General features: G+C 42.1%; 3 protein-coding genes across 4 annotated transcripts; 2 read left to right on the forward strand and 1 right to left on the reverse strand.

Annotated features, from left to right (window-relative positions):
• Positions 1-4,051: 4,051 nt before the first annotated feature.
• LOC115144618 (proline-rich protein 36-like) lies at positions 4,052-7,750 on the reverse strand. 2 transcript variants are annotated; one of them, XM_065002567.1, is made up of 3 exons: positions 7,563-7,750; positions 7,146-7,235; positions 4,052-6,277 (listed from the first exon to the last, which is right to left on the reverse strand). In XM_065002567.1, exon 3 carries the CDS (start codon positions 6,086-6,088, stop codon positions 5,108-5,110), a length of 981 nt encoding a protein of 326 aa, XP_064858639.1. In that variant the 5' UTR covers positions 6,089-6,277; positions 7,146-7,235; positions 7,563-7,750; the 3' UTR covers positions 4,052-5,107. The 2 variants fall into 2 exon arrangements, with proteins under 2 accessions (XP_064858639.1, XP_064858638.1); XM_065002566.1 differs by lacking the exon at positions 7,146-7,235.
• A 5,967-nt stretch (positions 7,751-13,717) lies between these two features.
• Positions 13,718-38,221, forward strand: LOC115144379 (protein phosphatase 1 regulatory subunit 21). The gene is made up of 21 exons (XM_029685358.2): positions 13,718-14,019; positions 15,556-15,624; positions 15,801-15,947; positions 16,324-16,428; positions 19,636-19,800; positions 20,022-20,080; positions 21,485-21,579; positions 22,137-22,189; positions 23,848-23,997; positions 24,676-24,866; positions 25,188-25,324; positions 28,506-28,598; positions 28,856-28,983; positions 30,739-30,891; positions 31,157-31,249; positions 31,495-31,761; positions 32,960-32,995; positions 33,099-33,215; positions 34,555-34,653; positions 35,122-35,250; positions 36,065-38,221. The coding sequence occupies exons 1-21, from the start codon at positions 13,966-13,968 to the stop codon at positions 36,095-36,097; spliced, it is 2,373 nt and encodes a 790-aa protein (XP_029541218.1). The 5' UTR covers positions 13,718-13,965; the 3' UTR covers positions 36,098-38,221.
• A 2,128-nt stretch (positions 38,222-40,349) lies between these two features.
• Positions 40,350-60,621, forward strand: LOC115144380 (stonin-1). The gene is made up of 7 exons (XM_029685359.2): positions 40,350-40,547; positions 52,908-54,213; positions 54,370-54,567; positions 56,809-56,949; positions 57,152-57,671; positions 58,051-58,253; positions 58,560-60,621. Exons 2-7 carry the CDS (start codon positions 53,008-53,010, stop codon positions 58,623-58,625), a joined length of 2,334 nt encoding a protein of 777 aa, XP_029541219.1. The 5' UTR covers positions 40,350-40,547; positions 52,908-53,007; the 3' UTR covers positions 58,626-60,621.
• Positions 60,622-72,089: the final 11,468 nt, after the last annotated feature.

The following is a 72,089-nucleotide window of genomic DNA, read 5'->3' on the forward strand; positions in this document are numbered from 1 at the left end:
ATAACCCCATTTAGTAATCAATGCCTGTTATGTGAATACTCTTCATAGGGACTGTCTCTGTGACACAGGCGTGTGGTGGGCACAGAGCAGCCAATACAGAGCCATCGCTGGCTGCTCAATAGACCTCTGTTGCCACTGGATACTAGGTTGGTTACCAAGCCAACACATATGCCTCCCTCACCACACCAACATCTGAATGTAAAACACTCACACACATGCATGCACATACGCTGGCACGCACACACACACGCACACGCACACACACACACACACACACACACACACACACACACACACACACACACACACACACACACACACACACACACACACGCGCGCACACACGCACACACGCACACACACACAGTGTTCTATATTTTGATAGACATCACAAGTTTGTTGACACTAAAACAGTACAAAGTCAACCTGATGGGGGATAAAAGCAGTTACTCACTTACAGCTCTACAGGATACAGTATGGTGCTGTTTCCATGAGAGGGAGAGAGAGAAACTGGCACAACTGGTGAAATTAGACATTAAAGACAAGTTTAGGGATGGTCCATGAGCATTATCATGTTAATGCACATCACATACGCTCACATGTACGCACACGTCATATACATAATTATAGTGCATTTGCATGGGGGGCGGGGGTTAACGGACTTCAACTGAAACTGAAAGTGTATGTGTGAGTGTGGCTTTATGCGCTTGGAGTGAAGTGTCTGTTTTGTGTTTAGTGTGCATCAACAGGACAGGCCACATGACATGGTTGTCATGGTAGCAGCCTGGGGTTATGAGTCATGACTGTGTTGGTGGACAGGCAGGAAGAAGAACAAGGACAGTTATAACAAGATATTACGGTGTACTTGTTAACTTTCTTCTCTTAGTTTTACCGAATATTTGGAGATAGGAGGGTGGGGACAGGGTAGGCTACAAGGAGGTTCACTGTCAAATTAAGTTATGAAGATTTCAAGAAATATACCAAGGAATTGTGATATAGTGTGTCAAAAGAGGGTGTCAAAATTGAATGAGTTTAAAACAATATTGAGGTTGAGTTTCTGTTCTTCTTTTGTCAGCTGGGAAAATATAAGTACTTTAACTTTTTGCCACATCCTGCCATCATGAGCGCACACACACACACACACACACACACACACACACACGCACGCACGCACGCACACGCACGCACACACACACCAGCCCAGCTGGAGTGTACTGATACCCCTCCCCGCCCATGCACACCCTGCCTACAGCTTCCTGTGCACTATACTGTCACCATGGAAATGGTGGAAAACTGTCACATTGTCAGAGGGCATAATAGCATTTTCGTTTTTACTCACTGCTTCTATATGTCCCCCAATCCCTCTTTCAAGGCATCCTATAATTATATAAGTAAATAAGCTTTTTAAAAATATATATAATCTGCCTGATAATGGCAAAAGCAGTCAGGCAGACCTTCCAATGCCCCCCATTTTACGAGAGTGTAGTAACTGTAGTTTTCAGGATCAAGATCACAAGTCTAACAAAGTACCAGCTACCCACCTGTGCTAACCATCAAAACAGAAATCTATTTGAAAGGGCTTATTACGTTTGAATAGAAATCCTAAGTGGCCGTTTCATAGCCTGGGTTATGTAGCCTACATTTTCAGGACCCTGTCACTCCTGTGTCCATAAAATCACAGTGGTTGGAAAATGTATGATGATTTGAGGTCAGCTCCCTCACTGACTAGGAAGGAGGAAGTAAAGAATAGACTACTATGCTATTTCTGACCTAATTTCCACTCTCTGTATTATTGTGAGAAACCCAGAGAAAATATTGTGAGACAGCACCACCGTGTGGCTCGTTAAAGAAATGCAATCAAGCAGAATCACGTGACAGTTCTGTAGGAAGTATTGTGGCTTGTTAAAGAAATGCAATCAAGCAGAATCACGTGACAGTTCTGTAGGAAGTATTTACCATGATCCCTCTCCGCCCATTCTCTCTCTCTCTCTCTCTCTCTCTCACATCAAAGAACTGTTGTAAAATCAGCTGCTACAGGTGCTGATAGACGGACAGCTAACTAAACACACATGCTGATGCAATTATATCTCTCTCTCTCTCTCTCTCTCTCTCTCTCTCTCACACACACCAACGTCAACATAGAAGACAGCCAGAAAAGCACTCTTCATTACTTATGATCTAAGTGTGTGTGTGTGTGTGTGTGTGTGTGACTGTGCGCGTGCGCGTGCGTGCGTGTATGTGTGTGTGATGGATGCTCCATCAGAAATCCTACTAACGACACCTCCCTGTTGGTCAATTAGTCACGGAGGTCTGATATATGAACACACTGCCTGTGTCCTAAATGAAAGTATATCCCCTATGTGGTCTACTACTTTTGGCCAGAGCCATTAGGGCTGCCTGTGTGACCCTGAACAAGGGCTTGTCTGACTAGCCCAGGGCGCCGTTGGCACAGCCTTTATTGTTCATAACAGCCCTGTGTGTGTATGTACTAGGCGCATCCGTGCGTGTGCTCATGCGTGTGTGTGAGCGAGAGACAGAGAGGGTCTGTGTGTGCGTGTCTGCCGCAAGCAGTGGCCTCTCCTCTTCTCCCCGCTGACTGACTCAATTCAGTTCACTAGAAATCAGAGCAGCGGTTTAGGCTCCCCCCTATCCTACATGGCCCTAGCAACCACGCCACGCCAACAGTTACCAGGCAACCAGAGAGCTGGAGCCCTTGGCTTCACAGTAGTGTAGTGTGTGCATGTGTGTGTGAAAGAGAGAGAGAGAGAGTGAGAGAGAGAGTGTGAGAGAAAGAGCAGAATATGGTTTATGACAGCTTCATGCATTACAGCATTATCATCTCGGAATAGAAACTGGGCAATAGAGGATTATTTAAATCTATCAACAAATGAGATTTTAGAAAAAAAAAATAGAGATTATGGGACATAGCCTTGACGAAATTTGCCCAAAAGAGGAAGCATGGGACAACAGCCTTTCCACATTAAAATATAGCTGATTTAAAAAATGTGATTCATTTAAAAAAAAATCACAAAGACCATCCCTGACATGAAAAAACACAAAGACCATCCCTGACATGAAAAAACACAAAGACCATCCCTGACATGAAAAAACACAAAGACCATCCCTGACATGAAAAAACACAAAGACCATCCCTGACATGAAAAAACACAAAGACCATCCCTGACATGAAAAAACACAAAGACCATCCCTGACATAAAAAAAACACAAAGACCATCCCTGACATGAAAAAACACAAAGACCATCCCTGACATGAAAAAACACAAAGACCATCCCTGACATAAAAAAAACACAAAGACCATCCCTGACATAAAAAAAACACAAAGACCATCCCTGACATAAAAAAAACACAAAGACCATCCCTGACATAAAAAAAACACAAAGACCATCCCTGACATAAAAAAAACACAAAGACAATCCCTGACATAAAAAAAACACAAAGACCATCCCTGACATAAAAAAAACACAAAGACCATCCCTGACATGAAAAAACACAAAGACCATCCCTGACATGAAAAAACACAAAGACCATCCCTGACATGAAAAAACACAAAGACCATCCCTGACATGAAAAAACACAAAGACCATCCCTGACATAAAAAAAACACAAAGACCATCCCTGACATAAAAAAAAACACAGACAAGCATGCTTTTCTCATAGGTGTAGCTACTCTTCCAACCGTTAGAGGTCATCATTACCCAATTTCACCCCATTTATTTTGCTTTGATGTTGGAGGAGTCACTGTAGAGTATTTATAGTCACAGCGGCCTTTCACAGGTTTGCTGATGGTTCAGGATTTAGAGATTGCTATGAACTGGCTTTTTGTTCTAACTCACCTGTTTTGTATTCTAGGGACTCTATTGAGTAGACTAGACCCTAGTTTTATGGACACGCAATCGATTGTTTGTCCTGTACAGTGCTATATTTGTATTTATAACCCGGGTAGTTTGGCTCCTGGATGCTGATTGGCTGAAAGCTCTGGTATATCAGACCTGTAAGGGTTTTCTGGTGAAAGAGAGACGGACCAACATGCAGCGTGGTTGTTATTCATTGTACTTTAATAAAGAAACTGTACACAAATAAACCAACAAAACAACAAACGTGCGAAAACCTAAAACAGTCCTATCTGGTGCAAAACACAGAGACAGGAACAATCACCCACAAAACAGGCTACCTAAATATGGTTCCCAATCAGAGACAATGACTAACACCTGCCTCTGATTGAGAACCATATCAGGCCAAACATAGAAATAGACAAACCAGACACACAACATAGAATGCCCACCCAGCTCACGTCCTGACCAACACTAAAACAAGGAGAACACATACGAACGATGGTCAGAACGTGACAGAACCCCCCCAAGGTGCGGACTCCGAACGCACAACCTAAACCTATAGGGGAGGGTCTGGGTGGGCATCTGTCCGCGGTGGCGGCTCTGGCGCTGGACGTGGACCCCACTCCATAATTGTCTTAGTCCACCTCCTTAGCGTCCCTTGAGTGGCGACCCTCGCCGCTAACCTTGGCCTAGGAAACCTAACAACGGGCCCCACTGGACTGAGGGGCAGCTCCGGACTGAGGGGAAGCTCGGGACTGAGGGGAAGCTCAGGCAGGTAGATGGATCTAGCAGATCCTGGCTGGCTGGTGGTTCCGGCAGATCCTGGCTGACTGGCAGATCCTGGCTGACTGGCGGATCCTGGCTGACTGGCGGATCCTGGCGGATCTGGCAGATCCTGGCTGAATGGCGGATCCTGGCTGAATGGCGGATCCTGGCCGACTGGCAGTTCTGGCTGACTGGCGGATCCTGGCTGACTGGCGGATCCTGGCAGACTGGCGGATCCTGGCTGACTGGCGGATCCTGGCTGACTGGCGGATCTAACTGATCCTGGCTGACTGGCAGATTCTGGCTGACTGGCGGATCTAACTGATCTGGGCAGACTGGCGGCACTGGGCAGACTGGCGGCACTGACGGCGCTGGGCAGACTGGTGGTGCTGGGCAGACTGGCGGCGCTGGCGGCGCTGGGCAGACTGGCGGCACTGGCGGCACTGGGCAGACTGGTAGCTCAGACGGTGCTGGGCAGACGGGTAGCTCAGACGGGAAGCTCCGGCAACGCTGGAGAAGGCTCTGGCAGCGCTGGACTGAGGAGCACTGGCGCCTCTGGAATGAGGGTCTCTGGCGTCTCTGGCATGAGGGGCGGGAGCTCTGACAGCGCCGGACAGGCGGGAGACTCTGGCTGCGCTGGAGAGGAGGAAGGCTCCGGCAGCGCTGGACAGGCGGGACGCACTGTAGGCCTGATGCGTGGTGCTGGCATTGGTGGTACTGGGCCGAGGACACGCACAGGAAGCCTGGTGCGGGGAGCTGCCACCGGAGGGCTGGTGTGTGGAGGTGGCACTGGATGGACCGGACCGTGAAGGCGTACTGGAGATCTTGAGAGCAGGGCTGGCACTAACCGCCCTGGCTGGATCTTCACCCTAGCCCGGCAGATGTGGGAAGCTGGGATGTAGCGCACCGGGCTAAGCACGCGTACTGGGGACACCGTGCGAACCACCGCATAACACGGTGCCAGACCAGCACCACACTCGCCATGGTTAGCACTTCTAAGAGCACTGTAGTGCTGAGATGGCACAGGACGTGCAAGGCTAGCGAGATGCACAGGAGGCCTGGTGCATGAGGCTGGCACCATCTTCACCAGCCGACTAGCACGCACCTCAGGACGAGTATGGAGAGCTGACCCAGGTGTCATCAAATCCCCGACACGCTCCGTCGGGCGAATTCCGTGTCTCATGCACCAACACAGCAACTCCCTCATATATCTCTCCTCCAATTTCCCCATTAACTCCTTCACAGTCTCTGCTTCGCTCACCTCCAACACCAGCTCTGGTTCTGAGCTCCTCCTTGGCTCCTCACGATAAGCGGGGGGAGTTGGCTCAGGTCTGACTCCTGACTCTGCCACACTCCCCCTGTGCCTCCCCCCAAGAAATATTTGGGGCTGACTCTCAGGCTTCCGTCCACGCCGCCGTGCTTGCTTCGCCAACCTCATTCTCCTGTAACCTTCCGCGCACTGCTCCATCGAATCCCAGGCGGGCTCCGGCACTCTCCCTGGGTCGACCGCCCACCTGTCTTATTTCCTCCCAAGTAGTATAGTCCATATTCTTGCCGTCCAAACCGTCCTCCCATATCCATTCCTCTTTTCGCTGCTGTTGCCCGTTACCACGCCGCTTGGTCCTGTTGTGGTGGGTGATTCTGTAAGGGTTTTCTTCTGGTGAAAGAGAGACGGACCAAAATGCAGCGTGGTTGTTATTCATTGTACTTTAATAAAGAAACTGTACACGAATAAACCAACAAAACAACAAACGTGCGAAAACCTAAAACAGTCCTATCTGGTGCAAAACACAGAGACAGGAACAATCACCCACAAAACAGGCTACCTAAATATGGTTCCCAATCAGAGACAATGACTAACACCTGCCTCTGATTGAGAACCATATCAGGCCAAACATAGAAATAGACAAACCAGACACACAACATAGAATGCCCACCCAGCTCACGTCCTGACCAACACTAAAACAAGGAAAAAACATACGAACGATGGTCAGAACATGACAAGACCATATACCATAATTTAAGATTTTTTTTTTTACTGTTCTAATTTAATTGGTAATCAGCTTATAATAGCAATAAGGCACCTCAGGGGTTTGTGATATATGGCCAATATACCACACCCCCTCGTGTCTTATAGTTTAAGTATAGAAGGTTTGGTTGACAACTTCACGAAAATGGTCGTTATGATTCTGAATGGTCAGATAGCTAGCAACAATGAAAATAAGATGCCATGTTGGGAATCGTAGGTGGCTCGCTTCAGCTCGTTGCATCTTATTATTGAGCCCCACAGTGGACACGCCATAATACCCATAAAACCTAGCGGTCAAACACAGAAATAGTTCCAATCATTTTCCCACCATATAATTTGATCCATTTGGGATTTTAAAAACACTTTAAACAAGGGCTCTGTTTCGTGTAGGCTTACCCTGGCATGACGCTTACCTAACCATGTCACTTTTAGCAGAATATTCGCCTCTATTTTTTCCCCTGTTTTTTTCAAAGAAGCTATATAGCTAGCAACCTACCTAGATGATATAATGGGCAACATACTCGTACTTTTCCAGAGCCTCTTCTCCTTCAGCCAGTGGAGGTTTTATTTCATCGCTTTCTGCCAACTATATGAACAAGGTGAAATCTATTTCAATTCATGGTGTCCGAATGCACTGCTGTATTAAAGCAATTCAGAACTAACTTGTTGACATGTTCTGTTATAGATTCAAGGCAAATGAACTCATTGCAGAATGTATCCATAATCATGAATGAATAAGCATATTTATTTAACAAGAATACACCTAGTCACACATCAATCACATGAACTCCAACAATTACCTTGTTTTAAAGAAATCAAAACAGTAAACAATGCATACATATGCCTTTTATACATAACATATAAACATCCGAATAAGTAAACATAAAATTATTTATTCATCAATGCCACAAACCTGGAACATCGAAGAGCACCATATAAACTATTATTACTGTCCAAGAAGGCACAGATTCTTCTGCATTTCCATTTTAGGATTTAGACCAGCAACAAATAACAAAATGTAAAACAGCATATTGTAATTTCGGGGGTGAGTTACAAATACAAGGTCAACTCCAGCTGAATGAGAAACACTTAGACTCAAAACAAGGAAGCTATGCCTAAAACAAGGAAGCTATGCCTAAAACAAGGAAGCTACACCCATTTTGTTGAAAAAAAAAGGTAGCAAGAACAGTACACCACAATACTTTTAAACGTGTTATTGAGTCTAGATGATATGAAATCAGGAGAAGATCAAGTGAAGGAAGCAGCATAGGAAAAATGGGTGAAGTTAGGGTAGGTTTATGGAGATAAGAGGGATAGTTAGAAAGTGTCCGAAGTTGAGGGACCATGGAGCATAAAATGCATAGTGTGGAATAAGGGGTAGCTAGAGAGATGGTTGGCCATGGAATAAACATAAAATAGGGTGCTGGTGTGCTTCTGCACGCCTTTCAGGTCGTAGTCGCAAATATCTGGCCCATGTCTAGTTATACTCGGGGTCTCAGCGTGCGTCCCTTGACGTCATTCCAACTCAGTTGCAGCATTTAAATCGTGGTCATAGTATGTCTGGGAATCACCACATTAAAGACTATTTCCACAAATTGAGCCATAGACAATACAATTTAAGCATTGAGGACAGCATTTTGTTTACAACATGGTGGTTTACACTATATCTACTGCGGGTGAATGATGGAAGAATCTTACCCCAGCTGTAGGTCCATTTGAGTGTGTGTGGTCCCTTAGGCCTGCACATCAACCAGTACTGGGACCACTGGAGACTTGGGATGCTTGCTCTCAAAGTAGTTGGGGCGGCAGGGACTAGTAACCGGAAGGTTGCAAGTTCAAACCTCCGAGCTGACAAGGTACAAATCTGTCGTTCTGCCCCTGAACAGGCAGTTAACCCACTGTTCCTAGGCTGTCATTGAAAATAAGAATTTGTTCTTAACTGACTTGCCTAGTTAAATAAAAGTCAAATAAATAAAATAAAATAAAAAGTACTACTTTAATGTCTTCGGGTCTGCATCTATAAAGGTCAAGTACAAAATGAAGGAAGTGAACAATGTGGCTTAGATTGACTTCAAAGTTGACATAAATGATAAACTAAGCAATAAAATGCAACAAACTACTGCACATATGAAAGACTACCACACAGGCCAGTACAATGGACTACACATGGAGAGGAAGCTAAAAGGCACATACAGTACCAACAGTACTACTCACCTGACAGACAGGGCAGGTATGGACCAGTGCTGCCTTGGCTGGAGTCTTCTGGTTCACAGCTGCTCCCTCCATCTTAGCAGCCATGGCCACGGCATCAGTCAAATAAGTTCAACTTTAAATTGAGAGTGTTATAATGTGTTATACAGTACCAGTCAAAAGTTTGGACACAACTACTTATTCAAGTGTTTTTCTTTACATTGTAGAATAATAGTGAAGACATCAAAACTATGAAATAACTCATATGGAATCACATATTAACCAAAAAAAGTGTTAAATCAAATTAGATTTTAGATTCTTCAAAGTAGCCATCCTTTCCATTGATGACAGCTTTGCACTCTTGGCATTTTCTACAACCAGCTTCACTTGAAATACTTTTCCAACAGTCTTGAAGGACTTCCTACATATGATGAGCACTTGTTGGCGGCTTTTCTTTTACTCTCCGGTCCAACTCATCCCAAACCATCTCAATTGGGTTGAGGTTGGGTGATTGTGGAGGCTAGGTCATCTCCTTCTTGGTCAAATAGCCCTTACACAGCCTGGATATGTGATGGGTCATTGTCTTGTTGAAAAACAAATGATAGTCCCACTAAGCCCAAATCAGATGGGATGGCGTATCGCTGCAGAATACTGTGGTAGCCGTGCTGGTTAAGTGTGCCTTGAATTCTAAAGAAATCACAGACAGTGTCACCAGCAAAGCACCCCCACACCCTCACACATCCTTCTCCATGCTTCACGGTGGGAACCACACATGCGGAGATCATCCGTTCACCTACACTGCATCACAAAGATACATCGGTTGGAACCAAAAATCTCAAATTTGGACATTGCCTTGATTCGACAATCTCGTCCAGATCATCAAGGCGCTGGTGATTGATGTGAACCTTGAGACAGGCATTTATAGTTCTATATGATCGCCACATTAGCATATAATTAGCATTTGTTTTGTGTGGGTGGGGGGAAATCCCGGCAAATATGTTGATAAAAGTCACCTTGTCCGAGAGAGATTTACATGGTTATCAAAACGTCATGCCAGGGTGTTAAGGGATTTGTATTAATAATGACTCAATTATGTATACATTTCAATCAGAACTATGACTAAACAGAATACTATTATGTTACTGTATGAATTTTATTATAATCTTAGTACTGAATATAATGTGTGTAATTAGAATCAAGAATTAGAACAAAGACGGTCTGTTCCTTGGTAGAAACGAATGAAGTATCGTCAGACTGGCTAGAATGCTTATCTACACAGGGAGAGGAGAGACCTTGGGCTGGTAGTAAATTATCTAACGGGTGGTGGACGATGTGAGAAGGCTTGTGAACTATACTGCCATTGTATTGGAGTGTTTAGTTAATAACCTGTTGTAAATTGTACCATGATCAGTACTCTCGAGAATAAACGCTATTGATTGATTTTGAGACTGGCCTCTGTCCATTTTATGCAAATAAGGAATGGGCAGAGATAAATAAAGATATAGGAATCTAATTCCTTTAACACAGGGTAAGACTACATGAAACACAGCCCTTATTTGAAGTGTTTCTAAAATCCACAATGGATAAAATGAATGGTGAAAAACCGAACCATTTCCGTGTTTGACCAATAGGTTTTATGGGTATTATGATACTGTGGTAGTCTATTGATACTATGTCTTGTTTTGAGGTGTTATGACTGATGTCTATGCTAATATGGTTCAAATGTGCTCGCTAGCTAACCAACAACTATAATGATGTATTTGAGAGACAACAAGTGTTCATTGTGCAAATGTATTTATGTAAAAAATATATAGTTTACACATTTTTAACCATCTAAGCCAATCCCTTTTGCCCCATAGCTGCGCACAGCATCTGTTTTGTTGCTAAACACATCAACCAATAATCTATACAAAAAATGTGTTCTTCTTTATTTGACCTTGCAAAATGTTTTAAAACCCAAATTGTATTCAAATGTCACAGATATGAACAAATATGAATCATAGTTAATTTATAGACATTTGTCATATATCATGTAGATTAATAATACAGGGACGTCCCAAGGATCCCAGATTCCCCGTTCATATACAGTGCACCCGGAAAGTATTCAGACTCTTTCCACATTCTGTTACATTACATATTTATTCTAAAATTGATTCATTAAATAATGTTCCTCATAAATCTTTAAACAATACCCCATAATGACAAAGCAAAAACGTGTTCTTAGAAATGTTTGCAAATTAAACATTTACATAAGTATTCAGACTCTTTGCTATGAGACTCAAAATTGAGCTCAGGTGCATCCTGTTTCCATTGATCATCCTTGAGATGTTTCTACAACTGATTGGAGTTCAGCTGCGGCAAATTCATTTGATTGGACATGATTTAGAAAGACACACACCTGTCTATATAAAGGTCCCATTGTTGACCGTGCATGTCAGAGCAAAAACCAAGCCATGAGATCAAAGGAATTGTCCGTAGAGGTCCGAGACAGGATTGTGTCGAGGCACAGAACTGGGAAAGGGTAGCAAAACATTTCTGCAGCATTGAAGGTCCCCAAGAACACAGTGGCCCCTGTCATTCTTAAGTTTGGGACCAACAAGACTCTTCCCGCCAAGTCAAACTGGGGAGAAGGGCCTTGGTCAGGGAGGTGATCAAGAACCCGATGGTCACTCTGACATACAGTCAAATACATTTAAACTCAGTTTTTCACAATTCCTGACATTTAATCAGAGTAAAATGTCCCTGTCTTAGGTCAGTTAGGATCACCACTTTATTTTAAGAATGTGAAATGTCAGAATAATAGTCGAGAGAATGATTTATTTCAGCTTTTATTTCTTTCATCACATTCCCAGTGGGTCAGAAGTTTACATACACTCCATTAGTATTTGGTAGCATTGCCTTTAAATTGTTTAACATGGGTCAAACATTTTGGGTAGCCTTCCATAAGCTTGCCACAATAAGTTGGGTGAATTTTGGCGCATTCCTCCTGACAGAGCTGGTGTAACTGAGTCAGGTTTGTAGTGTTGGCTTTGGGGATGACCAGTGAAATATACCAGCTGTCCTTGTCACCAATGGTTGCAGGGAATCTGTAAAAAAAATATATATCCTCATTGTCTTTCCTGTCTTGTTGGAGCAGGCAAATACTGAACAGAAAATGACCATGGTGATGAATCAACTAGTTTAAGGCACCATTATCAAGTAGTTTGTGGTAGTCACTCAGCTTGTTGTCGGATTAATTAATGTGGTCTTCCAGCATGGCCACCAGGAGGCGTCGTACGTCAACTGCAAGTCCTCTATAGTTTCCATTTACCTTATCTTGGAACACTTTTCAGAAGGACCTAAAACTAGATAATTTTACTCTGATTGATGATTTTAAATCCCAGATTGGAGGGCTGCTGACCACAAATTGCACATGTATTTAAACTTGCTCTTTTAACCTGTTTTATGCACTTTGCGCCTTTTTAACTTGCATTCATTGTTATGTTTTATGGTTTGTTGTGTCTCATGCGTTTACTAAATGCAACATTTCTGTTGGATGTATTTTAAACATGTATTTCACTGGAGTAGTTTGTCATTAACATTACACTGGGCTGAACTACACTCCAATATATTTTGTAACAAGATACTTTTGAGTGCTGTAATTTGTATTTTCAAAATACTTTATGCAATTTTTTATATTTTGTATAGCAGTTCACAATTTTGTGTCCCCTTTCACCCTGCATTGGTATCAGAAGTCTGACGGCATGCTCAATGAACTACACTGAACAAAAATACAAACACAATATGTTATGTGTTGGTCCCATGTTCCATGAGGTGAAATAAAAGATCCCAGAAATGTTCCATATGTTCAAAAAGCTTATTTCCCTCAAATATTTTGCTCAAATTAGTTTACATCCCTGTTAGTGAGCATTTCTCCTTTGCCAAGATAATCAATCCACCAGACAGGTGTAACATATCAAGAAGCTGATTAAACAGCATGATCATTACACAGGTGCACCTTGTGCTGGGGACAATAAAAGGCCACTCTAAACCGTGCAGTTTTGTCACACAACACAATGCCGTAGATGTCTCAAGTTTTGAGGGAGCATGCTATTGGTATGCTGACTGCAGGAATGTCTACCAGAGCTGTTGCCAGAGAATTTAATGTTAATTTCTCTACCACAAACACGTCGACTTATTCACCTGAAGAATTGATTTCTGCATAGTGCACCTTTTAAGTATTTCATTAAATTCCTTTCAAAATACAATAATTTTGTTGTTTATTTTCATACATTGATCATTATGGTATTTTGTGTAATTGAATTTTGGAAGTTTTGCACATCCTTGACTACAGTATATTTATGCTGCTTTCTTGCAGCATAAATCACAGTGTGACCTCTGGTTAAATAAATGATAAAGGATTGTAGTCACATGTAGTTATAGTTTCCCTTTACATCATCTTGGAACACTTTGCAGAAAGACCTGGAACTAAACCAGCACATTTGACACTTTTTGACCACAGTAAAAGTCCAGCAACACTTCCCATGACCTATCTTTTTGTTCAAACTCACCTGATTTATTTTCTAGGGACTCCAGTGAGTAGACTAGACCCTGGTTTTATGGACACACAATCGATAGTTTTCCTGTGCAGTGCTATATGTGTATACTGTATACAGAAATGTGTTATTCTTTATTTGACATTGAAACATGTTTTCGTGGTTCAAATGTCACTTAAATAAGAACAAATATGAATCATTGTTAAGTTATACACAATTATTTTTCATATAATAAAAGATACCGTTTATTGATACTTTTCTACTATTACGTGAAGGACTTTTATTTGGAAAATTCACTGACCCGGAAGTGCTTTTTTATTTATTGTTGCTGGATCGTTAGCTTACTAGCTAGCTGAATAACATCCGGCTTTACCACTCAATCAGATTATAGAATAGCTATCCTCCCCTTCCTACATGGCATGAAACTGTTTATCAGTCACTTGCACCAACTGTCATTCAGATAAAGAAACGGCAAGCTAACTCGTCAGTGTACCTGCGCTACAGTAACTAGCCAGTTTATTTTCTCGCGTTAGCTAGCTATTCCATTACATATTGGTTATCCAGCTAACTAGCTTTATTTTTCCTAAAGCAATGGCTGCAGACCTGCAAGCGAAATACACCAAATTGGCCCTGGAGTATTCAAAGGTAAGGAGTTATTTGTTGCTCTATCGTTAGCCACAGTTCTTGGCTATTTAATCCGATTGCTGATTCATTCTAACTAACGTGCAAGGTACACTATCAAAAGTATGTGGACACCTGCTCGTCGAAAATCATATTCTAAAATCTTGGGCATTAATATGAAGTTTGGCCCCCCTTCGCTGCTATAACAGCCTCCACTCTTCTGGGAAGGCATTCTACTAGATATTCGAGTATTGCTGCGGGACTTGCTTCCATTCAGCCACGAGTATTAGTGAGGTCGGCACTGATGTTGGGCGATTAGGCCTGGTTTGCAGTCGGTGTATCAATTCATCCCAAAGGTGTTCGATGGGGTTGATGTCAGGGCTCTGTGCAGGCCAGTTAAGTTCTTCCACACTGATCTAAAAAAATATTTCTGTATGGACCTCGCTTTGTGTACAGGGGCATTGTCATGCTGAAACAAGAAAGGGCCTTCCCCAAACTGTTGCCGCAAAGTTGGAAGCACAGAATCATCTAGAATGTCATTCATTGTATGCTCTAGCATTAAGATTTCCCTTCACTGGAGCTAAGGGGCATAGCCTGAACCATTATTCCTCCTCCACCAACCTAAAAAATAAAAGGTGCTGTCCAAAGTATCTAGTTACTTAGCTCAATCTGTTTCCAATCAAGTTCCTTTTCAGGGTGTCACTACCCACTAGTGTGTCACCCTCCTGGGTGTATTGTCAAGTATAGAGAGAGCAGCCCATTAATAGGTTGATTTTTGTTTGTGATAATCGAAGGCAATATTTGGTGTCTTTACTGCACTGTTTACTATGAACGTGAACTGTGTACAGCAAGGGATGTAGCTAACTGCTGTCAATCAATCAAAACAATCTCATAGTGAACATTATTTTGGTTGGTTTCTTCATTCTATGATTTAGCCTAGGTCACTGCCTGATATGTCAGCTGACACTCACAATGTGTCTGTCTTTTATGACAAAGGGAGGAGGGTAGGCCAGAACAGAAGCCACCCTTCTCTAAACAATACAATGTTACATAGCCTGAGTAAAACACGGGCAGCCATGTTCTTCAAATCCCCTATCATACGTTAGGTAGAAAATGGATTGGTATCCATGTCAATAGTACCCATCCTAAAAACCCTTTTTAGGCATTATTAAAATAAATGTCAGTTAGACTGACTAGCTTTGGTTAATATAAGAACCATTCTCCTGACCAACACTGTCAGTTGACAGGCAGTGAATGGAATGCATGGTGTTTCCTGTCTGACTGTTGTAAAACCATAGCTCCCAGCTGGCCAATATCCTGTTATTTCTATTTTCCATTGAATATGGGGTGTAGTTTCCCAATAAGCAGCAACATTCACCCAACCTTCAGAAATGTTAGTGCAGTCATGCATTGCAGTGGAGTTATCCATATTTGATGATTTAACAATATGTCTCACATAAAATAAATCCATAAAATAGCCGAGGCAATACTGTAAATTTAGAGGTGGTGTGTCTGCAGTAGACCTACAGCTCAGTGTCTATACTCCCCATGTCTCCATAGCTCCGGGCACAGAACCAGGTCTTGAAGAAAGGCGTGGTAGATGAGCAGGCCAGCTCCACCTCTCTTAAGGTACAGAACCATTCAGAGACCTCTGGAATAGGGTTTCAAAATTCCAATTTCCAATCCTGGTTGGAGGAAATAATCAGGAAGGGAATCCTCCAACCAGGAATTCTGAAAAACCTGGGAATTTTGGGTGATATACTTTAAAATCACTGAGCGTCTTCTCCTCCACACCGACACTACAGGATCAGGTGAAGCAGCGAGAACAGAGCCTGAGGAAGGTGGAGCAGGAGATGGACAGTCTCACCTTCAGGAACCAGCAGCTGGCTAAGAGAGTAGAGCTGCTGCAAGAGGAACTGTCTGCCAGCGAGGCCAAGGGCAAGAAGAGCAAGGTAGAGACAGACACTGGTCCTCTGTAGCTCAGTTGGTAAAGCATGGCTCTTGCAACGACCGGATTGTTGGTACAATTTCCGGGACCACCCCTGCGTAAAATGTATGCACGCATGACTATAGCTTTGGATAAAGGCAACTGCTAAAATGGCAGTATATTAGACTGGGAGGCGGGTGCACCCCACAATCAGACATGTCATAGTTCGACAGGCTTACCTTGCTTTCCTTCTACCTTTGATCATGTTTGAGATCAGTTTAAGCAAGGCGAAGTGCAGAATCACTCATCTCGATCACATAATGAGTATTAATTTGGGATGCAAGGTGATTTGTCGATCAGTGATTCGGTGTAGTCGATCTCAGACACTTTCTCTTCACCAGAACAAAGGGGACTCCCCCTCCCAACAGGGCTTGCAGCAGACCCAGAGTGTGTTTGATGAGGACCTGCAGAAGAAGATCCAGGAGAACGAGAGGCTTCACATCCAGGTATGTCTGTGTCTGAGACATGGGAGTGTATACAATGCATTTGGGAAGTATTCAGACCCCTTCCCTTTCTCCACATTTTGTTACGTTACAGCCTTATTCTACAATGGGTTTTAAAAAAAAAAGAATCCTCATCAATCTACACACAATACCCCATCATAACAAAGCAAATACAGGTTTTTAGAATTAAAACAGTAATACCTTATTTACCTAAGTATTGAGACCCTTTGCTATGAGACATGAAATTGAGGTCAGGTGCATCCTGTTTCCATTGATCATCCTTGAGATTTCTACATCTTTATTGGAGACCACCTGTGGTAAATTCAGTTTATGGGACATGATTTGGGAAGACACACAGTTGTCTATATAAGGTCCCACAGTTGACAGTGCATTTCAGAGCAAAAACCAAGCCATGAGGTCAAAAACATTGTCCGTAGAGCTCCAAGACAGGATTGTGTCGAGGCACAGATCTGGGGAAGGGTACCAAAAAATGTCTGCAGCATTGAAGGTCCCCAAGAATATAGTGACCTCCATCATTCTTAAATGGAAGAAGTTTGGTACCACCAAGACTCTTCCTAGAGCTGGCTGCCCGCCAAACTGAGCAATTTGGGGACAAGGGCATTGTTCAGGGAGGTGACCACGAACCCGATGGTCACTCTGACAGAGCTCTAAAGTTCCTCTCTGGAGATCTTCCAGAAGGACAACCATCTCTGCAGCACTCCACCAACCAGGCCTTTATGGTAGAGTGGCCAGATGGAAGCCACTTCTCAGTAAAAGGCACATGACAGCCCACTTGGAGTTTGCCCAAAGGCATTTAAAGGACACTGAACATGAGAAACAAGATTCTGTGCTCTGATGAAACCAAGATTGAACTCTTTGGCCTGAATGCCAAGCATCACATCTGGAAGAAACCTGGCACCATCCCTACAGTGAAATGTGGTGGCTGCATCATGCTGTGGGGATATTTTTCAGCAGCAAGGACTGGGAGAACCCGATCAAACATCTCAGAAACCTGAAAATAGCTGTGCAGCGACGCACCCCATCCAAACTGACAAGAGCTTGAGAGGATCTGCAGAGAAGAATGGGAGAACCTCCCCAAATACAGGTGTGCCAAGCTTGTAGCGTCATACCCAAGAAGATTTGAGGCTGTAATCGCTGTCTAAGGTGCTTCAACAAAGTACTGAGTAAAAGGTCTGAATATTTATGGGAATATTTTATTCACATTTTTTATGTGCATTTGCTAAAATGTCTAAACATGTTTTTACTTTGTCATTATGGGGTATCGTGTGTAGATATATATATTTTTCCCCTCATCAATCTAGTCCATTTTAGAATAAGGCTGTAATGAAACAAAATGTGGACAAAGTCAAGGGGTCTGAATACTTTCCGAATGCACTGTATACAGTTGAAGTCTGAACTTTACATACACTTAGGTTGGAGTCATTAAAACTAGTTTTTTAACCACTCCACAAATTTCTTGTTAACAAACTATAGTTTTGGCAAGTCAGTTAGGACATCTACTTTGTGCATGACACAAGTAATTTTTCCAACAATTGTTTACAGACAGATTATTTAACTTATAATTCACTGTATCACAATTCCAGTGGGTCAGAAGTTTACATACCCTAAGTAGACTGTGCCTTTTAAACAGCTTGGAAAATTCCAGAAAATGATGTCATTGCTTTAGAAGCTTCTGATAGGCTAATTGACATAATTTGAGTCAATTGGAGGTGTACCTGTGGATGTATTTCAAGGCCTACCTTCAAACTCAGTGCCTCTTTGCTTGACATCCTGGGAAAATCACAAGAAATCAGCCTCAGAAATTGTAGACCACCACAAGTGTAGTTCATCATTGGGAGCAATTTCCAAATGCCTGAAGGTACCACGTTCACCTGTACAAACAATAGTACGCAAGTATAAACACCAAGGGACCACGCAGCCGTCATACCGCTCAGGAAGGAGACGCATTCTGTCTCCTAGAGATGAACGTACTTGGTGCGAAAAGTGCAAACTAATCCCAGAACAACAGCAAAGGACCTTGTGAAGATGCTGGAGGAAACCGGTGCAAAAGTATCTATATCCACACTAAAACGAGTCCTATATCGACAAACCTGAAAGGCCGCACAGCAAGGAAGAAGCCACTGCTCCAAAAACCGCCATAAAAAACCCAGACTACGGTTTGCAACTGCACATGAGGACAAAGATCATACTTTTTGGAGAAATGTCCTCTGGTCTGATGAAACAAAAATAGAACTGTTTGGCCATAATGACCATCGTTATGTTTGGAGGGAAAAGGGGGATGATTGCAAGCCGAAGAACACCATCCCAACTGTGAAGCACGGGGGTGGCAGCATCATGTTGTGGGGGTGCTTTTCTGCAGCAGGGACTGGTGCACTTCACAAAATAGATGGCATCATGAGGATGGAAAATGATGTGGATATGTTGAAGCAACATCAAGACATCAGTCAGGAAGTTAAAACTTGGTCGCAAATTGGTCTTCCAACTGGACAATGACCCCAAGCATACTTCCAAAGTTGTCAAAATGGCTTAAGGACGTCAAAGTCAAGGTATTGGAGTGGCCATCACAAAGCCCTGACCTCAATCGTATAGAAAATTTGTGGGCAGAACCGAAAAAGCGTGGGCGAGAAAGGAGGCCTATACAAATCAGACTCGGGTACACCAGCTCTGTCAGGGGTGAATTTTGGCCCATTCCTCAACTTATTGTGGGAAGCTTGTGGAAGGCTACCTGAAACGTTTGACCCAAGTTAAACAATTTAAAGGCAATGCTACCAAACAAAAAAGTATATGTAAACTTCTGACCCACTGGGAATGTGATGAAAGAAATAAAAGCTGAAGTAAATCATTCTCTGCTATTATTCTGACATTTTACATTCTTAAAATAAAGTGGTGATCCTAACTGACCTAAGTAGGGGAATTTTTACTAGGATTAAACGTCAGGAATTGTGAAATGTATTTGGCGAAGGTGTACGTAAACTTCTGACTTCAACTGTATGTATGGGCAAGTGTTTACAAAGAGACTACTGGCTTGAATATGTGCACTACATAATGTATTTGATCAGTTGTTTTTGTGTGCTGGTCTGTTCTAGAATGTGTGTCTGAGAATGATGATATTTTTAGAGTTCTTGTAGGGTGATGCCGAAAGAAATGTTTAATCCTTGGTTGGACAATAAAGTTATGTTCTATTCTAAGTTCTATGAGGCTGATGAGCAGCACAGGCAGCAGGAGTCTCAGCTGAAGGTCCAGTTGGAGGAGTTGGAGAGAGACCACGAACAGCACCAGGCCATAGTGGATGGACTCACCTCCAAATACATGGACACTATTGAGAGACTACAGAGTGACAAGGCCAGACTAGAGGTGAGGTGGAGAGAGTAGTGGATGTCTCAACTCCAACTACATGGACACTATTGAGAAACGTTAGTGACAAGGTCTGAGTAGAGGTGAGATGGCGAGAGAGACGGCTGGAAGGAGCATGAGGGCAAGTTGGAAGCGACTGAACAAAGGCGAAACTCAATCTTTTGTTATTGGTAAATGATAGAATAGTAATACATGATGCTATTTTCTGTGTCCTCCTACAGGTGAAATCCCAGACTCTGGAGAGGGAAGCTAAAGAGTGCAGAGCTCGGACAGAGGAATGGTAAATAACTTGTTCTAATCTACACATGTACCAGTTAGATATACACTAAGTGTACAAAACATTAGGATCACCTTCCAAATATTGAGTTGCAATCCTTTTGCCATCAGAACAGCCTCAATTTGTTGGGGCATGGATTCGACAAGGTGTTGAAAGCATTCCACAGGGATGCTGGCCCATGTTGACCTCTTTGCAAGGCATTGGAAAACCTGGTCTTTGTGGTTAAAGCTGTGTTAGAAATTCACTGCTGGACTGAGTGACCTTACAATTATCTGTATGCGTGGGGTACAGAGAGGTAGTCATTCAAAAATCATGTTTACATAATTACTGCACACAGTGAGACCATGCAACTTATGTGATTTGTTGAGCACATTTTTACTCCTGAATGTAGTTTAGGCTTGCCGTAACAAAGGGGTTGAATACTTATTGACTCAAGACATTTCAGATGTTCATTTTTTATTTAATTTGTGAACATTTCCACTTTGACATTATGGGGTATTGTCACTGGCCTACACACAATCAAAATGTAATCCATTTTAAATTCAGGCTGTAACACAACAAAATGTGGAAACGTCAAGGGTGTGAATACCTTCTGAAGGCCCTGTAGATAATCTTTGATCAGCCTACTGGCCTTACCTAGTGAGTTACACTGAGTGTTAAAAAACATTAGCAACATCTTCCTAATATTGAGTTACACTGCATTTTGCCCTCAGAACAGCCTCAATCCGTTGGGGCATGGACTCTACAAGGTGTCCAAAACATTCCACAGGGATGCTGGCCCATGTTGACTCCAATGCTTCCCACAGTTTAAGTTGGCTGGATGTCCTTTGGGTGGTGGACCATTCTTGATACACACAGGAAACTGTTGAGCGTGAAAAACCCGTTGCAGTTCTTGACACACTCAAACCGGAGCACCTGGCACCTACTATCATCCCAGCCAGCCAAACCCTCCCCTAACCCTGACAAAGCTGGGCCAAATGTGCGCCGCCTCATGGGTCTCCCGGTCGGGGCCGGCTGTGACACAGCCCGGGATCAAACACAGATCTGTAGTGACTCTTCTAGCGCTGTGATGCAGTGCCTTAGACCGCTGCGCAACTCGGGAGGCCCCATCTACACAGATTTGAAGTGGATTTAACAGGTGACATCAATAAGGGATCATAGGCTGACCAGGTGCCTCCAAGTGAAAGCTGTGTCATGGAAAGAGCAGGTGATCCTTATGTTTTGTACACTCAGTGTAGATGGAGAATGATTGTATGTATCTGGTGGAGGACTTGTGGTTAACATGATGGAATAATGAGGGTTGTAATAATGTGGATAGGGAAGTATTTAATATGGTCACTGAGTGGTCATTCACCATCTCCTGATTCCTCTACCCTCTCTTCCTCTCAAAATCATCCCTCTCTCCAGTCAGCAGCAGTTGAGGAAGTGTCAGTCAGAGCTCAACAGACAGGTGAAAAAGAGCAGCATTGTCATCCAAGAGAAAGTGCCCTTCAACGACACCAGTGAGTAATACGCAACATTTCACTGACCCAGATCATGTTTATTAGGAAGAAAACAGACTGAAAGAGTAAGGGACTACCTGGATTTGTCCAATATGAACTGCTCATTATACATTTTCTGTTGCAGTGTGTGCTCTAATGAACACAACCTTGTAGAAACATCACTGATGATGGTTTATCTATGAGCATGTCTTCCCATTCTAAGACATGACACCCACACATATATAAGTATGCAGTACTAACTACTAATGAAATTGAATTACGTTTCTATCTCACTGACGCTGTAAGAGGAAAACTGAAGCACTGTGTAATGTGTGTCGTGCCATGCCACTAGAGCCCTGTTTTCCTCCTCGGATGGTTTTCATGCTAAATGAAGGACCGACCTATGACATGCCATCATTCGGCACTTTAAAGGCATAGTGCAAGATTTTGGCAATTAAGCACCCAGAGTCAGATGAACTCATGGATACCGTTTGTATGTCTCTGCATGCAGTTTGAAGGTAGTTTGGCAAGCCGTTGCTCGCAACCTCTCCTTTAAATTTCCCTCCCCTTTTATCTAGAATTCAGTGACTACAACAGTCTCAACGTTCCACCACACAACAGAAGACACCAGGTGAGAGGAAGTCCTATAGGAGGCATCATCAACAAGATTATATATTTTTTCTTGATTGGATGGTCAGGCCAGAACATAATTACAAATTATTTGTAGACTGTAAATTGATCACAAGAAGCCGAAACTGATATATTGTAAAAATTATTATGTTTTAACCTTGCTTACAAGGTTTGATATGAACACCCACTAAATGCGGGTTGAACTATGAATCCTACAATATATATCGCCCAACGAGCAGCGATGATGCCTGGCTGGGGAGCTGTGAGCAGTGTGATATAAGCGCTGAAGATACATTTTTAGGAGCACTGCGCACAGGCATACAAGTTGGTCTAAATTACTAAAGTCAACTAGTGAGACTTTGTCCTTGTGTTTCTTGACAATTTAATTGTTTTGTTTACAAGCTAGGTTGTTTTTCAATGTTGGAGTTTGCTTCAACTTCTAGCGAAGACATTCTCTAGCTCACACAGGCACATTGTCACTAAGCAGTTGAGAAAATGTTTCATCTGGGATATTTAGGTTAAAATATTCGGTTCACAAAAATGTTTGTAATATTGAGCAATATACCACATCACTTCAGTTGTTTTAGAAACATTACAAAGCATGCTCATTCCATAGTGGTTAGAAGCCCCTTTGGCAGTGATTACAGCATCAAGTCTTCATGGGTATGATGCTACAAGGTAGATTTTCCCATTCTTCTCTGCAGACCCTCTCAAGCTCTGTCAGGTTGGATGGGCATATTTTCAGGTCTCCAGAGATGTTCGATCAGGTTCAAGTCTGGGCTCTGGCTGGGCCTTTCAAGGACATTCCTGCGTTGTCTTGGCTGTGTGCTTAGGGTCGTTGTCCTGTTGGAAGGTGAACCTTCACCCCAGTCTTAGGTCCCGAGCACTCTGGACCAGGATTTCGTCAAGTATCTCTCTGTACTTTGTTTCGTTCATCTTCGTCTCGATCCTGACTAGTCTCCCAGTCCCTGCCGCAGAAAATATCCTCACATCATGATGCTGCCACCACCATGCTTCACTGTAGGGATGGTGCCAGGTTTCTTCCAGGCGTGACACTTGGCATTCAGGCCAAATAGTTCAATCTTGGTTTCATCAGACCAGAAATGCGTCTTTCTCATGGTTTTGAGTCTTTAGGTGCCTTTTGGCAAACTCATAGCGGGCTGTCATGTGCCTTTTACTGAGGAGTGGCTTCTGTCTGGCCACTCTACCATAAAGGGCTAATTGGTGGAGTGCTGCAGAGGTGGTTGTCCTTCTGGAAGGTTCTCCCATCTCCACAGAGGAGCTCTGAATACTTTCCGAAGGCACTATATATACACAGTATGTTTTTAATTTGTAAAAAAAATGTGCCTGCCACAGTGGCTGGTGGACCAGAAGGTCAGTTTAAGGCCCAGACCACATATCTCTATTGTGTGTAGGAATACTTTGGAACTGATTTCCCAAATTAAAATCACTTGAAACTGATTTGCTGGTGTTTTTAGACTTGTGTCCCAAAATGTTTTTGCTAAGAGAAAAAAAAAATCACAGGCCACTAGTTGGGGAACCCTGAACTATAGCATGATCCTCATATTTTATAGAACAGTTATGGCTCCATCATATGTTGTCATTGTAGATATGTGGTCCAGAGTTTTGGTACTAATTTCTCATTTTCCTGTCCTCTAGTTGAAGGCCCGAGACGTGGCTGGTCAGGCCTTAGGCTTCGTCCAGGACATAGTGGCTGCTCTGTTAAACTTCCACTCCTACACAGAGCAGAGGGTACACATCTACCCTCTGGACTCCTCTATCGAACCCATCTCACCACTCAACCAGAAGGTCAGGGACACACACACACACACACACCCACACACAGTCTATGCCCTGACATCCTGTTTTTGTCATTTAGCATATGCTCTTATCCATACGTGTCAAACTCATTCCAGAGGGCCGAGTGTCTTTGGGTTTTCGCTCCTCCCTTGTACTTGATTGATGAATTTAAAGGTCACTAATTAGTCCTATATACTAGGCGGTGTCAGAGGAAGGCCCCAAAAAATTGTCAGACTCCAGTCAACCAAGTCAGACTATTCTCTCTGCTACCGCACGGCAAGCGGTACCAGAGCTCCATGTCCCCCCCCAAGCCATGAACAATGAATCATCTGCCTCGCTATTGTTATTTTGTTTTCATAATTTTTTTTACTTTAGTTTATTTAGTATATCTTTTCTTAACTCTTTATTGAACTGCATTGTTGGTTAATTAAAGGCTTGTAAGTAAGCATTTCATGGTAAGGTCTGTTGTATTCGGCACGTGACAAATACAATTTGATTTGATAATTAGTAAGGCACTCACCTCATTGGGTTGTCTAGGGCTTAATTGAAAGCAAAACCAAAAACCCGCAGACGCTCGGCCCTCCGTGGAATGAGTTTGACACCCCTGCTCTTATCCATAGTAACATACAATAAGTGATTTTGGCTGAAGTAGGTAAGATGAACTCTCCTCCGCAATCTTTTCCCCAGTTCTCCCAGTATCTACATGAGAATGCAGCCTATGTGCGCCCCCTGGAGGAAGGACTAGTGCAACTACACCAGAGCATCACAGAGGACACAGTAACAGTGCTGGAGACTGTGGGGAAACTCAAGGACTTTGCCGATCACTTCACCTCCTACACCCACTTTCTGCAGAAGATTCTACCATACCAGCTCAAAAGGTCAGTACTCATTACATTAGGTAATGTGTACTGTACGCATGCGCGTGTGTGTGTTCCTCCCTATCCCCCTCTTCTTTTTCCCCTCTCCAACCTGGAGGAAGAGTACGGCCCCTCTCTGTACCTGAGCCCTCACCTCTGAGTGTGTGTGTTTCTCTATGGCTGCGTTTACACAGGTAGCCCAATTCTGATATTTTTTTCCTACTAATTGGTCTTTTGACCAATCACATCAGATAATTGGTCAAAAGAAAATATCAGAATTGGGCTGCCTGTGTAACTGCAGCCGATGTGTCTCAACCTCTCCTCCTCTCTTCTCCTCACCAGTCTGGAGGAAGAGTGCTGGACTCCTCTGTGTACCTCCTCTCTCACCTCGAAGAACCAGGAGCTGCAGAGTGATATGAAGAGAATCACTTCTTTGTTTGACAAACTACACAGCTACATCAGCCTACTGGCCTTACCTAGTGAGTTAACACAAAGGATAGAAGTGAGAGGACTGACTCTGCGCCAAAATCAGTCCGCGCAAGAATAAAGCGTGAAGCAGACCAAGTGCGATTTGTTTAGTATGGAGGGTGTTAGGGTTGGGTGGATTTCCATACCTTCATACAGTTCCTGTACCATACCGGGGTATACGGTATTACCAGCAGTGCACATAAGGGGCGCTATTTCTTTCAGAGTATAAAAAATATATATCATGCTAACAAAGTACTAGTGAATTCCTATATTGGATGCTAACTAAATGCTAACAAGCACAAGCGAACATAAACTAAATGCAAGTACAGACAACCCAACTCATAAAGTTATACAAATGTCTCAAAAGGCAACTCACACTTTATCCAGGAGGGGATTGATCGTCTGCTGTAACCAAGAAGCTTGAACTTGCACACTAACCATCACACACTAACCAGCTAGCAAGTTAGCAAACCAAATGCATAGCTGGAGCCCTGAGATGGAGAAACTATCTAAATGCCAAATACATTAACTTATGTTTAAGATATTTAGTAGGGAATTTCAAGTGGAACTTGATCATCACTTGTGCTGCTCAACAGTGGACATCGTATCACAAAAGTAAGTTTAAAACACCAGTTTGCTCCATGTGATCTTTGTAAACAAACATATGTAACTGGCTCAATAGAATTTGTGAATGAAAAAGAAACAAAAATATTTGGGGGATGGTATTGAACATCATACAGTCGGTTTTCGAAAATACCCCGATATACCACTAAAGCCTAGAAGTGTGTCGAATTTTGTTAAGCGAGGCTTATTTGGTAGAATAGAAGTTGTTACGAATGTACTGATATAAGAGGATGAACGTGGCATCCCAGCAGCTTTGAGAAACATATTTTATATCTGGGTTGTGCATGTTCACATGCAGATCTGCCCTCTCATTGTCTAGGATGTTCCCGTCTCCTCCCGCCTGCCTTTGCCCTTTGCAGACATTTATTCCCATTGGTGGAGCAGAGGGTCAAATATCTTGTCAAGGTCGTGCCTTCAGAAAGTATTCATACCCCTTGATTTATTCCACATTTTGTTGTTACAGCCTGAATTCAACATGTATTAAATAGATGTTCTTTCCTCACCCATCTACACACTACACCATAATTTCAAAGTGAAGACATGTTTTTGCAAATTTATTGAAAATGAAATTCAGAATGTTTTCTGTAAGTATTCACACCACTGAGTCAATACATGTTATAATCTTTCTGGGTAAGTCTCTTAAGAGCTTTGAACACCTGGATTGTCCAATATTTACCAATTTGTATTATTTTCAAAATTCTTCAAGCTGTGAAATTGGTTGTTGATCATTGCTAGACAACCATTTGCAAGTCTTGCCATAGATTTTCAAGCAGATTTAAGTCAAACCTGCAACTCAGGAACATTCACTGTCTTGGTAAGCAACTACAGTGTAGATTTGGCCTTGTGTTTTAGGTTATTGTCCTTCTGAAAGGTGAATTAATTTCCCAGTGTCTTGTTGAATGTAGACTGAATCAGGTTTTCCTCTAGGGTTTTGCTTGTGCTTTGTTCCATTCCACTCCTCAGTCCTTAATGATTACAAGCAGACCCAATTACCCATATGATGCAGCCACCACAATGCTTACAAATATGGAGAGTGGTGTGTTCAGGAAAAAAGTGAATTGCTTTGCAACATTTTTTGCAGTATTACTTTACTGCCTTGTTGCAAACAGGGTTAATGTTTTTGGAATACTTTATTCTGTACAGGCTTCACTCTGTCAATTAGGTTAGTATTGTGGAGTAACTACAATGTTGATCCATCCTCAGTTTTCTCCTATCAAAGTATTATTGTGTGTAGGCCAGTGACAATCAAAATGTAATCCATTTTAAATTCAGGCTGTAATACAACAAAATGTTGAGAAAGTCTAGGGTTAGGAATACTTTCTGAAGGCCCTGTAGATAATGTTTGATTTACCATCAGCCTACTGGCCTTGCCTAGTGAGTTACACTGAGTGTAAAAGTTGCACCCCTTTTTGCCCTCAGACCAGCCTTAATTCATCGGGGCATGGAATCTACAAGCATTCCACAGGGATGCTGGCCCATGTTGACTCCAATGCTTCCCACAGTTGTGTCAAGTTAGCTGGATATCCTTTGGGTGGTGGTCCGTTCTTGATACATACGAGAAACTGAAACCGGTGCACCTGGCACCTACTACCATAATCAAAGGCATATGTTGTCTTCCCCATTCAACCTCTGAATGGCACACATACTGTACACAATCCAAGTCTCAATTGTCTCAAGCCTTAAAAATCCTCTTAACCGGTCTCCTCCCCTTCATCTACACTGATTTTGAAGTGGATTGAACAAGAGACATCAATAAGGGATCCTAGCTTTCACCTGGTCAGTCTATGATATGGAAAAAGTTATGTTTTGTACACTCAGTGTATATCTTCCTACTGGCTTTACCTAGTGAGGAGAGAGCGGGACCGCTCGGGAGTTCTATATCTGAGGCATCACAGTGCTAGAGGTGTCACTATAGATCCTGGGCTGTATCACAACCGGCTGTGATCGGGAGTCTCATAGGGTGGCACGCAATTGGCCTGGTTAGTGGAGGGTTTGGCCGTCATTGTAACTAAGAATTTGTTCTTATTAACTGCTTGACTTGCCTAGTTTATTTGACTTTATAAAGTTTTTTTTATTTATTTTTTTACCCCTTTTTCTCCCCAATTTCGTGTTATCCAATTTGGTAGTTAAATTCCTGTCCCATTGCTGCAACTCTTACAGACTCGGGAGAGGTGAAGGTCGAGAGCCAAGCTTCCGCCGAACACAACCCAGCCAAGCCTTACTGCTTCTTGACACGATGCCCACTTAACCCGGAAGCAAGCCGCACCAATGTGTTGGAGGAAACACCGTACACCTGGCGACCGTGTTAGTGTGCATTGCGCCTGGCCCGACACAGGAGTCGCTAGTGCCCGTTGGGATAGGAATATCCGTAGGGGCCAAACCATCAGGGGCTAATTGGGCCGGCTGCGACAGAGCCTGGAGTCGAACCAGGATCTCTAGTGACACTGCGCCACTCGGAAGACTGACTTTCCTAGTTAAATAAAAATTAAATAAAAAATGTCAGCTTACTGGCCTTACTAGTGAGTAGTGTGGGACTTGAGGAAAATCATGTGTGCAATTGTTTTCCAGGTGTTCGACAGGACTCCATGCCCCAGAGCAGTTCCTCTGCTGTCTTCACCCAGCTAGCGGCCTGTCTACACAGCCTTCACGATGCGGTCAAAGGTGAAACCTTTTTTTTTTTACTAGAAATTGTTATTTTGTCTGTTTTTATAGACTAATGTTCAAGCCACTCTGTCCTTCCTCTGTGTTCTGTAGAGATGTCTAAGCTTAACTGTTATAAAGCAATATACCTGCAGGCTTCAAATAAAATGGAACCAATAACAGAGTAAGCCCCCTGTGCCATCCTTTAACTGTTGGCCCCTTCCTGTGTGTGTGGAGATCATTTTGTATGTATAAGCTAAATCCCTCTGTCTCTACAGAGATGTCTACTCATTACAGCCAGAAGGCCAGTCTGGAACAGGAGTTGTCTACAATCACTCAGAAGCTCCGCACTACTAATGAGTGTCTGCTGGCTTCCCTGGGCTCCCTCACCAGCAGCACCGGCAAGGTAGGACCATTTACTGCTATAGAAACACTGGGAATGTATTAGTGATTGGGGGGAAAAAATAGATGCAGTTACATATCGCAATATTATTTTGGGATGATATTCTATCAATTCAGCTGTCATCAAATCATCCTTGTTCTCGATCTTATTTTTAAATAGTGAGCCAACATGTTTTCAGCACTTATTTCCATGACTGATCAAAACACATTTTCTCTTGTCTTTGCAGCAGATGTATAATGAGCAATATGTTTGGAACATCAAATCGCAATATATATTGTATCGGCACCGAAGTATGGTGATAATATCGTATCGTGAGTTCCCTGGCAATTCCTGGCCCTATCTGTTATCACAACATCTGTGTCTAAATGGACACAACTGGCCCCAGCAAACAAGCACACTGACAGAGACGCTGTTGTTTTGGTTGGCATTCTCACATTATCACAGTTTCATAGGTTGGGTAACATGAAAAAAATATTGATGGATTTTTGTCAGTAAAAAAACAAGATTTAAAAAAAAAAATGTACTTCCCGGGAATAGTCAATGACATTGGACTTATTTCCATTGTGGTCCCTATTTTTGCTGTTTTCTTTACATATGATTAGTTTAAGCAATAGTAGCAACTGCCTTGGTATCTGGCTCATCGACCCTGAGGATTGGTCATTTACAATACATGACCACTAATAAGAAGGGAGGGCTTAGTTGGGGCAGGAGGGATTTTTTCACAGATCCGCACCATATCAGAGCAGTACAGCTGTGTACCCCAGATAAAAGGGGTGGGGGATGGGGGCTTTGAAACTGAGACGGTACAGTGAGTGGATACGTTTGTACTATACGTATGAGAGCCTTGCGGGAATTGAAACCACGACCGTACCAACTGATTGTATGTAGAGGAAGTAGATATGTTACTGTTATAACTGTAATAACCATACGGATTATTTTTTGGTATTATAGTTATAATAGTAAGGCATGTTTTTAGTCTCTACTGCTGCCTGGTTGATGAATGCACCAGACACAGACCGACTGTTTGTTTGAGGTATGAGAGATGGGCTACTGTTCTGTTGTTGTGGAAGAACAGGGATGGAATGCTCTGGGCTGGCTGGTTGCAGAGTTCTGTTTACTATGAGGTGATCTGAGTGGGCGAGTTGTTTTGAATGGCCTGGTGCCCTAGGTGGTCTAAAATGTGCAAACTCCGGCCACCTGGCCATGTTAAATAAAAAAGTAATACGAACTTGGTTAACAGTAGTTGGAGTGTCAAAAAAGAGGAGCAAGGCACTCGTCATATAATTAAAGTGTAGTGGGAGTGTGTATTAGAAATGTGTCTATTCTGTCAATCCCTTCCACTGACCTACTTAAAGGAACAGAGATGTAGTTGTATTGGATAAGTGTGTATAGGAAAGTTTGACTTGGTGTTGTGGGTTTGTTTTAAGTGTGTGTATAGTGAAGTAATCATGACAAAAGATTTGATGTACTCCTTTCACATTAGTTTGTTTAATTGCACCTGTTTCACCCTCATATTGAAGCGTATACAATATTGACAGATTGAAAACGTATATTCTATGACATTGTTGCACCGTGATATTGAAATAGCAGTGTGGACTACAACATATAGGCCTAGAAGACCATGTATATGGCTCACCAATACTGTTTATAAGAAGACCTTTATAAAGCTTATACTTCCTTAAAACAAATGATAAAGAATTAGTGTCTATACCTGGATAAGTCTTACCGTAATATTCATTCTGTACTGTTTTTCTACAGATTGCGACGTTCTTCAGCAACAACCTGGATTTCTTCACGTCTTCGACAGGCTACAGTCCAAGAGGGGGGGCCGGGGCACTCAACCCCCTGCAGGCAGAGAGCATGCTGGGTAACAAGAAGAAGGCCTCTGACTACATGCATGCCATCAGAAAGGTCAGTAGCTTTCCCTCGCTTTGCTGGTCATGTCACCTTCACAGACCTGGGTTAAAATACTATTTTAAACATAATTCAGCTGTGTTCAATTAAGCTTGCCTAGCAAAATAGAACCAATAAAATAGTCTTAAGTGTAAATCCTGCCCCATCTGGCACGCCAATCCAGGCTGCCTAAAGCAAACAGTGGAACATCCCCTTAACAACGATGCTGTGGTTCAGTATAACAGTGTGTATTTGACTCCTGTCCTGTCTGTTGTGTATCCAGCCCAGACCAGAGACTGTTCCATACAGAGAGGCCCTGTTGCACCGCCGTGTTCTAACTAGCTCTACAGAGAGCAGAGAGGGACTCACACAACAGGTATTGTTTGTATTTCCACACTCCTCTCTTCCTTTCTACCCTTCAGTCTGTCAGTACACACGTCTGACTCTTTATAATGCTCAAGGTAACCCATTTGGTTACTGACTAGGTAAGTGTGTTAGAGAAGTATAGTCCTCTTACCAACTCGCTCCTCTTCTTTCCACCTCTCCTCACTGTGTCCTCTCCTCTGTGTCATCTCCTCCACATCTCCATTTTCCTCTGTGTCCTCTCCTTTATCATCCCAGGTGGTGGCGAGCCAGGAGAAGATTGCTCGTCTGGAGCAGGAGAAGGAGCACTGGCTGCTGGAGGCCCAGCTGGGCAGGGTGAGGCTGGAGAAAGAGAGCCAACGCATACATGACCTGGAGACACAGCTCTCCTCTGCCCTGGGAGGAGGAGGCAGCCCAGCCCACTCCCTGGGCCAGGCCCCGGGCAGCCCAGCCCTCACCAGCCTGGAGGACGGCGAGGTGGAGGAGAGAGGAGCAGGGAAGGAGGCTATGCTAAGCAACAGTCTGGTAGATAAATCTTCACTCTTGTTTTTTCTTTACGGCTGCAAGAATCCTCAAAGGGATTTCAGGAAATCTGGTAACTTTTGGAAACTTTCCGGAATTTTGCGACCTTATTTTTCTTCAACAGTGATTGAATTTGTCTTCATCCTCATGCTTAACAATACTACTTTGCAGTTGTGTGAGACTGGCATGACGTGAGATTAAATCTAGGGACATCATTCCTCCCTTTACAACCCTCCCCTTTCCCACAAAATGAGTCCGACATCCTCGTGGGAGCAGCCGTAACATGCATTTGAGTGTTTTGGCTTCAGTGAAGGCGGTTGTGTTATCAGTGTCTGGTTAAGTTCCAATTATCTCTCCTTTGGCCCAAGGTGTGCACTTGTTCATTTCCCTTCTCTGATTTGAAAGTAAATGATGGGTATAAGGAATATGTTGGAAACTCCCTCTAGCCCATGCCTCCACAAATTCAATGGTTTTTAATTTTTAAATATATATATCTTTTAATCCTTTATTTAACTAGGCAAGTCAGTTAAGAACACATTCTTATTTACAATGACGGCCTACCCCAGACGACGCTGGGACGATTGTGCGCCGCACTATGGGACTCCCAATCATTGCCGGTTGTGATACAGCCTGGAATCGAACCAGGGTCTGTAGTGACGCCTCTATCATTGAGATGCAGTGCCTTAGACCGCTGCACCACTCTGGAGCCCTATAGTAGTGAACGAGAGTACACCTCATGAGAAAATAAATATTATTGGGAGGCACCAGCTTCCTTGTTACATAATGCCTGTATTTTAATAGCATACTCAAGGTCCAGGATACACCCACTTAATCTGGTCCCAGATCTATTTGCGTTGTCAAGATCGCACAAACAGATCTGGGACCTGGCTAGCACCATGCTAGTCACTAACTGGACACGGTTGTCATTAACAACCAGCTAAACTCTTCATTCACAGGTGTTTATAAATGTAATTCCTTGCAGGTCCAGTTTCAGATACCATTAGGGGCCTGTAGTGTTTTATTGGATTTCAGTGGGTTTTATTAGCCTGGGCCCAGATCTGTTTGTGCTGTATAGCCAAAAATGACCATAGCAGTTGGCAAGATGACAGAAACCGATGTGGGACCAGGCTTGGTTCAATTTGTATAGCTTTCTCAATTCTCATAGGGAGTGAGTATCTAACTGTGTTTTTCATCTCATCAGGTTGGCATGTTAACCACAACTCCTACCAATGAGGATGTAAGTTTGTCTTGTTCTTCTTGACCCAACTATTCCTAGTGTAATTACAACACCGGTGTAAGAGCAATTTCATGTAAAGTTGTTGTCCTCTCTGTGCTTACAGGTGGGAGACGAGGAGTCCAGAGAACAGCTGATTAAGACTCACTACATGGCCAGAGTAGGAGAGCTCACCACACAGCTACAGGTCTCTGACAGCAAGGCGGTTAACTTCCATGCTGAGGTGAGATACTGGATCTAATTCCCATTCATAAACACAGAACTATTATTTCCTATTGAATGTAAAAGGATGTGTAGATCTTATTTTGTTGGTGGATACTGGGGAGAGATATGGGGAACAAAGTCATATGTGCGCTCAATTTAGACGCTGCTATACAGAAGACTAACTTACTAGTTGTACAGTCACTTAACCATTTCCCCTCACGTCTTCCTTCCTCTACATACAGTGCATTCGGAAAGTATTCAGACACCTTGACTTTAAGTTACAGCCTTATTCTAAAATTTTCCCCCTCAAATCTACACACAATACCTCATCATGACAATGAAAAAACAAGTTTATATATATGATTGGACTCCAATCAAGTTGTAGAAACATCAAGGATGATCAATGGAAAGAGGATGCCCCTGAGCTCAATATCAGTCTCAGAGCAAAGGGTCTGAATAGTTATGCATTTGTTTATGTTTAATACATTTGCAAACATTTCTAAAAAACAGTTTTAGCTTTGTTATTATGTGGTATTGTGTGTAGATTGCTGAGGATTTAAAAAAAATTGTAATCCATTTTAGAATAAGGCTGTAACGTAACAATGTGGAAAAAGTCAAGGGGTCTGAATACTTTCCAAAGGCACTGTACATGTGTATATGTTCCTGCTGCTATTTTAGTAACCTACTTCAGTCCTATACGTCTTGTTCCAAGGGAAATGGAAACGGCAACAGTTGACTATATTGTAGTCAAACCTTGTTTCCCTAAGAAGACAACTTTGTCTTTTCTCTTCCTCTTTCGGTTCTCTCGATCCGCTCTTTCTATTCCATCCTGTGTTTCCAGCTGGACGGACACAGGTGTGCTCACAGGGAAATCATTACATTTTTACACTGGTGTTCCCGGTTCCAGACCTACACTAGGATCTATATATATATATATATATATTTTAGAATTGTTACTTTTTAAATATTTTTTTTATATACATGTATCTACATTGGCATGAAATAAGTTGTTATGCTATAGTTAACCAAATCTAAAGATAGCCATGTGGCGTTAGTATGTAGTATTGACTTACTGTCACATGTCAACCCTCCGTGCTATGCATCACGGCAGTATGATTACTCCTGATAGATGGGGAACTGGAAGTAGTGACTTAGAGTCTCCCACAAAGTCAAACATTACTGTAGCAGGGTCCGTTCAGTTCAAAACCAGACATCATGTAGGCCTATATTTAAATAGTTTTAGTGAAGAGCATCCCATTTTGTGACTTCACATTAGTTGAAGTGATCATCTGTGGATATGTTATATTTTGTAGGTTTGTTTATTCTCTATCTCCTGTGATGTAACTTCCCACCCTCAGTGTCGAGCCCTGGCCAAGCGTCTGGCTATCGCAGAGAAGTCACGGGAGACTCTGACGGAGGAGATCAAACTGGCCAATCAGAACATCACACGTCTCCAGGTAAACGACATCTGTTGTCTAACTGCCTGACTGAAAGAAACCAGCATATCCCAGAGCCAGTCAGCTTTATCATTTATTCATTGATATTTGTTGTTTATTTGTTGTTTATTAGGTATATGTATATTTGTTCTGACCTTTTTATTTTTAAGTAGGATTTAGAAAGTAGGATTCCCATGTATTCAGTAAACATGGCATATTAACTTTAACCTTAAAAAGAAATATACAAATGTTCAACTTCATATTCAGTTCCATCACCACCTCATGTGAAAATTGCACGTTTCTGTTTTGTAGTAAAAAAGAGAGGATGATAAATTTGGTTGTCATTTTCCTCCATTTTTTTTTACAAAAGACATCATTTTCACATATGTTGATGTTTGGGTGGTGCTGGAGATTATGAATATAAAGTTGGACATTTTTTAAATAAACATATTGGCTCTACCTAGCCACAACATGTTCCTTGTCTTTCAGGATGAACTGGCCACGACCAAGAGGAGTTACAAGGAACAGCTCAGTATGATGAGTGACCACCTGTGCAGCATGAACGAGACTCTCAGCAAACAGAGAGAGGAGATCGACACACTCAAACTGGGCAGCAAAGTATAGAGTCCCCTCACATATTCCTCACTTCCTACATACTCTGTCGACTGCTACTATATTGATGAAGTCTCTTTTGCAAAACAGATTTGATCTCATTGAGACTAACCTTGATAAGTTAAGGTTCAATAAAACACTTCACTCACTGGCCCACACAGCAACATAAGCAGTACTAGGTCAGGTTATGCTGATATAGACATAACCCAGTAACAAACTACTATCCATTCTGAGGGGAGCTGGGATGTGCCAGTGGGGGATAAGGGGGGGGCACAGCAGGGTCTGATAGGAAAAGCACCTGCTGGAGTCAGAGGCTGACATCTGAGAAATTCATTACTGTTTGGCTGGGCTGTTGAAGTCGAGGAAGAGGCCTTCTGTTAAAACCCACTTCTCTTAAAACACTTCTGAGATGAGGTGTGTGTATACGTTCTTGGGTATCAACCCAAGCTATTGTGTGTGAATGGTGGCTGCCAAGTGCTGATACAAGCCTATTCAACCTGAATACAATCCAAGTGTAAAGAAATAAACCGATTACATGATTAGCTGTGAGTGAAACTCTAGAATGGAAACTAACAGTGTTTCAAAGTCGAGACTCATTCATGTGGTTTCTTTCATGAGTGCTCACTGGTCACGTACTAACACCACAATCTTATTCAAAAAATGCCATTCCGCTCTCCAGATTACAGTACCAAACCAGAAGTGTTGATACTAGGACTAGCGCTCCTGCTTTTGCTTTATCGCTTTAATGTTCATTCAAAAATGTATTGAGTCTTGGTTTACCATGCGTTATATGTAACTCAACCCCTCCTGCCTTTTCCAGGGAAACTCCAAACTTCTGAAGAAGAGTCGGTAGGAAAGTCTGTTGGGAAACTTGCTACATTTTGGATCGGCAGAGCACCCTGGACTGAGCTTTACTATGGGACAACCCACCCACTACAGTCCTGTCAGCTCCCCAAGATGGAGGACCCTGTTAACTTCTCTATCAGAGGGTGGGCTATTGGGGGGTGTCTCTCTGATACCACTCTGCTTAACCATAAATAAGCAGTTTATCTAATGTGTTTTTCTGATTTACACAGATAATGACTTTTGTAAAGTGCTTCCTAACGTATGACGGAGGGCAGACTGACAACTGCTTGACCCTTTGACCTTTGGTTTGAGGGAAGTAGAGGAAAAAATAAAAATCCTAGTGAGGTCATGGATGCTCACTAAAGTCAGGGATGAAGACCACCAGGCCCTCATGGTTACTGTCTTTCTCTCTCTCCTATCTCTGTGTGCTAAGCGTAGGAATGACATATGTATTACTCAAATTGCTATTAAGTGGGAAGAGTGAGAATGTGTTTGCATTATGTAAGGGATTGTCTGTCTAATACTGTGACAGAAAATAATTGAATCTTTCCATGTTTTATTAGATGGTTTTTAGTTTCAGTGAGAGAAAATGTGTGCAAATGTTGGTTGTGTTTACCACAGTCTTCTGTTTGAAGAAGGGCTGCCCCAGATTAAATCAAGGAATGAGTGACCAATTAATTAGACACACACTAGCCTCTGAAGTCCAGGCTTCGCGCTTAACCGAAAGCCTGAAACAGACACATTCCCTTAACTAGATAACCCATCTATCCTCTAGAACGGATAGAAGAATCCATACACTCAAGTAGCATTTATGACCTTACTCGCCAGAAGGTGGAGATAGCCCTTGTCTATGTCCCAATGGCAGACTAATTCCATATTTAGTGCACTGGCTTTGGTAAAAAGGTAGTGCACTATATAGGGAAAAGTGTGCCATTTTGGAAGTAGTCCAGGGGTGTATTCCGTGAGATGAAACGTAAAGAATGTGACGGTGCAGATAGATCTAAGTCACTGTATTTCTGTCTCGATTCCCCAATCAGTTCTAACATGACAGAACTGTTCTATATGATATTTCTATCTGCACTCGGGCCAATGTAGAGTTCATAAAATGGTGACCGTTTGTCTGTGATGTTTCTGTAGTGTGGATGTGCACTGAGGAGAACTATGTCTGCGTCCCAAATGGCACCCTATTCCCAAATAGTGTGTTACTTTTACCAGAGCCCTATGGACCCTGGTCAAAAGTAGTGCACTATATAGGGAATAATGTGGTGCCATTTGGGACATAGTATGTGTAGCACCACAGTCTCTAAACCCATGTTATTATGTATTGATGAAAAAGGGTTGTGAATATAATACTCCTTTTGAATCATTCAATGTACATTTATTGTATTGTGTACTTTTTAAAAGTAATATACTAAAAAACAAAGGCATTCATTCTACGGTTTCAAATGTCTAATTTCCATGATGACCCAATGAAATGACTGGTTGATCAATGAAAAAGATAAGAAATATCAAGGTAATCAATCACTCACCTGCATTTATTTTTTGAATATTGGGTTTGAGATCTTTGGAAATATGTCTATTGAAAGGCAATACACACACAAAGGTCCACTCTCTTGGAACTTGAGTGAGACTGTATCACTGTTTGTGTACGGCACTTTACAATTGTATTATTGGCATGTTGGCAAGCTAGTCAACCCCTTGTCTGGAAATGTGTAATGACATCTCTAAACTGTTTACAATTAACAGCAGGGTTGTGTTCATTGGGGTACACCGTATCAAAACTTTTAGCAACGGAAAATGAAAGTTCAGATAGTTAAATGCTGTTTCGGCCAGTTATGGAACATTTTCTTCCATTTTGTACCTTATCCTGTGGACGGTTTAGACCGAAAATTGGTTTTGATGAGTTTGGATGCTTCTGATGGGTTTTGACTGGTTCTTACGTGTTCAGTTCAACCACCAGGTTTACCAAGAATGAGATCTCTATTATACCTGCCACTGGATCTTTTATATGATGAGAATTCAAGAGGTTTGCCAACATGCCCTATACTACTGAAACTTGTAAAACAATGTAATCTGACAGACCAACAGATTGCACATATGAAATAAATAATAAAGAGCTCAATATTCTTTGTTTTGTGTTAGTACTAGTACTTATTGATGACGTACCACAGAGTTGAACACTTCAGGATATGTTGACAAGCTACTGTAGATTTATGAAGTTCCAATGTTCTATGGCAAACAAACTTGTTAACTATGTCCAAAATGTTCCCAATCTCAAATAATTCAGGCAACACTAGCAGCTAGAACCAAACACTCACTCCTACACAAGCAAATGTCATAAGCCACTCGCACATGTGAGCTATTTTTGTTGCAGGTGCATGGTAACAGTTGAATAATATGAGAAAAAAGAACCTGCACACCGCTCTTGCTAGTATTCAACACTGCTCTTTAATAAGCTTTACCCATCGGCCCCAAGGCCTTCGTCAGAGCTTTTGCAACCACTCATACACTACCACCCATAATAATAGTTGGCAGTTCCAGGATGATGGCCCTTACAGACTTCTGTTGCCAGCTGCACTGTTACTTCTTCAGCAAAGAACAGGATAAACCCTGATCACATTCATGTTGTCAGTGTGCCCTTGGCCCACTGTGACTGGGTGTTCTCATCCAAATACTCCTCTTGCTCTGTCCTCTCCATCTCTTACTGAATGTTCTCATCCAACTACTAGGGTTGTCCAACTGAATGTATTCAACTGAAAGGTATTCAACTTTCACATTTCACCCAACCCCTCTGAATCAGAGCGGTGCAGGGGGCTGCCTCAATCGACATCCATGTCTTCAGCGCCCGGGGAACAGTGGGTTAACTGCCTTGCTCAGGGGCATAACTACATATTTTTTCCTTCTCAGCTCGGGGAGTCGATCCAGCCCAACGCTCTAACCACTAGGCTACCTGCCACCCTTCTCTCTGACTGAATGTTCTCATCCAACTACTACCTCTCTTCTCTCTGACTGAATGTCCTCATCTAACTTCTACCTCTCTTCTCTCTCTGTGACACTGTTCTCATCCAAATACTACCTCTCTCTATTTGCATTGTGTTTGTTTTGGGTCTGTTCCAAAGGGGCTAAATGACCTTGTATTGTGTTAGGCTGAAGGTTGGCCATAACCCATAGCCATCCTCCTCCTCCCCTCTGTGAAGAGTGCTATGTTATCCCATTTATCCACCCTCCTCCACTCATCTATTATCGGACAGAACAGAAAGAAAAGGGGGATACCTAGTTAGTTGTACAACTGAATGTCTTCCGCATTTAACCCAACCCCTCTGAAACAGAGGTGCAGGGGGCTGCCTTAATCCACGTCTTCAGCGCCCGGGGAACAGAGGAAAACCACTTCAGTTTGTGTTGATATTGGTTTAATTTAGTGTGTGTATGTGTATGTGAGAGAGTGTGATTCTTGTCTGGACCAACTCCAGATGACAGCACTTCAATGACTGTTATCTTCAACCCTTTAATTATCTCCCATCCAACCGCTGACCCCTCCCTTGGTGAGTAATCTCTAGTCATCCACGCCTAATTGTCCCACCCTAGCATCAGACCTCTGTCACTGTGTGAACCACTACCCTTTTTATCATGGAGTCATATGAACATGTCTGCCAGAATTCAGCTCAAACTCTCCATCTCCGCTCAAATCTCTTTCTCACTTCAGATTTTTCTCTTTGGTCATAATTTATAGTCTCCAGTCTCCATAGCTTGTAACTAGGACTAGCCCACTGTGATGTCGGGCTAGGGCTGGGGAAGAGGTTAATTGACAGACAACCTTGTCCTAATCAGTGTGTGAGTGAGTTGACTGGGGTGGAACGAGGTTCTTTGACAGACAACCCTGTCCTTGTCCTAATCCAACTTCTAAATGTCCCACCTGGAATGTAAAAAAAGAGTCAGAATGTCTAGAATGTGCTTTACTACTTATTCATTATTCATTCGTTTTACTTAGTTGGAGGAAATCAACAAAAAATATTATATTCATAAAGCTTCCAACTAGACTATCTACTCGTAATGTATGCTAATGGCTCTTTGCGCTTGCAACAATGCAGCCTGATGTTTTATCGTGTGTGTTATTGTAGCCAAACCATAAGCTTTGTCTACTTCACCGGACACTCATAACATTGGCAAAAACAAACTCCCTGTCACACCAAAAGCATCGTCATCGTTCGGCCAGATGAGATGTGGGAGGAGAATATGGGCATCCTCGGTTCATTCCTTCACTCGCCCCACTTCATTTCTCTAGCAGGGACGTCCCGTTAACGGGAGGGCTGAAAGGGGATAGCAAATCGGATGCATTTTCTCTCTCCCTCTGCCATTTTGAGAGAAACCTGTCGGCCTCGCATATTGGGATTTCTGCTGTTTTAACGGAAAATAAGAATCATGACCTGATTGTTGTTATTTCGGGATTTGTGTAGAACGTGAGTATTGTTTTGTTTCGTTGCAAGTTTCCACCAGAGAGTCAATTGACAACTTCCATCTCATTGCTCCGTCAAAACAACCTACTGTAGAAGAAGCAAGCAAGGCTACAACAATAGCTAACTTCTATTTTGGGGACAACTTGTTACCACACACTGTGCAAAGTTGTTTATTCTATAAAATATGTATTATATTCTTAGTGGCAAATCTTGACTATCATGGCCATTGATATTTCTTGAACGAGTGGACTTTGCGTTTATAACGGTAGCATATAATTAACCATTTTAAAACTGTCATATTCTTTTGCTGACAAACTACAACGAAAGTCATAGGTCGAATGACAATACAACAAATACGCTGGTAGGATAGCCCCATTCTCATTTCGTGACATTGCATTGAAAACAACATCGTTCCTGTCCTGATGTTGAGACCAGAGTTCCTCCGGCGGTAATGAGTCATGGACGATCACAGCACGGTTGAATTATTACCGAGACCAATGCACAGTCTGCGTTGTAGCAAAACATGGAAAAACAACGATTGTCACTATGCACCGTTTCACAGAAGGATGCGGTAGGACCAAAATTCAGCATTTTGTTGTCTCATTATATGTCCATTTTCAAACCACTAGGTCAGACGTCACTCAACAATACATTCTTGTACACTGGACATAGACTTGGCGTATGTCACTCAAAAGCAATACATCAGCTATAGCAGAGACGCTTTGTCCACACATAGTGCCTGCTACATTTACATTTAAGTCATTTAGCAGACGCTCTTATCCAGAGCGACTAAACATGTATTGGTTGATAAACAATAGCAGTTGTAATTTAGGATCTGAATTTGATCACACTGTTGCAGGATTACTTTCCTCAAATGCAGGAAATCTTTAACTTGTATTAACTTGAAACATATTATTTGAGGTTTTAAAAGGCTTCTGAAGTTTGTAATTTCCAATATGAAATGTTCCCTTCTGAAAAATGCATCAACCCCTACAAAAATGGTCATTAATTATAATCCACATAATATTTCGTGTTGCTGCTGGATTATTTTCCTGCTGTAGCAAACTGGCTCAAATAAAGATCATTTGCTCCAGAGTGGCACAGCGGTCAGATCACTGCATCTCAGTGCAAGAGGCGTCACTACAGTCCCTGGATTGAATCCAGGCTGTATCACATCCGGCTGTGATTGTGAGTCCCAATAGGGTGGCGCACAATTGGCCCAGCATCATCCGGGTTTGGCCTGGGTAGGCCGTCATTGTAAATAAGAATTTGATCCTAACTGACTTGCCTAGTTAGATAAAGGTTACATTTACAATTCAAAAAAATAGTATATATATATATATATATATGGGGCATTGAAAACTCAGCCTTGTGTAGATTTTGCCACGAGGAAACAGAATCAATAGAAAACATCTTCTGGTACTGTCCATCGGTTGCTCGCTTTTGGAGTCAGGTCCAGGAATGGTTATGTCATAATATCAGGGTTCAGATGGACCTGGAAACTGTATTGTTAGGAGGATCTGAAAAACCACGATCAGTCAATGGGAACTATCATTATACTCTTACGTAAAGTATTTAGTTTTAGCGAAATATCGGTAGACATTTTACAAATAGGGAGGTTCAGGACCGTTGTAAGACATTATAGTAAAATGGAGGGATGTATTGCAAAAGGAAATTGCAAATCGCATTATACTGGGAAAGATGGGCTAATGTGTGGACATCGGAGGGTTTGGGGTTAAGATCAGAATGATGGTGGATTGGCCGTTATGGGTGAAAATCAAGCACTTGAAGAGGAAATTAGGAATAGGTATAATTATTTAACTACAGGTACCATAGGTATAAGGGAAAATAGCTGTAAATAGAAGTATTCTTGTCCGTTAGTTTACTTCTGGATCAGAAAACCAGTCAGTATCTGGTGTGACCACCATTTGCCTCATGCAGCGCGACACTTGTCCTTTGCATAGAGTTGATCAGGCTGTTGATTGTGGCCAGTGGAATGTTGTCCCACTCTTCAATGGCTGTGCGAAGTTGCTAGATATTGTCGGGAACTGGAACACGCTGTCGTACACGTCAATCCAGAGCCTCCCACACATGCTTAATAGGGGACATGTCTGGTGAGTATGCAGGATATGGAAGAACTGGGACATTTTCAACTCCAGGAATTGTGTACAGATCCTTGTGAAATGGTGCCGTGCATTATTAGGCTGAAACATGAGGTGATGGCAGTGGATGAATGGGCCTCAGGATCTCATCACGATATCTCTGTGCATTCAAATTGTCATTGATAAAATGCAATTGTGTGTGTTGTCTGTAGCTTATGCCTGCCCATATCATAACCCCAATGTCACCATGGGGCACTCTGTAATAACCGTTGACAACAGCAAACCGCTCGCCCACACAACGCCATAGACACTGCCTGCCATTTACCCGGTACAGTTGAAACTGGGATTAATCCGTGAAGAGCACACTTCTCCAGCGTGCCAGTGGCCATCGAAGATGAGCATTTGCCCACTGAAGACTGTTACGACGCCGGACTGCAGTCAGGTTAAGACCCTGGTGAGGACGATGAGTATGCAGATGAGCTTCCCTGAGATGGTTTCTGACAGTTTGTGCATAAATTATTTGGTTGTGCAAACCCACAGTTTCATCAGGTGTCCAGGTGGCTGGTCTCAGATGATCCCGCAGGTGAAGAAGCCGGGAGTGGAGGTCCTGGGCTGGCGTGGTTACATGTGGTCTGTGGTTGAGGAGGTCCTGGGCTGGTGTGGTTACACCTGGTCTGTGGTTGTGAGGCCGGTTGGACAGACTGCCAAATTCTCTAAAATGACATTGGAGGCAGCTTATGGTAGAGAAATGAACATTAAATTCATTAAATTCTCTGACAACAGCTCTGGTGGACATTCCTGCAGTCAGCATGCCAATTGCACGATCCCTCAAAACTTGAGACATCTGTGGCATTGTGACAAAACTGCACATTTTAGAGTGGCCTTTCATTGCCCCCAGCACAAGGTGCACCTGTGTAATGACCATGCTGTTTAATATGCCACACCTGTCTGGTGGATTGATTATCTTGGCAAAGGCTCACTAAAAGGGATGTAAACAAATTTGTGTAGAAAAGTTGCGAGAAATAGCTTTTTGTGCATATGGAACATTTCTGTGATCTTTTATTTCAGCTCTTGAAACATGGGACCAACACTTTAAATGTTGCGTTTGTATTTTTGTTCAGTATATCGGCAATATTAAAGCTGATCTGTTTGAGTGGTTACATTTCTTCAGCGCCATCCCTCAGCTGTGTCCCCTTTGTTATCATTCGACCTGCAGATTGGCCCTTTTATCAAGTCATTGATTTGTTCTAATCAAGCCATGCTGATCTAAGTTGCCAGTGGGACATCTAGAGGACACGGTGTCAGCACAGGGTCAACACTGATGGCTATAAAGGCATTATCAAGATCTACAGATCATAGTGTGTTTATCTTATGCTTACATCAACACTCTTGTTTACATTTGGTCATAATCAAGATGGGAAGGAGACATAAGAATACCCACAACTTCACAAACGACACCGTTTTTGCAAAGGTACTGTAGGGACTCTATATTTTATTCCCTGTTTAAATGCCTGAATTCAGCACAGTAGCAGGGGGAATAGCAGGGCATAGCAGTACTTGTAGGGGGCATGAATCTCTTCTTTAGTCACAGCAGGGAGTATTTGATTCCAGATTACATTGTTTATTCTGCTATTAAGTATTCTGTCAAAGTTTGGAAGCAAATACGATACTGTAAAACGCTCAAGAAGACAGTAGTCAAATATGCATTCATGTACATTTCCACTGGCTGAACACGTTAAATAAGGTCACGATGACAACCTTCAAAGGGGCAATCTGGAATATGACCACTTGTTTTGATAAACAACTGAATGATGGGACTGAAGAAATGTTGCCTCTCTCAAATAATTCATAGACAAAGCTATGGATGCAAGTAGGAATAGCTATGGATCAAGTAAGAAAATAAATCTGTCTGTGACTCACTCAACTCACTTCTGCAGCAAGCGTCTGACAGTTTTAAAGACTAGACAACGAGACGGTTCTTTATTTAACAAGGGAAGTCACATCTCTTTTCTAAATGTGGCTTTTTTTGTCTCTCACTCATCAAGTCATTGTCTTGTGACTGTTTGGAAAGAGTCTCTGCCAGAAAATACATAACCTAGAGTTAAAAAGTTCCATAGCTATCTTGTAGGTGCTTTGAACTTGGCGTCTCCCTATATCTTGATTCATGGGGACAAGGGCTGTCTTTCTCCCACTTCAAGTCATTATAAAAGGATGATTTATATCATGTGAGACAAACACTACTGGAAAGCGAGCGATCATATCATGCAAACATTATGAACATATACTTCTTATTTAGTTATTAGACCACTGAGCATGCTTGCCCTTACAACATTTATATTTTAGTCATTTAGCAGACACTTTTATCCAGAGTGACTTACATGAGCAATTAGGGTTAAGTGCCTTGCTCAAGGACACAGACAGATTTTTCACCTAGTCAGTTCGGGGATTCAACCAGTGAACTTTCGGTTACTGACCCAACTATCTTAACCGCTAGGCTACATGCCAACAAAAGAGTTTCATACAGTAAGGGATTGTTTCCGGACACAGATTACATTTTGTGTCCGGGAAACCATGCCTAAAAAGCAAGCTCAATGGAGAAGGTCCATTCAAAATGCTTTTTAGTCCCAGATTAGGCTTAATTGGTGTCCCTAACCCTAAAAGTTTGGGCTTCTAATCGTAAATCAGCTGACATGAGCAACCAAACCTGAGTGACATGTACAGTACAGTTCAAAAGTTTGGGGTCACTTAGAAATGTCCTTGTCTGAAAGAAAAGCTATTTTTTGTCCATTAAAATAACATCAAATTGATCAGACATACTGTGTACACATTGCTAATGTTGTAAATGACTATTGTAGCTGGAAATGGCAGATTTTTTATGGACTATCTACATAGGCCCATATGAGTAACCATCACTCCTGTGTTCCAATGGCACTCTGTGTTAGCTAATCGAAGTTTATCATTTTTAAAGGCTAATTGATCATTAGAAAACCCTTTTGCAATTATGTTAGTACAGCTGAAAACTGTTGTACTGATTAAAGAAGCAATTCAACTCGCCATTCTTTAGACTAGTTGAGTATCTGGAGATGGCCAGAAACAAAGCACTTTCTTCTGAAACTCGTCAGTCTATTCTTGTTCTGAGAAATTAAGGCTAACGAGTTTCAGAAGAAAGGTCTTTGTTTCTAGCCATTTTGAGCCTGTAATCAAACCCACAAATGTTGATGCTCCAGATACTCAACTAGTCTAAAGAAGGTCAGTTTTATTGGCTTTTTAATCAGAACAATAGATTTCAGCTGTGCTAACAATTGCAAACAGGTCTTCTAATAATTAACTAACACAACGTGCCATTGGAACACAGGAGTGATGGTTGCTGATAATGGGCCTCTGTACACCTATGTAGATATTCCATTAAAAATCTGCCGTTTCCAGCTAAAATAGTCATTTACAACATTAACAATGCCTACACTGTATTCCTGATCAATGCCTACACTGTATTTCTGATCAATTTTATGTTATTTTAATGGAGAAAAATGTGCTTTTTTTTCTGTGACCCCAAACTCTTGAACGGTAGTGTACAGTGTAATCACTGTCATTTACAGTGTATGTGAACCCATTGACAGACTGACATTGAGTTGATGTTTGCTGTGTGTGTGTGTGTGTGTGTGTGTGTGTGTGTGTGTGGTGTGTGTGCAGAAGCAGTAGAGTAGGCTGGTATTTCCTGTGTGCATGCTGCTCTGTCCCTTAGGAATGATTAGAATGTCTGTTCTTTTCTGCCTTTGTAGATTTAGTAACCTTTCATTCCCCCTGCTACTAGCCTGGTCAGAACTCCTGCTAGTGTGACAATACATCTAGGACCAGGATATTTCTCTGCTCCATCTCTTTGGAACAGGCTGATGGAGGTGGCAGTACTGTTTGGAAGTGAACTGCAGGAGTTGCCAGTATTGGACTGGAGCAAGGTTCAGTTAGCCTCGATACAAGGTTCTTCCTCCCTAAAGTCCACATTCTGTCATTTCAACAGGCCTGAATCAATGGGATTCATTTAAATGACCATTAAACAGCAGGAACAATTCCAGAATGTGGCTTTAAGGCTGAAGCACTGCTGGATCCATTGCCCACTTAGCCTGTCGTCTACAAGGCTATTGAAGCACTGCTAGATCAAACCACAGTTCAGTGAATCCATAAGAAGGAGGGAGAGGATGGTCCTCATTTTAATGACCCAGCTCTCATACAAGCCACGACCTATGTATCTAGTTTGTAAGCTAAGCTAGCCACTTCTCCAGTATGTGTTGATGTTATTTCACAGGATTTGTTTTTGGGTGGAAGCTGTAGAAATCAGTAAGAACTTACACTTCTGTAGCCAAATAACTTTTTTGTTTGTTTTTAATCATTAAATGACCTGGTATGATGGTGCATTGATCAGTTATACAGTTTAAAATTAGTTGTTTTTGCCCAAAGTCAACCTTTGAAGTAACTGTTCAGTGTTTCCAGATTTCTATGAAATATGACATATAATTAACTACAATATGAGTAAAATAGTTTTCTTACAAAAAAATTGTAATTAAGTATGTTCAAAAGCAGCTTTTCTGTGTAGGAATGGTGTGGGTGTACCTCAACAACAGAATGGTGTGGGCGAACCCCAACAACAGAATGGTGTGGGCGAACCCCAACAACAGAATGGTGTGGGCGAACCAATGGTGTGGGCGAACCTCAACAACAGAATGGTGTGGGCGAACCCCAACAACAGAATTGTGTGGGCGAACCAATGGTGTGGGCGAACCCCAACAACAGAATGGTGTGGGCGAACCCCAACAACAGAATGGTGTGGGCGTATATAGTGGTCATAAAAAATATTAGTAGACCGCTGATTGGCCAGCTCATCCTGCTCAGGAGGATGACATCTTCTGAGGAGATAGCAAGCATTTTTTAAATGGTCTGTTTGAGATACACGTTCGAGGTGGGGCTTTTGAAGTGTTTTTTTCCCCTCCAATTTATGCGCTGGCCACAAAACACGAGTATAAGAGGAGTCAACAACATTATTTGGGTATGAGAATATTAACTTTTAAAAGTGAGATTTTCACTGGAAAGTTACTTGAAAACTGCAACATTGTCTCTGTCTCATGGCAAAATGTGTAGAGTAGAAGGAAATTAACTTTAAAACTACAAAATTATGCCTAATCCTCATGACAAAACGTGGTGAATAGCATGAGATCAGCTATAAAACAACTTTTTTCTCTGCCCCATAGTAAAACGTGTTGAAATGCAGGAAGTTAGCGGTTTTCTTTCCACTTATACTGTGTTTTCAAAATACCCCTCCATATACCCCTTATTATGCCTCGAGAGGGGTATTTTAAGTAATGTCAAACTGTAGAATTGCAGGAAATTATTTGAAAAGTAAATACACCCATTGATTCATTATGATCTAAAATGAAAAACTGATCCTAGATCAGCATTCCTACTCTGAGATGCTACCTTGGGTTCCTACAGCCCCTGAGCTCCATTCATATACTTCATTATAGCATCAAGGGAAACTTGCCCTATTATATTTAACCAATTGACTGTGGCAAATGTAATGTAAGTTAGGCCTCTATCTCTGTGGTGAGGTCGGTGGCTGTGACAGATACAGATTGAAACCAGTTGATCTGCCTCTGTCTGGGTGTTACTACTGTCATTAATGCTGCTGCTGCTGCTGGCAAGAGCAGTGTTGCCAGCGTGTCACAGCCAAGGAACAATTGGCTGCTGAGGTTGACTGGGAATCAATTGCTAGATGGTATGTTGATTACAGCGTGACTGCTCTCCATTCTGCCATATTCTCTAACTTGGAAATCTTTAACAGCTGGGGTCGAGGCTAGGGTGGAGGACATGAATGACATCAGAGCTCAGGATAATGTACTAGCCTATATTTTGAACTGCCTGGTCCCAGATCTGTCAGTGATGTCTTGCAAATCAGATCTGGGACCAGGCTATATTTCCACAGCTCTTAAGAAACTGCTACCACATAATAGGCTATGCAGTAACCATTGTATTAGATTTTTTCCACCATCCGGCTCTTTCTCTAGCAATTAGTCTGGGAATGAGGTTTACAGTACACTACGGGATATGTACAAAAGTATGTGGACACCCCTTCCAATTAGTGTATTTGACTATTTCAGCCACACCTGTTGCTGACAGGTCTTTAAAAATAGACCACGCAGCCATGTAATCTCCATAGACAAACATTGGCAGTAGAATGGCCTTACTTAAGAGCTCATTGACTTTCAGCACGGCACCGTCATAGGATAACACCTTTCCAAAAAGTCTGTCAAATTTATGCCCTGCTAGAACTGCCCCGGTCAACTGTAAATGCTGTAATTGTGAAGTGAAAACGTTTAGGAGCGACAACGGTTCAGCCACGAAGTGGTAGGCCACACAAGCTCACAGAACGGGAACGCAGAGTGCTGAAGCGCGTACAAATCATATGTCCTCAGTTGCAACACTCACTAACGAGCTCCAAACAGCCTTTGGAAGCAACGTCAGCACAAGAACTGTTTGTCGAGAGCTTCATGGAATGGGTTTCCATGGCCGAGCAGCCGCACACAAGCCTAAAATCATCATGCGCAATGCCAAGTGTCAGCTGGAATGGTGTAAAGTTCGCGCCATTGGACTCATTAGAAACACATTTTCTGGCTTGATGAATCACGCTTCACCATCTGGCAGTCCAATGGACAAATCTGGGTTTGCGGATGCCAAGAAAACACAACCTGCCCGAATGCATAGTGTCAACTGTAAAGGTTGGTGGAGGAGGAATACTGGTCTGGGGCTGTTTTTCATGGTTCGGGCTAGTCCCCGTAGTTCCAGTGAAGGGAAATCTTAATGCTGCAGCATACAATGACATTCTAGACGATTCTGTGCTTCCAACTTTGTGGCAACAATCTGGATAAGGCCCTTTCCTATTTCAGCATGACAATGCCCCTGTGCACAAAGCGAGGTCCATACAGAAATGGTTTGTCGAAATTGGTGTGGAAGAACTTTACTGGCCTGCACAGAGCCCTGACCTCCAACCCATCAAACACCTTTGGGATGAATTGGAATGCCGACTGCGAGCCAGACCTAATCACTCAACACCAGCGCCCGACCTCACTAATGCTGTGGCTGAATGGAAACAATTCCCTGCAGCAATGTTCCAACTAGAGGTCGACCGATTAATCAGAATGGCCGATTAATTAGGGCCGATTTCAGGTTTTCATAACAATCGGATATCGGTAATTTTGGACGCCGAATTTTCCTTCTTTTTTTTTTACACCTTTATTTAACCTTCATTTAACTAGGCAAGTCAGTTAAGAACACATTCTTATTTTCAATGATGGCCTAGGAACGGTGGATTAACTGCCTTGCCCTGGACAGAACGACATATTTTTACCTTGTCAGCTCAGGGATTCAATCTTGCAACCTTACGGTTAACTAGTCCAACGCTCTAACCACCTGCCTCACGAGGAGCCCGTCTGTTACGCGAATGCAGTAAGAAGCCAAGGTAAGTTGCTAGCTAGCATTAAACTTAATCAATCATAATCACTAGTTACAACTACATATGGTTGATGATATATTTTTAAACCTGCATATTTAGCTAAAATAAATCCAGGTTAGCAGGCAATATTAATATTAACCAGGTGAAATTGTGTCACTTTCATTTTATTTTATTTTTTAAACTAGACAAGTCAGTTAAGAACAAATTCTTATTTTCAATGATGGCCTAGGAACAGTGGGTTTAACTGCCTGTTCAGGGGCAAAACGACAGATTTGTACCTTGTCAGCTCCGGGGTTTGAACTTGCAACCTTCCGGTTACTAGTCCAACGCTCTAACCACTAGGCTACCCTGCAGCCCCAAGAGCAGTGTTGCCAGCAATTCATTGCACGCAGAGTCAGGGTATAGGCAACAGCTTGGGCCGCCTGGCTCATACCGAACTAATTTGCCAGAATTTTACGTAATTATGACATAACATTGAAGGTTGTGCAATGTAACAGGAATATTTAGACTGATGGATGCCATCCGTTAGATAAAATAAGGAAAGGTTCCGTATTTCACTGAAATAATAAACGTCTTGTTTTCGAGATGATAGTTTCCGGATTCGACTATATTAATGACCAAAGGCTCGCATTTCTGTGTGTTATTATGTTAGAATTAAGTCTATGATTTGATAGAGCAGTCTGACTGAGCGATGGTAGGCACCAGCAGGCTCATAAGCATTCATTCAAACAGCACTTTAGTACGTTTTGCCAGCAGCTCTGCTGTTTGACTTCAAGCCTATCAACTGATGTGAAATGGCTAGCTAGTTAGCGGGGTGCGCGCTAATAGCGTTTCAAACATCACTCGCTCTGAGACTTGGAGTAGTTGTTCCCCTTGCTCTGCATGAGTAACACTGCTGCGAGGGTGGCTGTTGTCGTTGTGTTGCTGGTTCGAGCCAAGGTAGGCGTGAGGAGAGGTACGGAAGCAATACTGTTACACTGGCAATACTAAAGTGTCTATAAGAACATCCTATAGTCAAAGATATATGAAATACAAATGGTATAGAGAGAAATAGTCCTATAATAACTACAACCTAAAACTTCTTAACTGGGAATATTGAAGACTCATGTTAAAAGGAACCACCAGCTTTCATATGTTCTCATGTTCTGAGCAAGGAACTTAAACGTTAGCTTTCTTCTCCAACACTTTGTTTTTGCATTATTTAAACCAAATTGAACATGTTTCATTATTTGAGGCTAAATTGATTTTATTGATGTATTATATTAAGTTAAAATAAGTGTTCATTCAGTATTGTTGTAATTGTCATTATTACAAGTAATTTTTAAAAAATCGTCCGATTAATTGCTATCGTCTTTTTTTGTCCTCCAATAATCGGTATCGGCGTTGAAAAATTATAATCGGTTGACCTCTAGTTCCAACATCTAATGGAAAGCCTTCCCAGAAGAGTGGAGGGTGTTATAGCAGCAAAGGCAGCACCAACTCGATATTAATGCCCATGATTTTGGAATAAGATGTTCAACAAGCAGGTGTCCACATACTTTTGGTCTTGTAGTGTGTGTCTTTGGTCTTGTAGTGTGTGTGTGTGTGTGTGTGTATATATATATATATGGAGGTGTAACTAACTAAGTCCTATGAGGACATTCATTATGCTTGGATTTTCCAATTCCCATTACACCACAACACAGTAGTGTCTGTGCCTCATATCTCACCAGCTGTTAAATAATCCAGAACCCTCACACCAGCTGTTCCAGTGTTCCACAGCCTAGTTATCACAGATGGCTTCTTACTGATGCAGAATAAAGAGGATGATTGGTTCTCTGCTCGAGTGCCAGTGACACGTTTCCTGAATCCTACCCAGGCTTTGGGTTCCCCTCCAACCAATCCCAATTCAGTTCCGTCTTCTACATTTCCTACCAGAGCATGGTATTTTCATCCAACACAATTTATCTACAAATTCCAAAACCCTACATTTTATTCCAACTCCACTTTATTCCAAATTTCACCACCTTTGAATAGGAGGGCGCTGACGCCTGAAGTTCAACCCAAATTGAAATTGACCACAATTCCTCTGGTAGTGGCTGACAGAGCAGAGCTGTACCTCTCTGCATTTTCATTCAACAAGGCTGCAACTGTAGCGTTTAACCAAATGTTACTCAGCAGCGTCCACTAGCATATTCAGTGTTTCTATATTTATCCTACTCAATTCCAGTGAGAGAACACATGGAGTGTGTGTGGTTGACTGGTGACAAGACACAGCAAAGAGTTGTACTATATTTTTTCCTCCCTTCATGTATTTTACTTGAATTTGCTCCTAGCATAAAGTGCAATATTGTAAATATTACCACATGGAGCCAGTTGCTGAATTGCGACAAATAAAAAGGAAAAAAGAAACACACCAACACACCAGCTATTAAATAATTAAACCAACAGTCATGTGGGAAATGTAATGTCGCCGAGTGGCCGAGAGGGGACATCATCTAACTGCACTGTGTTGCCAGATTTTCATGACACTTTGCAGGTGAATCTGAGCAAAAATCCCCCTCCAATCTACTAAAAGTAGCCCATGAAACAACCCTATCTGGCAACACTAACTGTAGATGTCTCTTAGGCCAGAATGCTCACAAGGGGACACTGTAGGGTCATTTCTCTGTGTACACAAGAGATAACTGATATCTTTCAAAGCAAATGCATCAATATATAATAACTGTAGATATTATTTTCTGATACTCTGTGTGTTCTAATCTATGACTATGTTCTGTTCAGTGTTTCAGCAGGGAAGACTCCTGTGGCGGAGTCTGAGGATAACGCCAACAACAGAAGCAGGAAGTGCTGACTTGAACCTTGACACCAAACAACCAAAGCCATGTGCTCCGTGAACAATCCAAACTGGGTGACCTTCGAGGATGAGGGGAGAACGTCTAAGTCTCCTTCTTTTGCCTCAACCCCCTTGAAGATCCCAGAGAGTGGGACAAAGTTGGCCGCAACACCCCTGAAGTCACCAGGGGCAAAGACAAGTTCACCCCCTTCCTTTGCCTCTACACCCCTGAAGACAGCCCTAGGTAGTGTGACAACGACAGGGTTAAAGACAATCCCCCGTCCCAATGGACTAAAGCTGATACTGCCCCCAGTGGGAGATCCATCCTGGATCTTCAGCAGTTCCCTTGAATCCAGCTCCCCTCCAATGCACTTTAACCTCAACGGAAGTTCCTGTGTGCCCTGCAACACTCCTCTTTGCACTCCGGTGAGGGAGGTTCCTCCTACCGGCGCGTTACCTTTCCATTGCAGGCCCTGGGATCAGCACGATTTCTTCAGTAGTTTTTCCAGTTCATCCTCTGCCTCTGTGCCTTATTCTTCTTCTCCCCCTGGCCCAGACCAGGCCACCACTACCAGCACCACCACACATCTTCAGGGTGACGTCTCTGTCTCTGATGGCCCCAGTACCTTCCCCTCCTTCCAGGGGGACCCGGGACATTTCAACCCATTCTGGGAGGGGGCTGGTGGGCATAGCGTGGACTCTGGGAGCTCATCTTCCGACTCCGAGGCTGGAGGTTCTAGTCTGCCTCGCTTCTTCATTCGGACGAAAGACGGCAACAAGCCTCCTCGACCAGACCACCTCCAGAGCTCCTACTCCTACATCTGCCACAAGCTGGAGGGCCTGCGGGCCGAGGAAGACAATGACACAGAGGAAGGAGTAGGGATGGAGAGGGGGGAGAGGAGAGGAGTAAGAGACAGGGAGCCAGCCAAGGAGGGACCATCCCCAGCCTTTGTCTCTCATGGTCTGTTCCGTAGCGAGAAGAGAGACGGCTGGTCTTTAATGCTGAGGATCCCAGAGAAGAAAAACCGAATGTCGTCCCGACAGTGGGGCCCCATTTACCTGCGTTTGCTGTCTGGAGGTGTGCTCCAGATGTACTATGAGAAAGGACTGGAGAAGCCCTTCAAAGAGTTCCAGCTGCAGCCTCACTGCAGGTTGTCAGAGCTCAAGCTAGAAAGCAATGGAGAGCCTCGCAAGATCCAGACAGTGAAGGTGGAGCACGTGTCTTACACAGAGAAGAAGCGTTACCACCCCAAGGTAATGTGGGGGGAGCACAATTGAGGTTTTTAAATCACATTTAAAACACACCTTTGTAGCTTGGTGTTTAATCAATCAATGATATTACTGTTATAGATGTCATCATATTGTTTTACTGTGTGTCGTGATTTTAAATGCATAAAGTTTGATTTGAAGCTGGAGGTGTCCCACGAGGCAGAGGTGGAGCAGCTGCTGAAGTTTGGAACCACGGAACACGGCGACATGGAGGACCTTTTCGAAACTATGGAGGAGGAGCTTCTCAGGCTGGCGCCGCCGCTGTTGCAGAAACGGCACTACGACGAACAGGAGATGACACTGCAGATCACAGACCACCTCTGGGTGCAGCTGGACAAGGTGCATGTACTTCTTCTTCCACTACCATACAACTACTGTAAGACAGTTGGTGCAAGCACACATTTTGGTCAGGAAATGTAACTTTGCTAGTGTAGTTCATTGGTATTTCAGCATTATTACATGTTTGAATTTTTTACATAAAAAATTTAAAAAAGAATATCCAAAACATACAATATACTTGCAGTGAAGCCGCTCAACAACTACACCATACCAGTCATCCAACAACTACACCAAACCAGTCATCCAACAACTACACCACACCAGTCATCCAACAACTTCACCACACCAGTCATCCAACAACTACACCACACCAGTCATCCAACAACTACACCACACCAGTCATCCAACAACTACACCACACCAGTCATCCAACAACTACACCACACCAGTCATCCAACAACTACACCACACCAGTCATCCAACAACTACACCACACCAGTCATCCAACAACTACACCATACCAGTCATCTAACAACTACACCATACCAGTCATCTAACAACTACACCACACCAGTCATCCAACAACTACACCACACCAGTCATCTAACAACTACACCATACCAGTCATCTAACAACTACACCATACCAGTCATCTAACAACTACACCACACCAGTCATCCAACAACTACACCACACCAGTCATCCAACAACTACACCACACCAGTCATCCAACAACTACACCACACCAGTCATCCAACAACTACACCACACCAGTCATCCAACAACTACACCAAACCAGTCATTCATTCAACAGACTCCCATTCAGGGCGACACACAGAAGCATCCAGGGTCAATGCCCTGCACAAGGGCATGTCGACCGATCTCTCACAAGACAAAAAACAGGGACACGAATCCTCTAAGATCTCCCCCCCCACAGTTCCCCAATAGCTGCCCCTCAACCATCCGAGACCCCTCCCACACCCCCAATAATAAAAAAAATTATGAATTCCATTCCCCACCCCCAAGAAGCCCCCCAATGCATCAACAACCAAGAATATTAACTAAAGACAAAAAAGACAAAAAGGAAAACAGAAAACAATGCAAAAAAAAAAAAAGAAGGACATCAAAGGACAACTAAAATCATAACAGCAAGGCCAACTGTTTGTTTGAGTGCATGTCTGGCACTATTTACATGTGTGTATTGAATGAGAGTGTGTGTATATGGATGTGTACAAACACCTGCATGGCATCAGCCTCTGGCAAACCGGCATTAGCTGTAAAAACACTGCCCCTCAGTGTCATTCTTTTTATTATGTTTTATTTTGACTTTATTCTTTGACTTTTATCTTTGACTATCATTCTATCTCCCGCCCAGCAACTCCACTCCCACATCCCATCCATCTCTGCTGGCCACCCGCTTTGGATTTCTACGCCACGTATCTTTCAACTATGCTGTGATGTTGAATGTACAATTTCAATCTATCTAATAGAATCCACAGATTGCGAGTTGAAGATAAATACTTTTCCTAAGAGTATTATTATATTAGTAATTGACTGACCCGGTCTCTCCAGATCTCCTAACAGTACTATTATATTAGTAATTGACTGACCCGGTCTCTCCAGATCTCCTAAGAGTATTATTATATTAGTAATTGACTGACCTGGTCTCTCCAGATCTCCTAAGAGTATTATTATATTAGTAATTGACTGACCCGGTCTCTCCAGATCTCCTAACAGTGTTATTATATTAGTAATTGACTGACCCGGTCTCTCCAGATCTCCTAACAGTGTTATTATATTAGTAATTGACTGACCTGGTCTCTCCAGATCTCCTAAGAGTATTATTATATTAGTAATTGACTGACCCGGTCTCTCCAGATCTCCTAACAGTGTTATTATATTAGTAATTGACTGACCCGGTCTCTCCAGATCTCCTAACAGTGTTATTATATTAGTAATTGACTGACCCGGTCTCTCCAGATCTCCTAACAGTGTTATTTCTAGGGTCAAATTTAGATCAATGTTGTGCATTTTCAGCCATACTTCTCTCTGAGAAGTAGCAGTTATTTACTATTTTACACCTGGGGTTGCTATACATTACAGGTTCTTAAAATCAGGCGTTATTAAAAACAATTTTATTAATTAAATTAATTATTATTTAGGCTATGAATGTCTTTTCCTAAAATGTTTCACATAAAAATGATTCCCTACCTCCTATTTTGTATATATTGCATGCCCCTTGGGGATCCTTTTTGCCACTCCACCTCTCATTTGCTAAAATCAGAGGATACATTTTTCAAGGACGGTGTATTGATGGACCGGGCGGCCATGACGAGGATCCACTGCCTGGCGTTCCTCAATGGCCCAGGGGAGTGCTTCCTGGCTCTCAACGACTTGGGGCTTCTCCGCTTCGACGCCAGCTACGGCTCTGGCTCCGAGGAGGTTTAGTATTAGTTTCTTAACATGCATATCAACACACAAACAACATTTTAACATGCATAACAACTAAACATACAATTTGAACACACACATCAATGCACAATTTTACACCCATCAACACAAACATACAATTTGAACATAAGTAAAATCATCCAGGATGACCCAAAAAAATCAAGATATGTCTATTGCCATTGTGGTCTTTCAGGATGACCTCCTGGAGGGCTGGATGGAGATCAGTGACTGCCACTTCCACAAGTGCATCAACGACTTGGAGTTCCACAGGTCTCGGCTGCTCAAGTTCTCTCCTCCGGACGCCTGTAGAGTAGAACTGATGCGCTACAAGACATTAGCCCTGGGAAGTACCGAGCTGCCCTTCTCCGTCAAAGCTGTGGTGACTGTCCAAGGGGCCTACGTGGAACTCCAAGCCTTTCTCAACATGTCAGCCATCTTCCCATCATTTATCAGCGTGTCGGAGACTCAGCCACTCTGCGAGAATGTCCTGATCCGTGTGCCGGTACCGGGGGACTGGGTGAAGGTGTCACGTACAGTGACGTTGCTACGACGTAAGTCACTGACGGCCAGGATGAACCGGAACGCGTGTCTGGGGTCAGTCAGCGCTTCAGAGTCACAGCCAGTCATGCAGGTTACCGTGGGGACGGTCAAGTATGAGAATGTGTACTCAGCCATAGTGTGGAGGATCGACAGACTGCCTGCTAAGAACATGGGTAAGGACTAAGGAAGAGTTTGGCTGTCTATTGATGATGGCGGTCTATTGATCTATTTTCATATGGAATGCTGGTTTATTCTGACAATAGTGGCTTTATTTTACATGTTATAATTACAACTTACCGAAATAGGTTTCCAAATAGTCTATGTGAATTGTAACTTATGTTCCCTAATCAGTTTAGCTACAATACATATTATTTATAGTATTATGGTTTGTTAAACTATTGCTTGGCTAAATATTAAATTCCAATTGACTGACGTTAGTGATTTGTTTGCATTGTGCCAGAGGATGGAAACATGCATCTTTCAGATTCTGCTCATATTGCTCCCCCAAGTGGTATAGATTGCTAACTACACATTCTCCTTTTTACCTCACAGCAGTGGACCATCCCCATACCTTCTCCTGTAAGTTAGAGCTTGGTTCAGACCAGGAGATCCCCAGTGACTGGTACCCGTTTGTCACAATGGAGTGTGACATGGTGGGGGCCGTGGTTTCACAGACCAGAGTGACGTCACTGGGCACAGAGAGTGACATTCAGCCTCAGAAACATGTCACCAGTAGGACCCACTATCATTGTCAGGTAAGGCCTGAGATATTATTAATTAAGTTTAATATCTATAATGTTTAGTATTTTTTTGCTGTTTAATATCTATAATGCTGTTGTAGACTCTATTTCAATCTATTTCCCAAGCAGAATCATGCTTTGTGATTAAGGGTGCAGGGTATTTTTTATACTGTAGTTATTACTGTGACACCAGCTGACCTTACACTATAGGACCAGCCTAGGCATGTGCTGTAGTGTAGCAAAATCTTTTATCGTTGTCATGCCATAGTGATTATTCCATATCTAATGAAACTGAACCGTATCGGTCTGTCCTTTTTATAGGTAGAAATTGAGAAGAAGTGGATTGAGACAGAAGCACAAGGGCAATCAGGCTGCACAACACAGTAATGATTATGATCAAGGAAGTCTTAAAGGATCAAGTCTCACATTACCATACTCCCAAGTCTAGTTAGTCGTAAGGAAGCCTGGAATTGAGGCTATACACTAGATGCCTATTTCCTTGGTCCAAGACATTTTTGCCAACCAAACTCATCCTCGCTGTTTCAATACAAGGACAAATGTTTGAAAGGGACATAATCTACATGTGGCTGATGAACAATTGTGCTTTTATATTTTGTGTTTGTGGTGTACACTTTATCACCTTTAAGTCTGTCATAATATTGTTTGGTCCTATTGTACTCCTGTATGTATGGATATTAACATGTTGTATATCCTGGGTGCCAGACATGACAAGAGAGCAGAAACAAACTGGCAGCCAGGCTAGTTCTAACCTGCACGGTAGAATAGAATTAGGCTACAACAAACAAATATATTATGATTGGAAGAACAAACAACCGAACACACAGCCCTACCATCACAATGCACTTTACATTTCTCTCAGAAGATTATTCATTGTGAAATGACAGGCGGTTGAAGAAGCTCTCTTTATAAAAGAGTAAATACCACATATAATCTTGTAGGCTTGTATTTAACACACTCAAAAGGACTGGTTTTCCAGACACAGATTAGGCACAGGAGGCTGCTGAGGGGAGGACAGCTCATAATAATGGCCGGAATGGAGCAAATGGAATGGCATCAAACACATGGAAACCATGTGTTTGATACCATTCCACCTATTCTACTACTGCCATTACCACAAGCCCGTCCTCCCCAATTAAGGTGCCACCAACCTCATGTGAGATTAGGCTAAATCTAGTCCTCTGTAGCTCAGTTGGCAGTTGCAACGCCAGGATAGTGAGTTTGATTCCCGGGACCACCCATACATAAAATATACTGTATGCATGCATGACTAAGTCGCTTTGGATAAAAGCATCTGCTAAATGGCATATATTATTATTATTATATAAAAAGCACCTTCAATGTAGATTCTCAATTGAGCTTGCTTTTCGGTCCAGGACAAGGCTCGATCTGTCTCTGGGAAACAACCCATAGTGTTTCCAAAAACTATCTGGAATGAATTTCCAATTAAGACAATTAGGCTAATTATATAAAATGTCCTGTCATTTGTTGACTAGCTAGCTGACCATGGTCCTTTTGCACAGCTAAGCATGTGCACTCATCTATTATTCTATAAGTCAATATCATTGACTTATGGTTATATGAAGTAGCCCACATACATTATGGTCCCATGTACTTGCCACGCCAGGGCTGTGGGTTCGATTCCCACGGGGGGGACCAGCACGAAAATGTATGCACTCACTACTGTAAGTCATTCTGGATACGAGTGTCTGCTAAATGACTAAAATGTATTACTAATTACAATATTTCAGAGGGGGCTCTAGAGATGCAGCAATGGTCTGCGCTCACTAAAGAAACTATATAACTACATTTATTAAATATGTTGTATGTGTATATGAATTAAGTGGTAGTTATTAACAAAACAAATTAAAGATATCTGCATTTTATGCCTGTGTTTGTGAAATGGTAGAGGTGTAGATCAAAAGTTGCAACCTGTTCTCAGAGCATTTTGTATTATTTTGATAGTAAATCCAGGACAAACCATTTAGCATGATACGTTATGTTTCATGTGATATGCATTCATTTGCGGATGTCCATCATACATTTACGGGGTTCGTACAGACAATGGCAAGTCAAATCCAAGGACTTTCAAGTACTTTTTCAAGCACTAGTATTTATTTTCAAGGACCTCCATTTGTAATAGTTCCTATTATGCAATTGTTCTAGTCACCACCAGATAGCAGTATATTGCCACAATCTTGTAAAAAAAACTAAAAACGTACTATTCATCACTACCTTACAAGTTCTACTCAATAATACGTGTTTCACTACTTATTTACTACATACATGAGTGATATGTCAGTACTGATGATGTTGACTGATTTCCTTACACAAATTGTAAGTCAGTAAAATCTTTGAAATTGTTGCATGTTGTGTTTATTTTTGTTCAGTGCACATTATAATAATATTAAATTGTCTTTATATTAAAATTCTCTATATATTTCACTAAATGTTAGGTCTCGTAGGCTCTCCCAACACAATGACATGAAAGTGAATTTTAACAGTGTAAAAGGCCCTTAGTTGACTCTAAAATGTTGTATCCTATACCCATTTGAAGAGAAACAAGTTATTGTGTTTGATAACATTAAAGATGATCTCATGAGACCCTATTTAAAATTTAGGGGACCCAACATGGGTCAGGGACCCCAAGTTTGGGAACCACTGTCCTACTAACCTCTCCCTGCTTGCTTCAATGCTTCCTCTCTCTGTGCATCTCTTTTGCCTCCTTCATTGCAGCCTGACTCATCACTGTCTATCTCACTACTCTCAGTAAAGAAAATGTATTTTGTTATGAGAACTTATAATAGCCCATCCTTTGATTATAGCTAGCTTAATTTTAGTCAACTGCTCCTGCTGAGGTCATGCTCTGTTCAACGTTAGAAGCTAACTTAATCCTTCTAGCCAGCAAGCTATAGCTAGAGCCCTTGAGCTAACTATCTAGCTCACATATGTCAGAGTCAAGGCCCGCGGGCCACATCCGGCCCGCAAGAAGGTTTTTTACGGCCCCTGGGATGATCTTGATTTATTATTAGAACCGGCCCGCAGCAAGCCGGCAGCCCGCAGATCTTTTACACGCACCAATACTACATTTCCCACAATGCAAAGGTGACGCACCGAGCAGTAGGCTGCTTCATTTCAATATTTATTGGCACAGCAGTCGTCAGCATCACAGTAAAATTAACTTTCAGATACCCATCAAAAATGGCAAAACGGAAGGTGGATACTGAGAACCGGGGGTTTCAAACAAGGTGGGAGTCGGAGTATATGTTTACGAAGGTAGCTGGAAAACCTGTGTGTCTTCTGTGTGGAGAAAGTGTGGCGGTACTGAAAGAGTATAATCTGAGACGACATTATGAAACGAAACACGCGGACAAAAACAAGAATATGGACATGGAACAAAGGCTACAAAAGGCAGAGGAATTAAAAACGAGGCCTCAAATCTGACAGGCTCTGTTCAAAAAAGCCAAATCACAAGGCCAGGCTGCTGTCAAGGCCAGTTTTATTTTGGCAGAAGAGATCGCTAAATCAGCCCGGCCATTTACGGAGGGGGATTTCATCAAAAACTGCATGATTAAAGTTTGTGACGAAGTTTGCCCAGAAAAAAGGCAACTCTTTTTAAATGTGAGTCTGAGCAGAAACACCATTGCCGAGAGAGTAGACCAGTTGTCCATCAATCTAAAAGAGCAGCTTGTGAAAAAGGGAAAAGATTTTATTGCATATTCCTTGGCTGTGGATGAGAGCACCGACATTTCTGACATTGCCCAGTTGTCAATTTTCATCCGCGGAGTGGACTCCAACCTAAGCGTGACAGAGGAGTTTTTGGCTTTACGTCCTATGCATGGCACAACACGGGGCATGATTTGTATGAAGAGGTGTCAAGATGTGTAAATGAGATGGAGCTGCCTTGGAAAAACTCGTGGGTTTGACAACCGACGGAGCACCTGCGATGTGTGGACACAGGAGCGGACTGGTGGCGAAGATACGGGAAAAGATGCAAGAGGAAAACGCGACAGGTGAGCTGACAGCTTATCATTGTATCATACACCAGGAAGCGTTGTGCGGTAAAGCCTTGAAAATGGAGCATGTAATGAGCATCATCACGCGCACAGTTAACTTTATCAGAGCCAAAGGTTTGAATCACCGCCAGTTCAAGGCATTTCTGACGGAGTTAGAAACGGAGCATGGTGATTTGCCTTATCACACAGAGGTGCGATGGCTAAGCCAGGGAAAGGTGCTTCAAAGATGTTTCGAGCTTCGTGAGGAGATTTGTCTGTTCTTGGACAGCAAAGGGAAAGACACAACACAACTCCGAGACGAAATGTTTCTGTGTGAAATGGCTTTTCTGTGTGACATTACGAGTCATCTGAATGCAATAAACTTGCAGCTGCAGGGTCGGGATCGTGTCATCTCTGATATGTACAGTACAGTGAAGGCATTTAAAACCAAACTGACTCTGTGGGAGACGCAGATGCGGAAAGAAAATTTGAGCCACTTTCCCAGCTGCCAGACCATGAAAGAGAAGCTCTCTACCAGTGCGTTTCGAGCACACAGTTGGCTGATAAAATAGGTATGCTTGCCGCTGAACGCCGATTTGCTGACTTTGAAGCACAAAAAAGCAGGTTGGAACTGCTGGTAACCCATTTGCTGTTGACGTGGAAAGCTCACCACCAAACCTCCAAATGGAGTTGATTGACCTCCAATGCAATGATGCACTGAGGGCAAAATATGCGGCAGTGGGTGCTGCGGAGTTCGCCCGTTTCCTCCCCCGCACAATGCCCCAGCTGCGCATCCAGGCTGCTCAAACGTTGTCTATGTTTGGCAGCACATACCTGTGTGAACAACTGTTTTCTTTGATGAACCTGAACAAAACATCACACAGAAGTCGACTTACTGCTGAACACCTCCACTCAATTCTGAGGATTTCTTCAGCTCAGAGCCTTACCCCGAACATTGATGAACTTGTGGAAAAGATGGGACACCACCAAGTATCACCCTCAACCTCAAACAAGTGAACATTACTGTGCAATCACATATTTAGAGTTTTTACTCAGTTCAAGTTTAAAAGTTAAAATTTAATATTTGTTTTCACTGCATGTTACTTCTCCTTAAACAAAGTGTTGTTTTTGATTAATAGATTTTTGCACTTTATTTTTTTGTATTTCAATCCAATTATATTTTAAAAATATTTCAGTTGAGTGGATGATAGAAAATTGCTATTATTGTTTTTTCTTTGAAGTAAATTTAGCCCACTTTTGCTAAAATAGAAAATATAGTCTACTGATGGTGCCTTGAATACCGGTTTCTTTCATTTAATGTTCATGTTATGGGGATATTTATATAAAGGAAATTTGTCTTTTGTGTCTGTTGAAAATTAAAGATTACTGACAGAGCCATAAGAAAATATTGCTTTATTTATCTGATCATATTGTAATATATTTGTTAGGTTTTCAGTAGGTTCAATTAGGTTCACTAGACTATATGCGTCATTTAAAAAATTTTTCAATGAACATTCGAACAGTCCGGCCCTCGTCTTGTAGCTGATTTTTTTATTTGGCCCTCCGTCCATTTGACTTTGACACCCCTGATCTAGCTAGACATCTGACTGAAATATCAGCGACTATTTACCAGTTGTAAACTCATTCTCAGAGAGTCAGTTTTTATTTTTATTTGGGGAATGTCTGTTGACACGTGAAAAAAATCCCACTCTGCCATTTACCACTGTAGGTCTGAGCTGAGGAAGTTTGTTTTACCTCTTGGCCTGTCACGGGCAGAGTGGTGAATGAATGTGCTGCTAACAAGGAAAATCCAAGGCAGCTGGTGAACATAACGAGCATACATGAATCATCCATGATTCAACTCGTTAGCAAAGGTAGGCACAATTAGAACTCCGATCAAGAAGCCTTCTGAGCATTTTCAACGCTAGGAACACAATAATGGGTAAATGTTAATTAACAAAATAAAAAAGGTGAGTGAACACTATATAAAAAGGTGCGTAAACTGCATTTACCCTCCACTACATCCCTGGTTGGGTCTGGCAAAACCAATTTATAAACATCAATATCCTGCCAGGCAAGTTTTAATCTACATTTGCCAGGCATTTTAGCTATCGATGTTTGAAGCATTCAGTTCAGTACCTGTCTGGCTGAGTGGAAGTGTGGGTGGAATGAGCGAGCTCATCTGGCAACCAGAGCGCAAAAATGTATTTGCATGACCAATACGTTAATCTAATATTTGTCATATTAACATATTTTATCATTTTCTGTTCTCTCATTTTAATTGAAGTACTTTTCAAGTACCAACTTGATAATATCTGATTTTCAAGGTATTCCGGTACTTGAATTTCAGAGTGCCAAATTCATGTACTTTAAGCACCTCAACTGTAATTCTTAACATACCCTGGTACAATATGTTAAGAATTACAGTTCGTATGATATGAATTTCAATTTGTTGTGGCTAACCTTAGCTAGGCTAGGGTTTGGAGTTAGGTTAAGGGTTATTAAGGCTAGGGGAAGGGTTAGCTAAAAGGGTTAAGGTTAGGGTTAGCTAACATGCTAAATAGTTGCAAAGTAGCCAAAAAGTAGTAAGTAGTTGCTAATTAGCTAAAGTTGTCCGTGATGAGATTTGAACACGCACCCCTTGGGTTGATAGACTTTTGCATTACACGCCCAACATTCTTTCATTTTTACCTTAAGTAATCTTCTGTTTTATGTAACTATATCATACTAATTTGATGTTCCGGATTTACATTTACTATGTTACTTCTAGTCTGAGACCAGGCTGCAACCAGATGTCAAGAATAAAATGTCATACTCACCTGTGTTGGAATGAACAGCCCCTCCAGACTAGCCTACTATTTCAGCCGTTTCTATCGAATGAAACCAGATATAAACTTCAGTATCAATGTCCACCTAGGAAAGAAAGACCAACCGATGATGTGTCAATAATGAAATATGTGTCAGTCACATGCGCGAGCTATTTAGCTGCCCAGCTAGTTAGCTACTTCGCGCCTGCTATCAAGACCAAGGGAGCCGATCGTCTGGTCCCTCAAAATGTTGTCAAATTCAAGTCATGTGGTACAATGGAAGTAGCCTGTAAATGGATATGTATATTGTTGTTTGGTTTAGTTAGTAACGTTATCATTTGTCACAACAACATAGCCACGTCACTAACGTTACTCTTCTTAATTGCAAAACTGTCTCCTTCTTTCCTTGTATCCTCCTTTAAAAACCCTCTAACCGAAGCTATCTAGGACTGGAGGACCATGTCCTTTAATTAAGACCTGAGACAGGTGAGTGGGACTTTACCTGGACTAATGATTTGTATACCGGGGTGGTGAGATACATTGAGTAAATTGACAAAACAGACCATTTTATGGGACTCCTTTTCACATGCGAGCGCGGTGGGTCTGTGTAAACTATGCGATTATATTAGAGACAGGGTTATAGCAGCGAATGTCATCTATTCATTTACTGTTATGGTATTTCTAATTACTAGCAGCCATGTCAACCAGGGATTTTCTTTCTCTCAATTTATGATAGAACATTCCTATATTTTCTGCTTTACTGTGTCTCTTTACCTGAATTGTTAGGGTTTTCTTTTCATCACAAAAAAAATCTAATTTTGCTGAAATATAGATATAATTCAATTGTGTTTCCTTTGAGAAAATGGGCCTGGCTGGAAATAGAACATCCCGTTTTCTGCCTGAGTGTGGCGCTGTTTATCGCTATTGTCTGAATTATTTTGTGACCTGAACAAAACTCATTTTACTCAACTAGAGATGTAATTAAATGGTGTTTATTTTCAAATTTGTGACTGGCTGACATGAAAAATACATTAAGGGGAAAGGATCCACAGACACCAGAGGCTGATAATCTTTCTGCACATCTCTTTATTACAATGTTGGCTGCTATGGTTAACACACACGCATGACATTGAATGCTACCTGAATTGACTCAGCAATGTCAAACAGGTGTGTGTTAGTCAGATTATCCAGTGTCCACAGCAACACTATTAATTATTCTCTACTCCAAGTGCATGTGGTGTACTATGCTCTTAGTGATGCCCTCACTTTTACTTAACACTTATTTTTCTTAAAACTGTATTGTTGGTTAAGGGCTTGTAATTAAGCAAATTTAATTTGACTAACCCTAATATTCTCCCCTTCCGAAGGGCCTGAGGTGATTTGACCGCCTCTACCTGCCCGTTACCTTAATGTCCATCATTAACATATACAGCTCTGGATCCATTGCCTTACTACTGCAACAACTTGTCAATTATTTGCCCTTATAGAAACCTGCTTTTTTTTTGTTATACTAATGACTGGAAGGTATGTGACCATTAACATTGGCTGCATATCCATTGTCCTTCTGAAGTGTGGACTTTTTAGTCATTTAGCAGACACTCTTATCCAGAGCAATTAGGGTTAAGTGCCTTGTTCAAGAGCACATTTGACAGATTTGTCACCTAAGGGATTCAAACCAGTAACCTTTTGGTGACTGGCCCAATGCTCTGTTAATTACTTTATGTTCTAAACTTCCTTTATTGTGTGTGTCCCTTTTAAATAAAACCTTTTGCCCAGACAATAAATCCATATTTTCATTGATGGAATATTCAACAGACTGAACAGTCATGTACCAATGAGATTTAGTTGTATTTTGTGTGTATGTTTGTTTGTGGTCTTGGCATTCAAGCCTCATCTTGTCATGTAATAACTGACAAAATACCTCAGCCTTAGGAAATCATTGGGGAAAGAAGACACACTTCCAGTTTGCACAAATATTTATTTGACTTTCTGTAAGACAGAGATCCAGACCATATATTATGGTCAGACGTCATAAAGACACCATGGAAGAACTCTATTTTTATTTTATTTTTAAGTTTGTTGTTTGAAAGTGTATTGGAAAGTTCATGGCAACTAGCTAGCTTCTTAGTTTGGATCCCGCCACTCAGTTGGCATCAGTTGCTGGGACTGCTTGTCTCTTTCCAGTGATCCTGCCGACCAAGGACTGGTCTGAGGAGCTATTTGGCATCGCAGCTAGACTAGCAGCATATTAAGCTAGCAGGGTCTTCATGAACGCAGCCCACGACGCAGTTAGCCATTGTGGCTGGGACCGCGGATAGTCTCGGGTTTGTGGCGGTCTAGATCCCGGCTGTTTATTGTGTTCAATCTTCCCTGTGACCTGCCCTGTCTGGAACTGCGAGGAGTGACAGTGTAAACTACATTGCTAGCTACCATGACAAAGACCAAAGCCAGCGGGAGTACCGTTGAGGACAGTGGTGTCTCTCTATCACACATGAAGGATATTTTTCAATTAACAAAAAGAGACCTTGTTACAACAAGGAAATGGCTTCAAGTGTTTTGTCCAAATACTCTTAGATTCTACTAATACAAGAATGGACGACCTGACCAGAGAGGTCCAGGACCTGAAGAACAGTTTGCAGTTCTCCCAGGGTCAGCTCGATTAGTTGAAACAGGGAAATTTTCTCTAAGAAATTGAAGATGGACTACAGGAAGATTGAGGTGGAGTGCGCCCGGAGGACTGGAAAACCCACCACCGGCCCAGGACGATGGTGGTCAAGTTCCTGAGGTTCAAGAACAAGGTATCTCTTCTGGAAAGAGCCAAGAACTTGAGAGGAACGTATATCTTCCTCAACAAGGACTATCTTGAAGCTGTGCGCCAGAAGAGGAAAGAACTGATCCCAGCCATGAAAGCTGCCAGAGTGTGTGGGGACATTGCTTACATCCGCTATGACAGGCTCATTGTCCACCCTCCCTCCCAGAAGCCTCGAAGGGATGAGAGAGCCAAGCCTATGGGTTCGTAGCTTCAATCCCGCAGCACACACACACCAATTGATTAATGGACTGCTGATTGTATTTTTTTTCTCTTGCGTTGTTTGCTCTTTTCAGTATTATGTCTCTCTGATAAGCCTCCCAGGAAAGGGCTGAAAATAGTCCATATGAATATATGTAGCCTTACAAGGTTCATGAAATCAATAACTTGCTATCATCCAATAACATTCAAATATTATCAATTTCTGAGACTCGCTTAGATAATTAATTTGATGATCCAGCAGTAGCAATACAAGGATATAACCTCTTTAGAAGAGACATAAATGCCTCTGGGGAGGTGTTGCTGTGTATATTCAGAGCCATATGCATGTAATGCTTAGAGAAGATCTTATGTCAAGTGTTATTGAAGTGTTGTGATTGCAGGTTCACTTGGCACATCTAACGCCTTTTCTTTTGGCGTATTGCTATAGGCCACTAAGTGCTAACAGTCTATCTAAATAATATGTGTGAAATGCTTGATAGTGTATGTGATGTAAACAGAGAGGTATACTTTCTTGGGGACCTGAATATTGACTGGTTTTCATCAAGCTGTCCGTTCAAGAGGAAGCTTATTACTGTAACCAGTGCCTGTAATCTGGTTCAGGTTATTAATCAACCTACCAGGGTGTTTACGAACACTACAGGAACAAGATCATCCACATGTATCGATCACATTTTTACTAATACTGTAGAACTTTATTCTAAAGCTGTATCCGGCTATATTCAGGAAAGCCAAAGTTCCAACAGCTGGGCCTAAAATAGTGTATAAGAGATCATACAAAAGATTTTGCTGTGACTCTTATGTGGATGATGTTAAACATATTTGTTGGTCTGATGTGATTTAATGAGGAGCATCCAGACGCTGCACTTGAATTTATGAAATTGCTTCTTCCAATTTATTGATAAACGTGCACCTGTTAAGAAACTGACAGCACTGTTAAGGCTCCATGGATTGATGAGGAATTGAAAAACTGTATGGTTGAAAGAGATGGGGCAAAAGGAGTGGCTATTAAGTCTGGCTGCACATCTGACTGGATTAATTTCTCAATTTTCAGTAAGTATGTGACTAAACTCAACAAAAAGATGAATAAACTGTATTATGAAGCCAAGATCAATTATATAAAGAATTAGGGAAAAACACTTTGGTGTACTTTAAATGTAATTATGGGCAGAAAGACATTCAACTCAATCTTTCATGGAATCAGATTATTCATCACAAAACCATTTGATGTTGCCAATTATTCTAACGATTATTTAATTGGCAAATTTAGGCAGGAAATGCCAACAACGAACAGTGAGCAATTGTATTCATGCATAAAAAAAAAACTAATAATGAAAGAAAAACATTGCATATTTGAATTTTGTAAAGTTTGTGTGGGAGAGGTGGAAAAATCGATAAATAATGACAAACGTGGCATTGACAATTTAGATGGAAAGCTACTGAGGAGTGGCTACAGAGTCAGCTACCATATTATCTGTCATATTTTTAATCTGAGCCTAGAGGAAAGTCTTTGTCCTCAGGCCTGGAGGAAAGCCAAAGTAATTCCGCTACCCAAGAGTGGTAAAGTGGCCTTCGCTGGTTCTAACAGCAGACCTATAAGCTTGCTGCCAGCTCTTAGCAAACTGTTGGGAAAAAAATAGTGTTTGACCAAATACCATTTCTCTGTAAACAGATTTTCAGCATGCTTATAGAGAAGGGCACTCAACATGTACTGCACTGACACAAATGACTGACTGGTTGAAAGAAATTGATAATAAGAAGATTGTGGGCTCTGTACAGTTGGATTTCAGTGCAGCCTTTTCATATTATTGACCGTAACCTGTTTGTGAAAACTTGGGTTGCACATTTTGGGAAATATTCAGAGGTGGACACTTTCCATATAATAAACGGGAATATATGGGAATTAACGGAAATTATATGCAAATTAATATTAATACCATTTAAATGTAGATGTTTTTTTTGTGTTGGATATATTTATCATATGGAGACAGAAACATAAACCTTTTGCTTATCATAAGTAGACATAATTGCAAATGATTAAATCCTTCCAATAGAAACAAAATAAACTATTTAGTTACAAATTCAACTTGAATTAATTGAGTTGACGCTTCACATGGGATGATTTCACTGAACAACAAAAGAAAGGGAATATTGAATGATCCCCAATGATCCATCGCATCTAACAAAAATATTTGACATCTGTAAAATGATAGTCTAGAAACTCAAGCTTTGGTTGTCTTCCTCTCAGGCTTCCATGTCTTCTCCCTGGACCTCAATGTCCATCTCTTGAACATCAGACTCTGAGGCCTCATCTTCACCTTCACTTTCCAACCTTGTTGAGGATGGCTCGTTGTCAGGCTCAAAAAGCCTCAAATTTGCCCTGATGGCCACCAATCTTTCAACCCTTTTATTGGTCAGCCTGTTGCGTGCTTTGGTGTGTGTGTTCCCAAACAAGGACAAGTTTTGCTCTGAGGTGGCTGATGTTGGTGGGATTTAGAGGATGATGGAGGCAACAGCGGAAAGAGCCTCCGATCCACGAAGTCCCTTCCACCAGGTGGCTGATGAGATATGTTGGCACACTGCCATATTGCATTTCCATCCCAAAGCCCTTGCTTGGAAGTGTACTTCACCAGACTGCCACGAACATTGCCCTTATCCCGGCCAAGGTGGCGAGACACGGTAGTGATGACACCGTAGGCCTTGTTGATCTCTACACCAGACAGAATGCTCTTGCCAGCATATTTGGGGTCCAACATGTATGCTGCGGCGTGTATGGGCTTCAGGCAGAAGTCTTCATGCTTTTTGATGTATTTCAGAGCTGCAGTTTCATCTGCTTGGAGCAACAGTGAAGTGGGCAGGGCAGTACGGATTTCTTCTCTTACTTCTGCAAGCAGAGTCTGAACATCAGACTGGATGGCATTGTCTCCCTCAATCTGTGCAATGGCTACTGCTATAGGTTTCAGGAGTCAGGCTGCTTACCACTCTCTCCCAAAATACATCATCCAGGAGGATTCTCTTGCTGGGGCTGTCCATATCGGCAGACTGTGATATGGTTGTTTCTTGGAGAGACCCCTTCCCCTCCAGGAGTCTGTCAAACATGATGACAACACCACAGCAAATACCTTCTGTGGTCCAAGTTCATTGATGACTGCCTTCAGCTCATCTGCAATGTAGAGACCGGTGTGTCTGTTGTCCCTTGTCTCTATGCTCTTGTAGAATACTGGTTGAGAGGTGGAGATGATGTAGTTACTTATTCCTTGCCCACAAACATTCGACCACCCGTCAGAGATGATTGCAATAGTCTGCTTTCTCTATGATTTGCTTGACCTTCATTTGAACTCTGTTGAACTCTGCATCCAGCAATTGAGTAGGAGGGGTGTATGCTAGGTGTAGAACATTCAGAAATCTCTTCAATACACAGTGCCTGTGAGCATCAGAGGTGAACCAGTTGCATACACAGCTCGAGCAAGACATTCATCAGCATTTCTGTGACCACATTCCTCCATTGAGTCAAAAAACCTGATTCGAGGAGGACCATGAGCTGTTGCTGTCAATAAGATGTCTGATTCATTATTTTCACCTCGACTAGAAGTAGAGGGAGTTTTGTCAGAGGTTGCTTGTTGTGAGCACTGAGGGAACTTTATGCACTTGGCCAGATGATTCTGCATCTTTGGCAGTCTTCACATATGATTTGGCACAGTATTTGCAAATGTACACAGCTTTCCTTCTACATTAGCTGCAGAGAAATGTCTCCACACATCAGATATTGCCCGTGGAATTGTCCTGTGAAGATTAGGGAAAAAATGAATAAAAAAAATACAATTCAATGATAAAAAGTTAAGCAGTTAGATTAAACAACTCCTTTTGTAAGATGAATGTTTTAAAATGAAAAATGTATGGAAACAGGTGAATTAACACTCCTCAGTTAGCAGGCTCAAGCAAGCTAAAACCCACATGTTAGCAAACACTAACTAGCAGAAATTGTTAACAAGTTATAAATGAT

Source organism: Oncorhynchus nerka, linkage group LG16 (genome assembly GCF_034236695.1).
Source record: "Oncorhynchus nerka isolate Pitt River linkage group LG16, Oner_Uvic_2.0, whole genome shotgun sequence".
Classification (NCBI taxonomy): domain Eukaryota; kingdom Metazoa; phylum Chordata; class Actinopteri; order Salmoniformes; family Salmonidae; genus Oncorhynchus; species Oncorhynchus nerka.

Coding starts and splice junctions, on each gene's coding strand:
- LOC115144618 (XM_065002566.1), bottom strand. CDS start 6,088: ATGGAGCAGTGCGCGGAAGGTTACAGGAGAATGAGGTTGGCGAAGCAA.
- LOC115144379 (XM_029685358.2), top strand. CDS start 13,966: ATGGCTGCAGACCTGCAAGCGAAATACACCAAATTGGCCCTGGAGTAT. Junction 28,599..28,855: donor CCTTCACGATGCGGTCAAAG/GTGAAACCTTTT, acceptor CTGTCTCTACAG/AGATGTCTACTCATTACAGC. Junction 30,892..31,156: donor ACATGCATGCCATCAGAAAG/GTCAGTAGCTTT, acceptor TTGTGTATCCAG/CCCAGACCAGAGACTGTTCC.
- LOC115144380 (XM_029685359.2), top strand. CDS start 53,008: ATGTGCTCCGTGAACAATCCAAACTGGGTGACCTTCGAGGATGAGGGG. Junction 54,214..54,369: donor AGAAGCGTTACCACCCCAAG/GTAATGTGGGGG, acceptor TTTGATTTGAAG/CTGGAGGTGTCCCACGAGGC. Junction 56,950..57,151: donor ACGGCTCTGGCTCCGAGGAG/GTTTAGTATTAG, acceptor GTGGTCTTTCAG/GATGACCTCCTGGAGGGCTG.